We start from the raw sequence: 72089 nt of genomic DNA, 5'->3' as shown, positions 1-72089 counted from the left end.
GAAAGCATTTTAATTTACTATAAGCAAATACATAAACAATTTATTTGCAGACAAAGTATTAAAAAATATGAAAAAGAAGTAAAAAAATAGAAAAAAATCTAATATTAGTACAAACTTTCAAAGACTTTTCTGGCATTCGCATGAGCTGAATCGGAAATTGAGATATTGCCCTCTAGGGAAATATCAATTTATCCTCCATTTATAAATAGGAAAAAGCGTTAAAATGTGACAGTAAATAAATAATATAGTTTCTTATGTCTAAACAATTTTATTATATTTTAACTGCCTAATTTTAAAATAACACTGAGTGAACTCACAATCTATCAGCAGAAATTATTTAAGCTTCTCAAACTAAAATACCATTACATTTAAAAACGAATCACATACTCAAACTTATTTTTAGTAGTAATAATTATTATTTTGTATAGTTTAGCTTCATATACAAATCGACATTTGTTTATTTATAATAACATGTTTATGCAACTTTAGAATTAGTAGGAATGTCTATTATAGACATAGACATACATATAAATGCGACATATCACAACTCGTTGCTTGCTACCTGCTTGAGAAAATAATAAATATGAAAGATGATAATGTACTAATGATTTGCCCAATGAAGTTGGGAGTTTTTTACATTTCCAAGTTCATTTTATCTCTAGTGTCTAAAATATTAGTATTCGATTAGTGTCTAAAATATTTTTTATTGTTTAAAACTATAAAAAGGCACACATTTTAATATTAGTATGATCATTTTCGCTAAAAAAAATCGTCTGTTTTAATAAACCGGTGGAAGTGGTCATTCTAAAATATTCTTGTATATTTTTTAATAAATATGTTTTATTAATAGCATTACATGGGGAACAATAGTTGTGATAAAGCATATTGAAGTGCGATCTATGGCGACTATTTAGCACAAATGCACAGAATGTAAATTTTTGACGCATTTTTCAGAACAAATAAAACCAAAACTTGACCCAGAATTACAACTGTAGACATAAAATCGCATACCAAATTTGGCATATTTTAGTCATTTTATTTCTGAATTTTCATGTTTACATGATAATGGGTATCAAAGTACATATCCAACTGAACCCTGACGGTTATAAATTTGTGAGGCATCTACATTTTAGATAAGATTTAAAAAGAATTCTAAAAAGTTATTTATAATTTGCAGTAGATTTTAATAATGCAAATGTTTTTATTACATGTAAAGTTTTATAATATAAAGTAATACAGGTAAAATATATAATATTTCGGACATAGAAATAGAATTGGATTATCAAAAATCAATCAATCAATCAAAAGCAAAAATTCAAACAAATATTTTCACTCAAGAAATAAATTGTGGTTTTTACTGTTATACACAGCAATTGCACGATACAGAATTTTTTAAATAAAATTTTGAACTCGCAAAGGTTATTAAAGCATCTTATGATTCTGAATACATCTATATTTTATAAAATTCTATAATATAAAGTATAATAAAGATAAAAACTAAGAAACGCTATTTTTCGGACATAGAAATAGAATTATATTAAGAAAAATAGATAAGTAAAAAGTGAAAAATAAACAATTATTTTCAATCAATAAATAAATGGCTTGTTCTTATCGTTATGCATAGCATTTGCATGGTATCTAATTATATATTAGATAAGTTTGAGCTAGCAAATTATTAAATCATCTTATGATTCTGAATACATCTGAATTTTAAACAATTTTGGATAATTTTACGACCTTTTGCCGTTAAATAATTATTCTTAAATAATTATTCCTCGTCAACAAATATTTCTTTTCCACTTTTTTTTTCAAGCAGCCAAGACAAAAAATCATTTTTTCTCTTTCTAAATGCAGAATTTGAACCATTCGTTTCACGCACAATGTCGAATTATGTATCTGGTAAATTTGAGCTCGCAAGAGTTATTAAATCATCTTATGATTCTGAATGTATTTGAATTTTAGATAATTTTATGATCTTTTACTTTTTGAACAATTATTCATTATCAACAAATGTTTCTTTTTCCCTTTTTTCAAACAGCAGGCAAACCATCATTTTTTCTAAATTCAGAATTAGAACCATTCGTTTCACGCACAATGTCGAATTATGTACCTGGTAAATTTGAGCTCGCAAGGGTCATTAAATCATCGTATGATTCTGAATATATTTGAATTTTAAATAATTTTAGATATTTTTTTTTTATTTTGACTGTTTAACAGTTATTTATCGTCAACAAATATTTATTTTCATTCTTTTCCATCAGAAAAAAAAAAATCATAATTTTTGCTGAATGTAGGATTTGAACATTTGTTCACGACCTGCATTTAGCGGAAGTGCAATTTGGTGTCGAACCCCGAGACGTCTTCCTCTCGGAAAAGCCGAGTCATCTAAAGGTCTGTTCTGTTGCTTCAAGATGTTGCAGGCGTCTCGCCATTCGTCATGGGAAGGACCTAGGCACGGGCTACGTCCGGACTTAATGGGGTAAAAGGAACACAAAGACGAATTGATGCTGAGATTTTTCTGAGTTTCGAGCCAGCCGGGACAGATAAATGCTCCAGGCCGTAGCTTATTTACTTTCTCGCTCCGCTGGAGAAATGACCATCATTGGACGGAATTGGCTTTTTATGGTATTGGTCACTTATGCCTCTGGACAAGATATTAGTCATACTGCACAAGATGGAGACGATTGTTTTTTGTTGAGCGGATGGCTGCTCCACTGCTAATCGAATATAAATCAAATCGTTCTAGTTCAACTCTCTTCGAATGGCCCGACTTTTATGAAGATGGATTTACTGGGTTTTGAAAACAAAAGCTATTTATTGTCTCTTCATGAGGTCCAGTTCAGTGAACTTAGATTTATATGACTTCTATTTCTCTTTGATAAAATTGTATTTAACCCGTAACTCTAAACATGAATTTCTTCACGCTGGCAGAGACCTGGAGTCAAAATGACTTCATAGTTTTTTTTCTTTTTTGTCTTTTGTAAACAGCATTGGAATATATTTCGGAAACATAATACATTCTAGAAATCACGTAGTTGCCAAAAATATTAATATTAGAAAAGTTAAATGTCTAAAAGTAAAAATCTAAACAATCTTTTAATGAATATTTGCTTCTTTTAGATATTCTGCAATTTCACTAATGTTAATAACTGTTAGAATTTAACAAACAAAAATGAAGAATTCAATATTTTAAAATATTATTTTAAGAGTATATATATATATATATATATATATATATATATATATATATATATATATATATATATATATATATATATATATATTATGCAAAAATTGACATTTTTTTAAAGTTTATATCTAGTCCATAATCGCGAGCTACTTTTAAAACAGTGTTAAGGCGTTCGAGAGCCTCAGATTCATTATTTGCGGGAATGACGATGTCATCCATATACGGGAGGACAATGCCTTTTTCAATAAGATCACGAAAAACGGCATTTATGTATCGCATAAAGACAGGAGGACATGAACTTAAACCGAATGGCATATAACGGAATTGAAATTGACCTGTATTTGTGACGAAACTGGTGTAACAACGACTTTTTTCTTTTACCGGCACATGAAAAAATCCGTTACGCAAATCGAGAGTACTGAAAATTTTAGCATTTTGAAGACGATCTAAAATGTCATCAATTAATGGTAGTGGATAATGGTCTTTAACTAATTTACGATTTAATTTTCTATAATCTATACAGACTCTATGTTTTCCATCTTTCTTACGAACTACGACAACTTGACTAGCATAGGGTGAAGAACATGGTTCTATAATTCCATTTTTTAACCACTCGTCTATCTGCGCATTTACTATATCACGTTCGGCAAAGGGTAAACGTCGAGGAGAGTGGAAAATTGGCTCATCGTCAGTAAGCGTTATATCAAGTGCGATGTTCGTGGTTTTGGTTTTGTTAGGTTTATAGGCTAACAAAATCTGTTCAACCTCATTGCGAGTTTGTTTAGAAATATTCGGACCTATATCAAACGTGGGAGTTTCGGCAGAAATAGCCATTATAAAACTGTCAGTTTCAACAGGATCATCAGATTTAGAAATTTTGGAAAATACAACACCGTCAGGTTTAATTGTCAAATTTGCCTGATTTATTACGTCGCAACCTATTATTAGGTCATAAGTAGTACAATTATTAGGTACCACAGAAATAAAAACAGAAAACTTTGTTTGTCAATAATAATTTCAGATTCAAAGGAACCTATTATTTTAGTTTAGGAAAAACCGAATCCAGTTAGTGTCATCTTGTTATTCGTCAACGGCGGCGATCCTAGTTTAATCCATGCAGAATGTTTGAGAAGTGTCGAAAAACTACCAGTATCGACTAATCCGGAAAGTGTATTATTAAGAATAACAACCTCTTTATGCATAATCGACGGAGAATGCAATAAATGTAAAGTGTTGACATTATCACGTGGGGTAGAACTGTCATTCCGAGTAGTACGGTGACAATCGGAAGATTTATGTCCGAAAAAATTACAAGACATTTAGGACCACGATTACGATTAGGGCAAGACTTTGCGATATGTCCAAAATCGTTACAGTTAAAACAACGCGTCTTACTGTTAGTCGGATTACTAAGATTCAATTTTGATTCTCTTTGATGGACAGGGATTTTATGTATTGTATCACGTCTTTGGCCGTCATTAGCATATCTAGAATACGACATCTTTGAATTATTTGCGTTCATTGCACTTACGATAGTTTCGAAAATTCGTAATTTTTCTTTAAACTCAGAATAACATTTTGCATCATAAAGAATAATTTTATCAGAAGGAGAACCCTGTATCCCATTTATTGTGTATTGAATAACAGAACATTCATCAATAAGGGTTTCAGACTGATTCGCAATTTCACGCATGGCAATAAAATATTGCATAAAAGTTTCATTCGAGCGCATTTTACGTCTTTCTAGTTGTTTATGTATTTCAATCGAAGTTACTTTATCGGAAAATTCATTAATGAATGCAATTTTAAAAGCATGATAGGAATTTAGATTTCTTTGAGAGAATAAAAAAGATTTAGCTGCGCCGGAAACTAATCTCTTTACAAAGATTAATTTTTGTTGTTCGCTTAAAGAAGGAAAAAGAGAAAAATTCTCTTCAACATCATAAAAAAAACTTTTGATCGAATAGGAATCATTTCCTGTGAAGTTTCTGCTACTACCACAGAGATCGCGTAATAAAAAACAAAACTGAAGGTTTATTTCATTCATCGTTTGTTTATTCGAGGGATCATTTTCGAGTGATTCCCTTTTGGCGCCAGTAATTAATGCCTGACTGTTATTTATTAATGTTTCGTCTGAAGTTACGGGGATGGGGAAGGAAGAATTATAACCCGTATTACTCATAGAGCTGTTATTAATAGATGAAGTTTCGGTTTGAGAAACCTTTTGAGGAGACAAAGGTTTTTCTTCTGTTTCCGATAAAAAACTAATATCTAGCGAGTTCTGAAATTCATTTAAATTTGTTAGGGCTTTAAAAATATTTTCACACATAGCATCTTTGTCGGTCTCAGTTACTTCTAAGTGTAATAAATTAGAAACGGAGATAAAATCAGATAAAGAAAAAATCTTCAGCAATTCTTGTTCATGTTTTTCTACATCTAAATTTTCAAATCTTTCAAAATTTCTCATTCTTTTTCGAGAAGAATGGTCAAAATTACTGTAACCTAACACAGAGTTAAGCAATTTTACGGAATTAGTTTTTGCATATTTAAGGGAGTTAGCGATTAATTCAATATCGCCTAGTTTTAAAGACATTGTAATGAATTAAAACAGAACTAATGCACATTCACTCGGGATTAAAATTTAAAGGGAGAATGGAATAAAGTAACGTACTATACTATAAATTACAAACTTGGGAAAAAATTGCGCCTACCTGGTTGGGAGCAGTCGAATTATTCACTCTTAAAAGTTCCTTTTTTTTAAAGCAGCCAGTATATGTCAGCACAGTTGCACAAGAACACGAAGTACTTGAACCTTTAACGTTTCCACTTGAATCATATCCATCCAAAACGTGCACTAACGTCCATTAAAATATCCGCGGCAAAAATCCACTCTTATCAAAATTCTTAGCATCAATTTAACGTCTTAAATTGTACTAACGTCCACAGCTTTTCAACAATTTGGCGGGATTTGCTAGGGGTATTCACGAGAAAGGCCGAGCCCCCAAAAATGTGGGAAAAGGCAACGACCAGCATTAATATGTGAAATATATTTATTAAGATTAAAGTACAAAGTACAAAACATTACTACATAGAACATAAAAGATACATGAGCGTGAGCTACACGTCTTGCAGTCTCACTGCCCAACTCTCGTCTGCCAATAATGGCGGGAAAGCATCACGTGATTAATGACGTGACGCAACATGGCCAGCATGGCGCCATACAGGATACGGGATCTGTCAGCGCTTCCCACATATATATATATATATATATATATATATATATATATATATATATATATATATATATAGATAGATAGATAATATTTTTCGAATCCTGTCGGCTCTTTAATATGTAAGCATTATTTTATGTGAAGCAGAAAGCGGTTTGAAGACAATGAAGAGACTTTTTACATTTTTAAATTCTTTTTAATCCATCAGGAAAGCATAATTATTTACAAGCAAAAACGCGGACATTTCGCGTCCGCCACAGAAAGTATCGGCCAAAAGCGGAAGTGGGGAAGAAAATAAATTATCCCTCGCCGAAATAAATTATCCCTCGCCTTATATAACCTTAGATTTTGATAGGGAAAATATCTATCCACAGTGCTAATAAAGTTAAGTGCTAATATATTAATAAGATTTTGATAGGGATTTCTGACGCATGTCAATCACATGTAAGGGAAACACAGGGATCTTTTAAGAAAGAATGTGCTTACTGGACATTTTTACCCCTTCACGCCGAGCGTGTGAAAGTAACCGGCGTTTAGCTGATTAAGCAATTTTATAAAGCTTCTCTTGAATTAATTAAGTAGAGAAAGTGGAATTGGATCACGAAATAAGAGAATATTTTAGAATGAAGTTACTATGGGCTAAATTAAGATAAAATCTTGGAAATTAATTAAGTTGAAATTAAAGTTTAAAATATCATTACATATATATATATATATATATATATATATATATATATATATATATATATATATATATATATATATTTGCATTATCGAAATTAAAAGCAGTATCAAAGACCTGGAGTCAATGACTCCATAAATAACAACAGAAATTTTGAAAAAAGAATAACTCTATTATACGCACATGTTGACACTTAGACTTTTGCCAAAGTAGTGCTGAATGTACAATTTGAAGGTACTCAGAAGATGATCGTATTCAAAGACAAAATACCAAGTGATAATCAGAACTAATGAACAACGCGGTGTCATTTTGACTCCCATCTTTAGTTATGGGTTGAAAACCAAATATATATAGGCAGCATTTAATGCATCATCCAAAGTAATGTTGAAAAATTTAAAGAAAATCTGGCCACCTAATTTTGTTTCTCATAGTTTGCTAAATCCAACATTTAGTTACTGAATCCTTTAAATAGAAAATCAATAATTTCTAAATTCGAAATGTTATACGAGGGTAGATATTAAGTTTCTGGGCATTTTTCTATTTACTCCGTTTTTTAAATGAGTGGTATTTCAATACTTAACAAGCAACATCATTTATTTCAATTTTGCAAACTATACAACATAATTTTTACGTCCGGTCCTAAATAACGCTCATTTCTTTTCAAAATAGACTTAAAAATAACTAAATTACACCTCTTCTGCAGAGTAAATCTATTTTGTTGAAATTCTAACGTCCCAACTATAAGGTTTCGTACACCCTGATCATACTTTCATATTCTTTTATCCAAAAGCACTCTATTCAGATATGACTCGCGAGTCAGATATGCAGCCTACAATAAAACTGTGAAGCAAATGAAATGAAAGTAGGCGGAGCAAACGTAGATAGAATCGTATCTGATTCATGTGGCAGTCATTGTGTCAAGCTTCACAAGGGATACTCTGCCACAGTGGTAATATTTTAGTTTCGAATTGAATGATGGCTGATTCGTGACAAGAATATTAATCCGGGAATCTTGTCTGTTCTACGCCCTTTATGCAAGATATAACTGCCATTTTGGATTAAACGTCCTCAAATAAGCGTGCACTCAGGACCAAAAAGTGGGTTACTTGTTTAGGTATTACACTCACCCTTTGACAACAACATAAAATTGCGCATTATATTTAAAAATAAACCTCGTATAACCAGTGACAAATTTAGATTTTTCCGAGTAAAGGAAATACAAATTAAAATACATTTTCTTGGGTTAATTTAGTTTTCACATTTTCATATACTTTTAATCTAAGCGAAATATTAATGATTTACTTTAGGTGAGTATTTTATTCCAGTAATTTTCTAAAAATATATATGCTTATTAATTTATTGTGAATAATAATTGAGTTTCATCCATATTTGCATTCATTATTATAAAGCCAAAAGTTTGGAATATGTAAGTACTGTTTTGAGTTTAGTTTAGTTTAGTTATATTAACGTCCCTTTGTAAAACAACACTAGGGCTATTTTGGGATGGACCTCGTAATTTTGAACCGTGGTCAGATGACGAGGACGACAGCTGAGTTGGTATCCCCCTCTTCACACCACACCAGAGGGAGGACGTTTGGCATGACGGATTTAAGGTGCAACAGACCCCCTTACACGACTGTTCTTTGGTGGAATCGGGTCTCGAACCTGAAACCCTACGGCTCACAAGACGAGACCTTACCACCAGGCCACCGCGGCCCATGTAATTATTGTGATAGATAGGAAAGCGTGATTTTATGCAGAATGTTCCTAAAAAGTGGATCTGGTCTTTATTTCTTTGCACTGGTCAGAGTATTGGCAGGATAGTGAAACAATTGACATGGTGGCATGTTTAAAAAAAAAAAAATCATTGTACTATTTGATGTGTCTAAAGACAGGAATTGAATTGACACCTATCAGTCTATTAGAAATTATTGATGTACAAATTAAAAATATATGCATTAGGAAATAAAAGCGGAAGTGAAAACCGTCTTCTGAAATAATGTCCGAAGAAAGCAATTTTTAAATCTAAATTTTTACTCTGGCAAAAGTATGCAATTGAGTGTTTTGATGGATGAGTTTGATTTTCACCATGAAATCATTTCATATTGATTCTGAAATATATATGTAATGATATTTTAAACTCTTAATTTATCTTCTGATATTTTATGATCTTAATGATATTTTAAACTCTTAATAAATCTTCTTTAACATCTTGGAAATCCAAATTAATTTCCAAGATTTTATCTTAATTTAGTCCATCGTAACTTCATTCTAAAATATTCTCTTATTTCGTGATCCAATTCCACTTTCGGTTTAATTAATCCCTTTCTAAAATTAATGCGCCATCAGAACTACGTTTCAAATAAGAGTGATACTTCGGTGCCCTTGAAAAGGTGTCAAAGGTGAACACATGAATTCCATTGGCGCATGGCCAGAAATCCAATGTTATATAAGGAGAGTGATCATTTGTTCGGCCCTTCTTCGCTCCATTTTTGCATTCTGCTTTTTGTGCCGCGCTGCGGCTTCTTGTTAAAATCATGCCTGCCACTCGGAATAGAATAAAACGAAATTAAAAATACCAAGTCTCTTCACTGCTTCGAACCTGCATTCTACTTAAACCAAAAACATGTTAAATATTCGAAGGATTCGACAGGATTCGAAAAGTTTTAAATATATATATATATATATATATATATATGGAAAATACGGAAATAAAGTTTATATCTTTAAAAATCATCGTAATTTTTTTTTTTTTTTTTTTTTGTAAAATAAGGAAATTGGATAAAGGTTCTCATCAAAAAGAAAATCTAGTCAAAGCTTTCAGTTTATCTCTTTATATAATCTATCTACCTCTATAATAAAAAAAATCTATAATAATTTTTAATGGGATCTTAATAACCTAATGTATTATAATGTAAGATATTCATGCCATATTTTTATTTATTTATGGAGTTTGTTAATAAAAAATGACCATATCTCTGTCAAAGTTGCAAATAGGCGTGTCAATCAAATTTTTGCGTATTCAATATATAATTCAATATATCTTTTGAAATGAACTTAAAAAAAATTAAGATAATCCACAACCCACACATTAATCTCTGAACAGTAAATGTTTCCTCTTCAGTTTGGGTCTTATTAACTGCCATAAAAGCAACTTACACACTTAACAAATATAGTTATGTATACTGAGGTGCTATGTCTGAGGGGTTTAAAGTGAGAAGTCCAACAAGCTCAATAATGATACTTAATTTAAAAAAAAGGGATAATACAGGTGGATCATACGTAAATATAACACATGCAGAAATGAACAATATACATGTAAACAGTGTGCAAAATGGAAAACATCTCAGAACAAACAACCAGATAAACTTGCTTTGTGATTAACATCACAAAAAGAGAACTCACAGAATTGATTTGCTTTAGTTCTTTCTATTTTACAAAGGAATTGTTACAGTGCTTAGAAGCTTCTAGAAGAGTCTTTAAATATCAGGTCATAATAGAGATATGATCATAATTCAGATATTTTTCTGAACCTCCATTATAATTTTTTTTCATTCTGAGAGGAACTTCTTTCATCAGAACTTTTATTCCAGACATAATTAATCAGACTGAATCGTTTTAATTCTCTCTAATTTATAGGAATTTTCTGATAAGATAGGCACGCTTCTAAAAGAGCTTCTGAATCTCGGGTCCTAATAGAGATATCACCGTAATTCTAGAACTTTCATTTTTGTTAGCAAAGTCGGCAAATTTTTCTTTCCGAAGATGAGACAATTTGCCTTGCATAAATTCAACGTGCAACTCTGTTCCAAATGAGATGAATTGCGCAGGGAAACAAAATTACAGTTTCATTTCTGGAGAATTTCAACAAATTCTTCAGAAAAGAAATTGTTTCACTATATTTAAATTGATTTAAATTAAAAATATATATATAATTCATTCAGCACCGAGCAAATATAATATAAACAAGAAAAAATATTGCCTGCTATATTCATTTTTTTCTACCATATAACAAGAAGGTTACTTTCATTCACGTTGAGTCTGTAACTTTTTTTTGCGAATTTTTCATTGAGAGTTACTATTTTATACTTTATTTGCAAGATAAATTTGGTAATCCTGGTGAATGAATTTATATATTGTTACGAATATGTAATGCTGCTTCCCAGCATAGTTGGTTCCACCATCGGAAAGAATGTTTTACAGTCATCGGTATTGGGCGGACTCCGGTGTCGCGTCGTAGGGTCCCGGAGCTTGGCGACAAACTTGGTGACCATTTGTCGACTTGGCGGCGAATTTGGCGCCAAAATAGATTATACCCGAAACATCGACAATTTTCCCGATCCGTCCAGTAGGAACGGAGATACGCCTCGAACGTTACTAATTGGTTGAGAGGCGTCTAGCCCCTCCTCCTGAGACCTATAAAAGGAAGCGGCCGCAGCTGCTGGGGCAGAGTAGTCGGAATCGACGGTAAAGAACTGGCCTTCCAGAGCTAAGCGGAGCAGCGACGGAGTGAAGCTAGTGCTGAATTAAGCTGTGCGCTACTGTCTGTCTGTCTGGTTATATGCTGCTGTGTATGCTGTTGTATGCTGCACGTCCCGGCTGAAGATAATCGTCTTCTGTGCTGTATATAGTTGTCTTTGTGCTGTCCTGTGTATCTTCGTGTAAATAAACGTCGTTGTTTTATTTTCTACTGGCGCCTGCTGATTGAGTGTTCTCTACACCATATAACTCCCACTATCCAAACGAACCCCGGAAATTTCGTAACAATATATTTTGTAACTAAAAATAAAACTAATAAACTTAATGAATAAATTTGAGAATTTTCTTGGTTACCTAATGATTGAGATTTTCCCATACAATCCTTATCGAGTCACATCTAGTGCCACCTATCGGAAGCTGGAAATAAATAATATTGTATTAAAGTTTTTTGGGTTGTATGAATATTACGGGGAATAAGAGAAAATCACTACTCGTTGTTATTTTTTTTCAGAATATTGTAATATGTCGAAAGATTCTAGGAAATATATATTCTAGATTCTAGGATTCTAGGAATATTACAAAAGATTCTAGGATACTTATGTAATTTAGGAATTATTGATACACTGCATATTTTAAATATAAAAAATTAAGTTAAAGTATGTTCGTATCCTATTATTAAATATTTGCAGAACTCTCCAAGGTCCATGAATTTTATTTTATTTAAAATAAAGCACTTCTTGAAAAGAAAAAAAATTTTATACTTAAAAGATCGTTTCTTGTAAAGCATGATTGTAATTAAAGAAGCTTTCAAAAAGCTGTTAAAAAAAGGAATCACTGGCCAGAATGACCTGAATATACATGAAAAAAAGAAGATGTGTGTGGGGGGGGTAGCAAAAGGTAGTTAAAATGTTAGTTGTAGATGGCGCTTTATACGTCATAAAGTAAATACGGATTTGGGTATCTGTGACACATGCAATCTAGTGTGCCACCCAGTGGAGTGAAGCTAGTGCTGAACTAAGCTGTGCGCTACTGTCTGTCTGTCTTGTTATATGCTGCTGTGTATGCTGTTATTGCTGCACGTCTCGGCTGAAGATAATCGTCTTCTGTGCTGTATATAGTTGTCGTCTTTGTGCTGTCCTGTGTGTCTTCGTGTAAATAAACGTCGTTGTTTTATTTTCTACTGCCGCCTGGTGATTGAGCGTTCTTCACACCATATAACCCCCACTATCCAAACGAACCCCGGACAATTTTCGTAACAATATATTATTATATAAAGTTATAAGTAAAGAAATTTATCTTCTTTTATACTTAAAAAGTAATTTTTTTTTAAGCTGAAAAGAAGAAGAGGAAGTCGAGCAATGCGCCAAGTGTATACTAATTAATCGCAAGGAAAACTATTTATTTTCTAAATTCTTTGCACTCTGCAATTATGATGGTTCAATAATCCAGCATCCACAACCCGTTATGTTTTCCTTTCAGTGCTCTTCATCATATTCTAGTTTATTAAAACTGAATGTTTTGATACTGTTTTAACTCGCAGTTCTAGACTTTCATATTGGCTTTGACAGCTTTGTTTATACTAGTCGAAACAAGTTAGTAAAGTACTTTGTTTGCTCCTGAATATACTTGGGAGAAGTCGAATAGAAAAGAGAGAGATTGTTGTCTGGGATTTAAGAAGGAATTTTTGATCAAAAGCTACTTACTTTCTTGTATGCGTAATAAATAGAAAGTACAGTAATCGTAAAAAATATTTTTGATTACACTCGAGATTTTGTCGAGTGTCCAAATTTAAGATCTCCCTGAGTTCGAAAAAACATATTTTTTGAAAAAGGCCGTTTCTTTGGATGGCTGTCTGTCTGTGACAAAGATAATTCAAAAAAGCTTTCAGCTGAATGGCTGAAATTTGGTATACAGTATTTATACCAAATTTGCCGGTCTTTATACCAAATTTGCAGATTTGTATCAAATTTTGTGTAAAATCTGTTAATCTGTTCGGCTGTTCAAATAAAAGTTAACATAATAACTACAAAGCAAAGAGAGCTAGATAGATAAGATTATGTACATAAATTTAACATTTATATTGTAGACACCTGTCAAATTTTGAGCGATATTCAACAAAGAATGAGTTTGCTGTCGATCCATACTTTCAGAAACATAAAAACACAATAGTTGTTCAAAAACGCAGTAACTTAAATATATCAAATTTCGTTTGGGATTTTGTGACTACAATTTCAGTTTTGTTTCAATCGATTGAGAAGAATGTGTCTAAAGCACAAAATCAATTTTCGGATACTATTGACCGTATGACAGGCATTAATCGCCAAATTACTCGCCAAGGATGGCACAATAGATTCCGTGAAACTGCTAAATTCATGCCAAAAATATTCGTAACTATTGTATGCTAATGCTACGCAAGGGGTACAATAGTTACGCATGACAAGTTTATTAGAGAATATATGAGAACATTTTGGGTAGTCCACTCCCGCTGGTTTCTATTTCTAAATGCAAATGAGAACACTGAATTCAAATATTATAGAATGCAACGTGAGCAAATTAACATGCAAAAGTATTAGATGCATTATTTACTTTTAAGTAGATCATGATTTTTTGGCACTTGTTTATTTTTACACCCCCATGATAAATCACAAACAAACAAAAAATCATTTCAACCAAAATAACTTTCGTAATCTGATCTTGAAATAATTCAAAAATCACCAAATAAACCAGATAATCAATCATTTTGGTATCTTACATATAATGATGTTTGAAGTTATTTGCATATCTGAATACCATCAAGTAAAGTTATTATATGGAGTTCTTCGTATAATCTCTAAAATCATCAAGTAAACCCTTGAATGTAGCCATAGAAGCGAAATCTTTGCATTTTGTGCATATTGGAGCTTTGTGATCTTGGCGGAATCTGAAAATCGCCCAATAAACCTATTATTGTCGCGTTTTTGCTGTAATCTGTAAATCACCAAGTATACCCATTATCTTCACAATCTAGGCGTAATCTAAAATTTGCCAAGTAAATACAGGAATGCAGCCATCTTTGAGAAATCTTGTCATATTACGCATAATGGTGCTTCCCGGTCATGGTGTATGGTCATGAAAATAACCATGTAAATCTGGGGCTGTAAAAATAAACAGGTGCTAATTTTTTTTTATTCTCTTATAAAGTAAATAAGTATTGTAGAGAAAAAGTATTGCAAAAAAAATTTTTAATATCGAAATGTTGACGGACCTCTTTGAGTCCTCAAAACAGGGTAACTCAAAAGTGCAATAAACTACAAGTATGAAATTTTAAATGCAAATTTCACAAAATTTCAGATTTTTTAAATTTTGGATGAAATTTGTATTTTGGAAGAGCGTCTTTTCGTCCATAAATGCCCAGGGGAACGCAACAATTCAGAAATGGAAACAGCTGAATAGATATCAAGTATCGAAATTTATCATGAGAATTGTTGACCATTTGTATATCTGCGTTTAGTCCACGATCTCCCAATCAACAATGTCAATCAGTACCAAATTTTGAACACAGTAAGTGGTAAAGAAGGCGCACTAAATCTATGCATAAGACTTTTTCTCTATATTATGAAGTGAAAGTATTGTCATATTGTGTTAATAAATAACAAAGTTGATGGAAAAGGTCTCCTCCCTCATTATATTCTATGAAATATTGTCCTCTCTATTAGCACAAAATGTCTACCAACACTGTGACGATATCCATATAATGCTGGCCGGTTTTCAAAATGTTCGATAACAATGTGGGAATATCGTACAATATCTTATGCTAGGGTTATAACGGGAAGTTTATAATTTAAAAAATATCAGTTGTGTTGTTTATTCTGTATACTTCCACATTATGAAATATTTGCCCTTATCTTTCTTTCTGAAGAAATAAATAAAATATGCATTTCTAATCTCTCCCCTCTAATTTATTGAGACCAAGTTTGACATAAATCTGTACTTTTGGAGTTGAAATCATACTCTGAATTTCATGTAGTTATCCTTTCCTGTTATCAGCTCAAATATTACTGGCTGATAAATAAGTAGACATTCAACCGTTGTCGAATCTGAAATCAACTTTAAAAATAATATGGAGAATTTCATCTGTCTGTAGATGCTACAATCGATCGAGAGATTCGGCTTAACATTGTGTTAATTACCCACATTTCGTCCACCTGAATCTGAAGAAGACCATATCTAATAAGTTGTTTTATTTGTGTATGACGATTCTCATTTGGCGGTAAGTTGTTGGTAAGTAAGTCTTTCTTTTACCACTAATCTCTATCTTGTCTTTCAGCTGGTTGGTAAGAGACGTTAGTCAGCGGCATAGGCAGCCATGTGCTATCCTACACATAGCGAAGTCCTACAAATTAAACTCCCCACTCACCTGAGAGACTTATGTGAAGAAAGCCTCCGTTCTAGAGACCCGAATGGAACTTACTGTCTATTTTTTACACGCTATGAGCACATGATTTAGCGTTTGTAAGCATTCAGGTGAGACATCTAGAATCAAAATCAAATTAACCTTTCATCTTTCGAAAACACAATAGGGAGCTTCCTCTCTTAGATCTCTTTTTTTGACAAAAAAATGATGAATCAAAGTCAAAATCGTTTCACCTGTTTATGGTAGACCTTATTCTCCAACACTCACTTGGAAATATCTATGTTCTGTTACAAAGAACAAACTTCAAAGCTCACACTCAACTCTTTTGTTAATCCTTTTCAACAGATGCGGAAAGAACACTTCCCTTTCTGACATTTAAACCACCTGCTGAAAATTGATTTCAAGACCTTCGTATGACTTTTATTTGCTTTTCGGAAACCCCAAAACCGGAAGAAATTTCTCAAGTATCTAAACAAATGAATGAATTTTTCGTTGTAAATATCCTACGGTTACTCTTATCCTTAAAACTCATCGACACGCCTGATGTTTCCCACTCTAGACACTCTGCCTCTTATCATCCGCTCTCAAAACGGATTCCGACTCTAAAAGAAAACTCCCGACGATGCCACACACTCAACTCGCATCGTATCGCTTCCCTAGGCGTGAAGTTGTGGGTAGAACCCATGCGAGTACATTCTGCCTGCGGGTTTTGCGGGCAAAGGCAAGAAAGAAAGAAAGAAAAAGGCAAAGGAGATGAAGGAAGGAGGGTTGGGAGGTGCAAAGAAGATGCCTTCTTCACCAGGGAGACCCTCGGGAGAAAATGTTTCCTTCTGATTGCATTACTGCTGGTAGAGGTCCTCCCCCTCCCCTCTATTTCCCTGTGTTCATTGGAAATGCTGCCAGTTTGTGCAAGTGAATTTTTCCTTTTTATTATTATTTGGACATTCTAGTCACGGTTGTGGGTTCTCTCCAGACGACGTGGAAGTGTGTCGCGCAAGCTGAATTTGCTTGTGGAGAAATGTGTGGTCCACTTGTGTCTATCGCGGCACCACGGAGAAAAGGCGTAAACGTACATTTGTACTGGGAGGTTTATTGGGATTTTGTTTATTTGGTGGAGCGGTTTGAACGTGATGAGGATGTCTTTTACAGCGAATCTCTTAAAGCAATTTTAGATGTGGAATTTTGTATTCGAAAGAGAAAAAGACTGAGTAGCTTGTCCAAATTTAAGGATATTACGTTCCAACGTGAACATGGAATCACATAATACTTACATTAAGAACTTATTTACCACAATGTGGACTTTTGACTGATCGCTTGATAAATTTGTTGCAGTGTGGAATCTCAGTTGAAGTGATGAAACCAGACCATGAATTTTAACTTTATATTTGCAAGTCATTTATCTGCCATCTTATATCTAAATAATAACAAATTCTTTCGTGTTTAGAGAGAAAATATACTCTTAATATAACAGAAATTTTATGATGAACGTCGACTTTTAAAGCTAAAAGTATCAAAAATAAAACAAAACCGAAGCTTTAATATTTTAGAGGGCAAACATTTTAATTAAATTAATGCCATACAAATTTTGTAATTGTGTCATCTACAAAGATTTTGCAAATTTCTTAAGTTTATAACTTTCTTATCTAAGGTATAAATTATTGATTGGAACTTAAATATTAAATTGAATCCTTTACAATGAAGAATATTTAAATACATTTTACAAAAAATAATTCCTTTAACACATATGAAGTGTCAATAAGGCAATTTTCCCTATAAAGTAATAAATACTAAACCTTTTTAGTGCAAAATGCCCAACAACGATGTTGAATATCTTGAAGATATCGCCCGGTATTCAGAATACTGAAGAACATGGTTGAGATATTGCACAATTGTAGGGCAATTGAAAAATTGATGCTATTAACTAGTAGTTATCTTTACATTGCAATATCCGTTAATAGGAAAGTATTTTCCAAAAGCAATTATTATCTACAAAAGTCAAGGTTAAAATTATGTTAACTTTGTGAAGTATATTAAACAAAGCAGCAACCAATATTTGTATATTCACAAGTGATATATATATATACCATTCAACATTTGTATACAATATTCACAAGTGATATATATATATATATACCATTCAACATTTGTATACAATATTCACAAGTGATATATATATATATACCATTCAACATTTGTATACAATATTCACAAGTGATATATACCATTCAACATTTGTATACAATATTCACAAGTGATATATACCATTCAATATTTGTATACAATATTCACAAGTGATATATACCATTCAACATTTGTATTCCATTTTCACAAATGATATATACCATTCAACATTTGTATTCCATTTTCACAAATGATATATACCATTCAACATTTGTATTCCATATTCACAAGTGATATATATCATTCAATATTTGTATACAATATTCATAAGTGATATATACCATTTTCTGTTAATTCCTTTCAATTTTTCACGATTAACAGTACTATTTCTTTTAATACTTTTAATTAACTATTTTAAGAACCATCTACAAATATTTCCGTTTCTGTTTTTCAGCTGTAGTTTATTTTATTAACTCCCCTCCTCCAAACATTCTTTCTATTTGGATAGCTTAAATCCCTGTCATAACAGCGCCATTTTGACTCGTGGGATTACATTTTAAATTTGTTGCATAATAAATACATTAGTCCGAAATCCGACAAAAATGTAACAATTGACACAAGTTCTATCAATAGTCATTAATTCTTTGACTTGAAAACATTTAAATTATGTTCTTGCTAATAAGAACAGTTCATTCGTTCCATAAAATCAGATAAATTTTTTTCAACAAAATTTTCATTTGCAGAAATTAGATTATCTTAATTAAATATTAAAAAAGTGAAATTTTAATTAAATGTCTATATTTCAAACTGTAAATGGAGTTTACATTGTACTAACTACAGTAAATAAATTAAATTTGGTATTAAATGTTTCTTTTCTTGTTTTGATCTTAGTGATCCACAATCTGTAAAAGAATCGATAAATAATTCTTGAAATTCATAAAAAGTAATGCAATTATTATAATATGTATAAATCTTCAAAAATGAAAAAAGTTCGAAACTTGAGAAAGAATTCAAAAATATATCAGAAAAAAGAATAAAAAAAATCATGAGTACAATGCTTTTAATATTTATTTCGAGAAATTTGTTTAAAATTTTTCTTTTACATAAAGTAACAAAAAAAATTTTCTATGTTTCATATTTTAATATTCTTTTGCTACAATAAATCTAACATATTTACTTTATTTTGATCAAAGATATAACTTTCTTGTTTGAGGAAGACTTTTTTTTTCTGAATTTAGCAGCGGTCTCAACTTAATGAATATGGATGAAATATTTTCAAGCAAAAAAAAAAAAAAAAAAAAAAAAAAAAAAAAGAACTGCAAAAATATGCTAAAATACATATTCGAAAAGATGAATAAATTTTGCAATTTTTTTCACAGAACTAAATTTATACTTTTATACAAAATAGAAAATGTATTTATATATATATATATATATTTATCAAAGAATTTTTATCGTATATTTCATCAAGAAAAGTATATTTCATCGAAATGAAGTGTTGATAAAATTTTCTTACAAACACAATAAATTTGCTGCAATTTTTAGACACATAAATCTTTATAACATAATATGACATTTCAGTTCCAAGTTATTTCGATACTGAGAAAAAAAACCCCCATCTTACTCTTTTGAAATCTATTACAGGTAGTATATCATTCTATATGATTTTAGTGCAAATCCTCAAAAACAGATGGCGCTGATTGACAGTAAATTAGTTTTAAATTCACTTCTCAGCAGAACTGGTGAGGATTATGTAAAACTATTTGAAAATTGTTAAAAATATTTGCATATTAATTTCATTGAGTGAATTGTATTTGAAAACTCAACATTGTCATCATATTCACATTGTCATCTTGGCACAGAAAATCACTTCAACTGTAATTTATATATTTTTTTAAGTACGAGCATATTTTGGTTAATGGGATTGCCGAATAATTTCATGTCGAATGCATCTTACGGAAAAATATAAATATTTGATTCTAACAGATCGTTATCTTCAAAATTTTGTAGAATTTCTTATAAATGAATTTACTACACTCCTGATTGACTACAAAGTTAGCTAAGTTAGTCAGTTTCTTGACGAATACTTAAGGATAAAATTGATTTATCCACTGGAACATATTAACATTATACAGTTTGAAATGCATCATTTATAAATTGAATTACGTATGTTGAACAATAAATAGTTGGATATGTTCCATAACCTAGTGACAACCTACGTGACTATTAAGCCTAAAGCCATCAGTGTATTAGAGCCGGAGCAACGTTCCGGTACTCACTTTCTTATAAATTGAAAAAATAAATATAATTTAAATTCCTCATTTAAACAGTGCGATCTTTGTCTAATCTTTGTTGCCATACATATGGTTAATGTTCATTAATTAATAAAAGAAATAAACCAATGGGAAGTAGTGGAGCGACGGAGTTAAAAACATTAAATATATCTTAGATTTTGATATTAAAAATAATTTTATACTACTTACTCATGTTCTTAGGTTAAAATTATTTCATTTCAGTATGCCTTAATATCAGTTATAAAAATGATTCTTTTTGAATCATTACACTCATTATGCTAATGCATGATTAGAAATGAAATATTACACAATAACTTCGACTCTGTCGGTACTGAAAAGGTCCAAACGGCGATTAAAAGGAACTATGTCGGCTGCCCAAGATGTCTGTATGTCATTGCTAATTCTTCTCCATTTTATTAATTATTATACAGAACTCGAGTCACATGCTTTGTTTGTAAGAGAAGCTCGCCCGGATGAGTTTGGGGGTTAGAAAAAATTTCTAAGAACACACAAATGATGTCCAATCATACATTTACTTAATACAATCACAGCATTCATGAGCAATTTTTACGGAGTTTTTTTCCTTTTCTTTTTGTAATGCGTTACATACTTACTTCTGTAAGCCCCGTGTGATACGTTGTGGTGCACGGGGGATTTATAAATGTTCAATAAAAAAAAAGCATGAATTTAATTAATAGTGATTAGCTAAGTGGCTATTCTTTTAAATATAAACTCCGTAAAAATATATGCTGTTATTGTGGGGTTTTAGAAAAGTAGAGAATTCTTCTTATTTTTGAAAAAAAAAAAAAAAAACCCTCGGTCGTTCCAGTATTCTGAGGTAACTGAACTCGAATGTTCTTAAGAATGAAAGGGTTCAATTAAGCAGTGTTTAACTTTACAGATTTTATTAATTGAAATAAAAAATGTGAATTATTTTATTAAATTTTATTATTTGAATTTCCTTTTAAATAATTTAAAATAGTTTTCCGTAATTTTGAAGCAAAAATCAGACTGTATTATGTTTGCATATGAGATATTGCAAAAGTGAATGCAACGCGAATAAAAACTGTATCCAAAGCTTTGTAATTTTCTTTAAAGAATTTTCACTGAAATTTTTTCTTCTCCATATATATATATATATATATAAAATATTTTTCTTATTCTTTTTTTTTTCCCCTAAAACATACCAGGAAGAATTAGTTTGTTCAAACAAAATTGCTTTCTTTGATACCAAGAATACTAAAATAAGTTATTATCGTGAAAAAGATACATAAAAATCTATAATATAAAATATTGGAAACAATTTAAAATTAAACATTTTTAAATTCAGAAAAGATAACAGTTTAAAATATATTTTTTCTCAAACCCTACAGATTTTTTATTTAAGCCCGAAAAATAAAAATTAGAATAGAACTGGTTAGAATAGAAAAAGAATTCTAGATGCCATTTAAAAATAATGAAATGGTATACTTTTGCAGAAATGAAGTTTAGAATAATACCATTCTTCCATAGACGTTCAAAAACAATTTCGAAGAACTACATTTTTTTAGAATAACCTTATACAGTTGGAAAAAAATACGGATCTGAATAAATATACTCCATTTTATGTTTAGGATAGATTTTATTTTTAATGGAAAATTTTTCATCTTGGTTATATTAAAAGTTTATTTTATATATTTAGTGTATAGTAAATTTTACAATTTTTCTTATTTAAACAATAAAAAAAAATCTATACTTTTTTAAGTTGGTATTTCTTTATGGAAGGTATTTTCATATTATTTTAAGAATGTTTCAAAAGATTTTAGTACAGTAAATTGAACACATTTTTACAATCCTGTTCAGAAGGCCACGCATCTCACTTACGGACTATTTATTTCTCAGTGAGAATAATATGATTAGAACAAGAGCACTTCCTAAATACTCAAATGCAACAGTCCATACATAATTTATAATATCTTTAAATCATTCCATTTTTACGGCAAATTAATAAATGAAAAATAAAATTTTTCTATACATCGCATGGAAAAAGTTACATATCTCTTTCATATTTTTCTTATTTTGGTAAAATCAGTCTGCCGATGCATGCGCGAAATGCGTCGTCAGTTTCTACCGCTGAAACATAGAGTAACTATTTTTATTTGGAAAGCAGAATGTACGAACATAAACATTTGTAATGTACCTGTAATACTTGTTTAATAACATTTGTAATGAACCTGTAATACTTGTTTAGTAACATTTGTAAAGTACCTGTAATACTTGTTTAATAACACTTGTAATATACCTGTCATACTCAATTTTTTAAAATTATGAAAGAATTAAAAAAAAATTTCTTAAAAAAAATTTAGTACATTTTTTAGCATAGCATAAATTCTCAAAAGTAGTGAAAAGAATTTGTTAAATTTAATCTAAATGTTTATAAAAATTTATTAATTTACAGAAGCTTTATTCAATTTCGGTTACTGAAGCGAAAATTACAAAAGGACATTTTCTTTTCTTTACTTTTTTGCCACAAGGAAACATTTCTTTTCTTTACTTAATATTTTGAAAAATACCAATTAAATAATTGATTAAAATGCGAAAAATATACATAAATATTTTTAAAAGCATTACAGCGACGCTTACAATCACAGTGTTGCTATTGATATGGAGTTCCCAGTATCATGTCATTAGCAAATAGACAAATTAACAAACCTGTTTTCTCAAGATAGTAAAAACTTTAAAGTTCTTCAATCAATGATATAGTATGTAAATTCTCGATTACTCACTGAAGGATTATTTGTGAAATCATGATAAAACTTCGATGACAATTAAAAACGTGTTATTATAACTCCAAACAGCGTTTATAATGAATTCCTTTTAATACATATATATAATTTTTCAAAATAATTTTCAAGTTCATATTTACATAATATTTTGTTTGTTATAGGATTATCTGTGATTGCCTCGCCGACCAGTTGAGATGTTATTTATTATCTATTTTTAATTACGAACATATATCGTTTAATAAGATTGAAAGATAATTTAATGTCGAAGACATAATTTAGAAGAATATGAATGCAGTACATTCCCGAGTATTCGGTTCACGACTATCTGCCCCCTCCCCTACTATCCGCCCTGATTTCCGTTATCGTAATTAATTGAGGAAGGAAAGGCATTGTATTAGCAACATTGCCAAGATATTGAAAACGAGCGCCTGGTACGATTCCACCATGCGTCGTGTGCAAAATACAAATTGTGACTGGAAAAGAGCAGCGTTCTGCTCGTTGTTTATTATTTCGTCAGTGTGTAACGGACCTTAGTTGATGCCGCTGTTCCTGATTATAACTGCGTGGTACGGACAGGATTTGTAAATTGTTCTTGGGGGGTGTTTAATATTTTTTAAAGTATCCACAATGAAGTGTACAGAATTCATGTTAAAATGTGAACAGTTTATATCTGTTAACTCACTTTTTCTCTAATGAATTCTTGCAGCTCAGTATATAAACTACCAGTACATAGCTTTCCATTTTAACTCGAGACATTAACAGCAACTGCTTCTATTAGTTTAGTTTACTTTAGTTATATTAACATCTCATTTTAAAGCAACACTTGGGCTAATTTGGGACGGACATCGAAATTTTGAGCCTTGGTCAGATGACGAGGGCAACACTTGAGCTATCAACCACCTCTTCATTCTTTCACTCCACACCACACCAAACTGCTTTTATTAGTTTACTTAAGTTTTATTAACATCTCATTTTAAAGCCACACTAGGACTATTTTGGGGCGGACATCGAAATTTTGAGCCTTGGTCAGATGACGAGGGCAACACTTGAGCTATCGACCACCTCTTCATTCTTTCACTCCACACCACACCAAACTGCTTCTATTAGTTTACTTAAGTTTTATTAACATCTCATTTTAAAGCCACACTTGGGCTAATTTGGGACGGACATCGAAATTTTGAGCCTTGGTCAGATGACGAGGGCAACACATGAGCTATCATCCACCTCTTCATTTTTTCACTCCACACCACACCAAACCGGAAGGAGAACGTTTGGTCCCGATGGATTTCACGTGCATCAGATCCACTTACAAAACCGTTCATTGGTGAAATCAGGTCTCGAACCTGAACTGGTTCTGAACCTCGGTTATGAAACCGAGATCTTATTTTAAGGCCGCTGGGGGTCCCAAGTGAACCGCTGAAGTCCAAGTGAACTGAGTCTACGTTTCATCGGCAATTTCTGCCGCGTTCACTTTCTACTTGGCTTGTGATAAATGGAAGGCTTAGTACTCAATGAGAAGTGAGAAAATACGTATTATAACATTGGGTTTCGGTATAAAAACCGTGTCTTTTGCTATTGGCGGGCAAAGAAATGACTTCATGGAACTCCGACTTTTTTCTTATTCGGCCTGTCCTACCGCTACATTAGGCCGAATACTGTATTCGATTCTATATTCTATTATACTATTCGATTGTATATTTTCTAAAGTCCAATTTCGGTAGAATCTCTTATAAATGTATTTACCACCTTTACTTGATGATAATGATTTATTGCAAAGTTAGTTAAAAGCCTTTTTCAGGCATAGGATTGCCGGATACATTAATGTCGGATATAAATATGGGAAAATAAAAATATTTCATTATATTCTAAGCATTATATTCCAATAAAAATATTTCAATGAATTTACCTACAATTACCTTACAAAAGCTGTTTTCAAGCATAGGTAAAAAATTATCGAAATTATCTAAAAAAACGTTTTATGTTGAGTGCTAATTTATTCTTTTCCTTTGTTTTTCAACAGCACTCAATCGTACAGTCAGCATCTAAGCCTGTAACGATAATTCTAATCTAATAACAGGCGGCGGCAGCCATTTAAATAACCTTAATTGCATGTCATTATGGCATTAACATAAAAAAAAATGTGAAGAAACGCATTAAGCAAACAAGAATTTTTTTTTTATAAAACCCAAGAAAGAATTTATTAAATAACTTAACGAAGCTTATTTAATTTCGAAGAGTTTAATGTTCTTCTGTTTGAAAAACAAACCATGTATTTGATTGGAACAAGAGAAATAAAAGTAAAATACGAAAAGTTTCGATATAATCTGTCATTTTTGACAGAGGGAACCAATTCTTTCTTAAAGATCTAATCAATACCCAAAAAAAGTTTCTACGAATTGTAAGAAAAGAATTTTTTTTTCTTGAATAAGATATTTAAAGAATTCCCTGTTTACTTGCATTGCATGAATTTTTTTAACAAAAAATATTCTGCTAGATGGTTTCAAAATATTTTTCTGTCTTTTTTTTTATTGTCGGTATGTAGTAATTGGCTGTGTACGTTTTTTTTAAACCGTTGTAGTTTTAATTAATTTACTACGCTAAGAGATAACACCTGTTTAAAAGCAGGTCTTCTAAGAAGAAGAAAAAGAAATTTCTTTTCTGTTGTGCTAATTTGTTTGCAAAGAATGACAACACAGAAACGGAAGCCGAAAGTAGGAGCAGAAAATTCGAGATAATGGAAAAGAAAGGAAGGCTACTATCCTTTGTTCTTGACTATTATCAAAATGTAACGTAAAAAAGAAGAAGAATCGTTAAGAAAAGGAAGGCTAGACAAGAGAGGCTTTGTGCAAAAATCAATCAAATAGAGCTTGGAAGATTCTGTGAGGGTTTTGTTGATTTACAGCTCCTGATGCCTTACTCGTATTCGATAACAAATGGTTCATATCTGCTTCTAACAATGTTAATTGGATTTTGTTGGTGACATGGGAGAAAAAAACTCTTCTTTGAGACAAGTTTTTTTTAATTTCTGGAAACAGAATAAAGATAATTTTTATTTTTTTTTATTTTAAAGACTAGCATAACTAGCTAGTGATACAATTATTTTATCGTTCATTTGACAAATTGTTTAAAAAATTTTCACTGTAATATTTGACATATTTAGTTAATATATAAATCCTCTCATTAACGTAACATAATTTAACGTATAAATAATAGAAAATCAATCAACCAGAGCTGAAAAGAATACGAGGATTTTGTTTATTGAAAGTTCCTAATATCTAAACAAAATATTGATATTTGCTTCTAACGATGTTGATTGGATTTTGCTGCTCACTTGGGAGAAAAATCCTTTTTTTCGGAACACGCCATTTTTAATAGCTGGAAGCAAAGCAAAGATAATTTCGATTTTTTTTTTTCAATTTGAAAAGCCAATAGCATAAGCAAGTACTGATATAATTATTTTATCGTTAATTTGACAAATAATTTCAAGAAAAGCCTATTTAATATTTGACATATATAATCAATATGCTAGTCATTGTCATAAACGTTACATAATTTATGAATCATTAAAAATCTGTCGATCAGACTTGAAAAGGCTGCAAGCATTTTGTTTATTGCCTACTTCTAGTGTCTAAGCAAACTATTTATATTTACTTCTAATCATGTTGATCGGATTTTTTGGATTTTAGATTTGGGAGAAAAATATGTTTCTTTCAGGCATGTTTTTTTTTTGTTTTTTTTTATAGATACAAGCATAAATTTTTTTGATTTTTTTTTTCTATTTTAAAAGACAATAGCATAAGCAAGCAGCGGTACAATTATTTTATCGTTAATTTGGCAGATTGCTTTAATAACTATTCTAATATTTGACGTTTCTAGTTAAGTTGTAAGTCATCGTTGTTAACGTAACATAATATATCATATAAATCATTGAAAATCAATCAATCAGACTTGGGAAGGTTACAATCACTTTATTTATTGCCAACTCCTAATGTCTAAGCAAAATATTATTATTTGCTTATAACTATGTTAATTGGATTTTGCTGCTGACTTGGGAGAAAAATGCGCTTCCTTGAGACAAGCTGTTTTTAATAACTGGAAGAAAAACAAAGATAATTTCGATTTTTTTTTCACTTTTAAGACAATAGCATAACCAAGTAGTGATACGATTATTTTATCGTTAAATTGGCAAATTGTTTTTAAAAAAAACTATTGTAATGTTTGACATATTTAGTTAATATGTAAGTCATCTCATTACCATAACATAATTTAGTGTATAAATCCTTGAAAATCAATCGATGAGGACTACGAGGATTTTGTCTATTGATAGCTCTTAATGTCTAAACAAGATATTTATATTTGCTTCCAATTGTGTTCATTGGATTTTGATGCAGACTTGAAAGAAAAATATGCTTTTTTTAGAAAACACTGCTTTTAACAGCTGGAAGTAAAACAAATATAATTTCGATTTTATTTCAATTTTAAAAACAATAGCATAAACAGGTAGTGATACATTTATTTTATCGTTAATTTAGCTGATTGTTTAGAAAAGTGTTGTAATATTTGATGTTTTTAGTTATTATGTTAGTCATTGTCATTAACGTAGCATATTTTGGTGTATAAATCATTGAAAATCAAGTGATCTGAGATTCAAAAAACTACGACGAATTTGTTGATAGCATCTAATATCTAAACAAAATTTTCATATATGTTTCTAACTATATTAATTGGATTTTGCTGTTGATTTGGTAGAAAAATCCTCTATTTTGGGGCACGCCGTTTTTAATAGCTGGAGGCAAAGTAAAGAAAATTTCGATTTTTTTCAATTTAAAAAAAAAGACAATAGCATATGCAAGTAGTGATACAATTATTTTATTGTTAATTTGACAAATAGTTTTAAAAAATTATTGTAATATTTAACATATTATTTAATATGCATTTCATTGTTACCGTTTTAATGTAACATATAAATCACTGAAAATCAATCGATCAGATTTGGAAAGGCTATGAGGTTTCAAGGTTTTATTTTAATACAAATCCTTGAAAGAAATCCGCAATATAAATTAATTTTTATAAATGTTAAAAGTGAAAATATGTTCATATATGTCATATTAACATTAATGTTCAACTTAATTTGATTATCAGATAACTATAAATTTCTTTTTGATTATGTTTAAAACACAAAATTTAAGATTGTTATGAAGTAAAATAAAATTTGGAAATTTATTTTTGTTTTAATTTTACAAGAAAAATTGGTATAAGGTTATTTCAAAAACATTTTTCCAAAAGAAATATTAAAAATATATAAAAAATATAATAAAACATCAAATAAATAAAGAAACATTTTATTTCCTTGGGTTGCATAGAAAATGATACAAAAAATAAACAAAAAGGTTAAAAGACAGTAAATTTACTTCAAAATTTTGCTATAGAGAGTGATATATTATAATTGAAAATTGTCTTGGTGTTGTAGAAACATATTAATTGTTTAAACAAAGCAAATAATAAAAAAAAGAATGCTTTTGGTTTAGTCATGGAAGAAAAATTTAACTTTCCTATAAATATAATTTTAGTAGTTGATAGGTTATATTTAAGCCATCTATTTTGAGTATTCAGCTGAATTTGTTACACGTCACAGACACGTGGTCAATGTAACTTCATGGTATCTTATTTGGTGATATGATTTTCTCTCATTTTATTCACTAGCAAAATTCATAGTGAATTCCAAACCAAAACTGGTGAAGCCGTTTCTGCAAGTCCCAATATCATTCAGGCATATGAATACGAATTTTCCACTTTATTTTGCGAGTAACAGCCAGAAATGACATAGAAAAAAAAAGTCTGGATTTTTTAAAATGTATATTTTAGTACATTTGATTATAACCAGAACAAATATTTTATACCTCTTATTTCGGTTGCTGGTCCTAGAAAAGTATTAATCTACCTATGATTATCTGAACTTCATTTAATTAATTCATTCAGGGGATTTTCTACAGTAATTACTTTTGGGGATTAAAGAATTAAAATCAAATAAATCTTTAAACGGTTATTTTTTTAAACACATGAGATTTAACATTTTCATCTGGGTATCATAATATTTTTTTAAAAAAACCCCGATAATTCCCTACGCATCAATCAGGGAATTTCATTCATAGCAGTTTGGTAACTACCTTTCTTATTTGATTCTATATGATAGTTGATAGCATAGAATAGAAGAAATCTTATATATGAGGGGTGATCCAAAAAAAAGTTTACAAGACAAAGGAAAAATTCTTTACTAACAATAGACACAGGATACAAATTGTCATTAAGAGACATATGTGGCAGTCATTTCTCTACATAATCACCAAACCTGTTGAGGCATTTATCACATCGTTGTACCAATTTGTTTAACCCGCCTTGGTTAACCCCTAGCTATTGAGCCAGTTCTCGACACCTTTTTGAACATCCCCATCTGATATGAATCTTGTTTTGGATAAGTGTTTCTTGAATGCCAGGAAAAGAAAATAGTCACTGGGAGGCAAATCGGGGCTGTATGGGGGTGGCTCCAGACCTAACACCTAATCGTTTCCAGCAATTGCTGAGTCTGGCGAGCTGTTTGAAGCCGGACATTATCATGCAGGAGAATGACACCTTCCTCAGCAATCCAGGACGTTTGCGTCGAATGGTTCCAACAATTTTGTTAAGGTGCCATAATAACGGTTCGCATTAATGCGAGACCACTTCTCTAGACGTCTTGCCATTACTGTTGCTGTTTCAGTTCTCAGTACTAACAATATTTGCGCTGACGACCGGCCTAATACAACTATCGCCATCTGTCTTCACTCTGGGTAACAATATTCCCATACACAATTTCTATTTTCCAAATACTGCTGTGTGTAAACTTTTTTTTGGATCACACCTAGTAAATAATTGTTAAATAAGAAGTGAAAAAAATACCTAGAAAAAGGGATTTAGCTATCGGAGTGACATTACTTATCTTTTTTTCAAGGTTATTCGAAAATCATACTGCAAAAAAAAAATCTATTTTTTTTTTCAATATATAGACATACCACTTTTTGTTCATCTCAGTTATCAGTCAGTTGCTGTGGCGATTAGTCATTTTCTGTACCCCAGATGCTACAGAATCGCAAGGAAAGCTAGTTTTGTGTAGGTAAAATGTCTATGTTAAAATTTAAATCTTAAAAATATAAATTATTCCTAATATTTAAGCTATTAATGTCGGAAATAAATGAGGACACATATTTTATACCCCTTCTCTCGCATAACATTGTGGAACTTGTATAAGGCAGCAAATTCCTTCCATGGAAATGGTGAACGATAGTTACGAATTAAATATCGCTGGCGTGAACCTAGCGTTTTTACTGAATCTACCTTGATAATATATATTTTGGATACTTTTTGCAGAACGAAGATAGCAAATTTGACAAGGAATCACAGCTGTAGTCACAAAATAACATAACACATTTCATTAATTCAAGTTATTACATTTATAGGTATACGAAAGTGCAGACCAAAAGATGGTCGATTGTTTGACAGGTTCGGTTGAAATTTTATAGGAATCTACATTCTAGACGTGTTGTTGTTGCTTCTTATGGCACTTGCCATAGGTAAGCCTGCTGTTACGAAGAAAGCGATTTAGGCCGATAGGGTGCGTCTCCTTGTTTTTAATGGCGCCAACTAGGGCCAAGTGTACGACTTTGCCGCTACCCTTTTTCTTTGTACAACTTATGTGCAATACACACCAATTTGTAATTTCTTGCAAGTATAAACATAATCGTCCATTTTCTTAAGTTGTTGCGCAGAATACATTATACAAGTACTAATTGCAATTTATTTAACATACTACATTAATTTTGTTGTTGTTTCAAATGACACTTGTCATAGACAAGCCCACTGACATTAGAAATTAGTGATTTTAAGCCAAGGGTGCGTCTCTTGTTGTTTCAGTAGCGCCATCTAGGACCAAGTGTACGACTACACACACGTTACAACCCGTTTTACGGGGCGGACTTCATTCATGCATTTCATTCTTTCAACCACAAATCGTAATTTAGACCTGAATCAGAGAACGATCATCCTTGATCCAGTACCCCCAGTGGTATTACTCTAGACATGGAAGACTATGTGACCACGATAGATTTATACGCGCGCCAGCCACCATACATGCGGGGAGTCTTCGGCCCGTGGGGCTTGAAATCGCAACCCAAGGGACCCGAATCCAACGCCCTACCAACCAGGCTATCCCGGCCCCTAAAACCTAGATGTGAAGTCTGTAAATCGAATTTTTTTTTACCTAACACTTTGCTTGTTATCGAATTCACTTGTAATGAACCAACCAGAGACAACAGAGTTCGTGGAATTCACTAAAAATTTGATAGAAATCTCCAAATTTGATCGCAAATCAATATAACAAATTTAATCGGTCCACCACAAGATAGTATTGAGTTATCTTGTTCGCACATAGATAGGCATATTGTCAAAATGGTGCTTTTTGAACTCAAGGACAGAAATGTTGAGATTCTTGAAAATCTTGAATTCGAAATTCTTGACGATTATATTTCTTATATACGAATAAGTAAAAAAAAAAATGTGGAATTTGTATATGAGAAAGTAAAATAGAAAAAAATAAATGCTGTTCCATGATTTTATATTCTACTAGCTGCCTTTGGCGACCAGCCAATTCGCCATTCTTAATGCTCGTTAAAATTTTAATAATTAAATATTTTATGTAACTCCTATTTTAATCAAACACTAAGAAAATAAACAGAATCGTTTGAAATAATAGGCCGAAAATAAGTTAAGACTATTCTCATTAGTGTGGGGGAAAAAAACCTAAAGCCTTACTTATTTTGCGGTGGGGAAATGAAAAGATTTATTGGCGGGAAAGTTAGTTTTTAATTAATAATTAAAATTCTAATTAAAAATTTAAAAAAAGGGACTGACCCCAGTGGCACTTTTCCGACTTCCAAGGTATGTATGTGCCAAATTTAGTAACTGTAGGTCGAACAGTCTGGCCTGTAGAGGGCCAACACACACACACTCACATTGAGCTTTATATAAGTATAGATTTCCATGTATAGTAATTCATTGTTATACATGGAATAGAATTTATTATTAGAATTCGAGAAAGAATTCGGTTATTCACAAATGAAGACAAAATGATTCCATTTCATAGAAAAGGCAGAAATGAAATTTGGATTTTTTTTTCTATGATGTTCATATTTATTGGTAATAAAATTTGCGATTTAATTCACCTCATAGATTTTCAGTTTTCGGTGGTTTTCATTTCATGTGATAAGAGAATGACCGATTACAAATGATTATTTCAAATGACCGATGACTAAAATGCACAATTATAAGGTGAGGAACTACGAGTTTTCACAGTATTCAAATTGAATTTTTTTTTTAAATTTAAACTCATCACTTTGAAAATCCTTGAAACATCTGCTTAACAAGTTCGATGCCATGATTGATGGTTATGATTCGAGCCTTTATCTAATAAGTGGCTTGCTTATTTGCTATCTTTTGGCTATAGTAGAGAAGAAAATTTCTAATTAGATAGTATGTATGAATCAAAGACAATTCACATGCTGAACAATGTGCTACAACAAGGAAGCATAAACTAAACATTCGATTATTCTCCTAGGATCAAATTTTACATTGACTGAGAACTTTTGCTATCAAGCGAATGTGTGCGATATGGCTGTCATCGTGTTAAATCGTAATTTAAAATAATAAATTCTGATTTCTTGATTTAAAAACACCTTGTTTAATTTCCATCATTTCAGTACAAATGGTCTTTTTTTTTATTTTTATAGTAAGCAATTTTTTCATTTGAAATTTTTTAAAGTTTATACATCCATACTAAATTAAATCAATTATTTCATATGTCATTAATTATTCACGAGCGGACAATAAATTCCCAGTTCAACATCTGTTGTTGTTGTTTCTTATTGCACTTGCCATGGACAAGCCCGCTGTTCGTAGACACCTGATTTTTTAAGCCTGAGGGAGAGTGCCTCTTGTTTCTATAGTACCGCCATCTAGGGTCAAGAGAACGACTTAGTTACACACACGTCACAACCCTTTTTACGGTGCGGACTTCATTCACGCATTTCATTCACTCGAACACAGATCGTCATTTAGACCTGAATCAGAGAACGATCACTCCTGATCCAGTACCCCCAGTGGTATTGCTCTCGACATGGGGGACTTTGTGACCACGACAGATTTAACGCGCGTTAGCCACCAAGCACGTGGGGAATCTTCGGCCGGCGGGGTTCGAACTCGCAACCTAAGGGACGCAAATCCGACGCGCTACCAACCAGGCTATCCCGGCCTCAGTTCAACATCTAAAAATCTCAATTGATCCAGCTACCAAACTACATTTTTTCACCGTTTACGAAATCCAGCACAATCCTGCCAAGATCACACCCCCATCAACGCTCTCTGAGATTTCAAGAAAAAAAAATTATTGTTATTAAAAATTTAAACTGATCACATCGGAAAACGTTGAAATATCTGCTTAAATTGTAAGTCAGGCTACCAATAAATTCTGGTTTCTAGATTTTAAAAAAAAAGTCTTTTTTTATTTTTATTCCTTTCTTTGAAATATCACAACTTCTTACATCCATACCAAATGCAATCAACTATTTCATATTTCATGGATTTTTCACAACAATTTCTCAGTCAAACAGCTGAAAATCTCAATGGATCCAGATACCAGACTACATTTTTTTTTCACCGTTTACGAAATCCTGCACAGCCCTGCCAAGATCACACCCACATCAACCCTCTCTGAGATTCCAAGAAACCCTGGAAAATAATACACTTCTTGAGAGGCGGCCTAATGAAGCCGGTTCAAGGAACAAAGCAATAAATTAAGCGTTCCTCCCCCCCACGCACGAGGAAGTCGAGATAATGAAAAATTTTCGTTGATCCTCTTCTTCATCAGTAATTAAAAACCTAGTTATCATCCATTACGCCCTTCCATCGATCCCCGGCTTCCGATTTAATGAAGCATCGCACTCGTAATTAGAGTTTTATTGGAACTGAATCTAATCTGTTTCTTCGAGGTCCTAGGAAATTGTGTTTTCTGTTTGCTCGGAGAGATATCGATTGTTAAAGGTCAGGTTTTCCTTTTTTATCTCTGTCTCTCTCTAGCTTCGATATGGTGAGCGATATTAGATGGTAGTAAAGTTAGTTGATTTGTGTTGGACATAATAAAGAGTAGGCAGGATTTGATTGCGGAGAATTTTGGTCTATTTTTTCCAGTCACTTTTGATCTTTTATTCCATTGGGAATTAACGATTAGTTACGTTTCTGTAAGCGTTTTGGTTCTCTCTCTGTTATTCAGATATGATTAAAAGAATTTTGGATTTGTTTATGGTCGATAGTGATAATATTGATAAGGACACAAGTAATTTATGGATATATATTATACTGGTTTAAATAATACTATATGATGATTTTTAAAAAGATATCGATTGTTGTCAGGCTCCTCTTTTTTTCTATCCCTCTCTAACTTCGATATGGTGAGCGATATTAGATGGTAAGTTGATTTGTATTGGACATAATAAAGGGCAGATAGGATTTGATTGCGGATAATTGTTGTCTATTTTTTTAATCACGGTTAATTTTCTATTCTATTGGGAATTAAAGATTAGTTAAGTCTCTGAAAGCGTTTTGATTGTCTGTCTGTTAATTAAACAGGAGTCAATGGATTTTGGATTCGTTTATGGTCGAGAGTGACATTATTGATTGGGATAGGTTGTTTATGAATTAAATTTATTCTGATTTGAATAATACTATATGATAGTGTTAAAAAATATTTTTTATATGGGCATAAATGTTTTTCTTGATCTGCATTTTTTGTGTGGCGAACGGCATTAGAGAGAAGCATTAGAGTTATTTTGTGCTGACGTAAAAAAAAAGATTAAAAAAATATGATTGTGATATGTTTGGATCAATTTTTGTTTCTTCCGTTATCTATGTGTATTGTTAGGTGAGAAGAAAAGAATTAGGGGGTATATTTCTGTTAACGTCAAAAAAAGGTCAGAATAATATGAATATGAGACATTTTGGTCTTCAACTTTTACTTCTTCCAATATCTATCTGTATTGTTAGAAGAGAAGTGAAGAATTAAGGAGTTATTTACAGTGACATAGAAAAGGGTCAAAATGATATGAATGTGATGCATTTTAGTCAACCTTTGTGTTTTTCATATACATTGTTAGATGAGAGCAGAAGAGTTAGAGATATATGTGTTGATTTCAAAAAGGGTCAGCAAAATATGATTGTGATATATTTTGGTCAACCTTTGTGTTTTCCAATATCTATGTGTACTGTTAGATGAGAAGAAAAGATTAGAGATGATATGTGTTGACTTCAAAAAGGGTCAGAAAAATGTGCATGTGACAGATTTTGGTCAACTTTTGTGTGTTCCAATATCTATGTGTACTGTTAGATGAGAAGAAAAGATTAGAGATGATATGTGTTGACTTCAAAAAGGGTCAGAAAAATGTGTATGTGACAGATTTTGGTCAACTTTTAGGTTTTCTGGTATCTATGTGTACTGTTAGATGAGAACAGAAGAATTCGAGTTGATTTGTATTGACGTCAAAAACGGTCCAAATGATACGCATGTGAGAGATTTTGGTCAACCTTTGTATTTTCAGATATCTATATATACTGTTAAATTATAAGAAATTAAGGTTATTTTTTGTGTATTGTTTTTATTTTTGTTTACCAATCAAATAAAGAAGAAAAATTCGATCTGTTATTGAGTTCGAAAAACATATTTGGGGAATTATATCCATCTATTTGTAAACAACGTAATTCAATAGAGCGTTGAGCTACATGTATGAAATTTAGCATAATTTGTAGATTTCTATCATATTTTGAACAAAATTCACGAAAAGCTAGTTTGTCTCTTTGAGAACGCATGAACTTAACAATTACAGATCTGAATGATTAAAATTTGGCTCACAAAATTATTAATCCCTATCTAGAAATTTTATTTTAAACCAAATCCGACAAACAGATCACCGTATTTCGATCTGTACTTCCGAATGCAGGAAAACGTGATAATTCAAAAATGCAATAACTTAAATTAAATTTAGCACGTAATTTTGTGATTACAATTACAATTGTGATCCAAAATAGGCAGTCAATTTTCAGTACTTGTGTATTAACCGCATGTCAGCAATAAATGGCGAAAAACGCCGAAGATCACACTCTAACAGGATTTTTGTACTTCTTCGTCAGTAGCATGCGGTTGATAATGCTCAAATACATTTATGGAAACTAGTCGCTTTTGACTACCAGCTGATTCGCAAGGGGTAAGGCTATCTAAAATTTCAAATTAAATATTTTCTCTCTCTGAATAGCACCATCAGCAAAATGTTCTTACGCCTCAAATTTCAGCAGTTATATACTATTATAGAAGCCTTACAATATTCAATACATTGTGCTATATATCTCTGTAATTTTCTGTCAGCTCCCATAAAATTTAAATTTGAGTTTAAAATGAAAAAAAAAAAAAACACTTCGGTTAATACAACAGTTATTTTACAGTAGCCAAACATATTTAAAAGAAAAAAAAACATGACAACAATAAATCGAATCTTTCAGCATTATAATCGTAAGTGTACAAAAGAATATTTTTAAAAATAATTTATGCAATATTTCTAAGAATTCTCCTGTAGAGGGCGATGATGGCTCTACAAATGATAATGAAAATGAACTAATAATTGCGGCGTAGGTAATGAAAATGATGCTAAAAGTTGTGGTGTAGCTATAAAATGCGATTTATTGGACTATGAGAAGGGACATGGAGTCACCCCGTTACCAACGGTAAGGCATCGCGTTCCGTTCAAATCTAGTTCTGGCGGATCATAAACCGCGCATTTACAAAATAGAGCAACCCCAGAATGAGAGCTCGCCAACTTGGCGCATTGATAGCAAAGTAGTACTTAATATTTCCAAAAAAAAATTACTCTGAGTTATCATGAAATTCAGTTTCACCTTCAAAAAGATTTAAATGTGGTAAATAATATTTTATTTTATTTTAATAAATAAATATACTTTTGAAAACAATTATGAAGTAAAAATTTTATACAATCCTTCGATCCTCTAAATGATATTAAGTAAAGTTGTCTTGAGAATCTCCTGAGCTCAAGCCTGACAGAGCCATAAAGCTTTAATATCATTATTTTAGGAAAGATAATAAAAAGATTTAAAAAGTCATTTTATTCGATTACCAAAAAAATAAATAAATAAAATAAACAGTTTTATAATCAATAATATAAAGGCCAGAATCAAATCTTCAAGCTGTTAAATCCTGCGAATTTTTAAAAAGGAAATTAAGTTACGATGAATATCACAAGAAAATAAATTCTCAATTTTCAAAAAAAAAAAAATGAAAATGAATAATAAATTTGATTACCGTTCTAATTGAATTATTTATAATATTTATTTTAAAACTGTGTTTTGACTTGAAAGTATGAAAATATATATACTTATGCCACTTTTTATTACAATAATAAAGTGAGTGTGTTTCTATTATTTCAAAAAATATACTCTTTAATATCTTTAGCAGAATGCTTTCTGATGACTTAGGTCTAAAAGCAAAAATCTGTATCTTTCATTTACAAAGTAGAATTTAATGCCACAAGTAATCAGCATTTGATAAATGATTTGATGTTTTGATTAAATTTAAACAGATTCGCTGAAAGTGGCACTAGCTTCACATATAGTGCGGAAATTTATAAAAATTCATATTAACTTAACAAAATCTGGAATTATAATAAGCAAATGTATTTGCTTAATGCTTCGATCTGAAATCTTTTGAAAATATTGTTACACTATCACCAGGATGAACGGTTAAAAAAATATAAGAAACTTGACAATCGAAAATGACGCTTTAATTTACGAAAAACACGAACAATAGGTAACAAAGCCAAGATATACATAAAGCATAGCACTGAAAAAATTAACAATTATCAAAGAGATAACAAATTTCTAACTGGACAACTATAGCATAATGCTACCTGCTGCCAATGAGAGAAACATTCCAAAGAGAAACTATTTATCCTCATATGAGCGTCTCACATTATATATAGTCTCCTTTCATGTCTAAAATCACATGGAAATTTCCAGAAGAATCTTTAGTTCTCGGTTCCTATTAAATATGGAGCCATAATTCTTGCAGTGTGTTTTCGATGCACATTTCAATATAAAATCAAAATCTTGTCTCTAGTGACAAAGTTTTTCAAGAAAGGATTTCTTTCATTCTATTGGAAAAGCAAATCATACGTAGAAATAAGTTCATAATGCAGGTTTACATCATTAACTGTGAAATTCACAGTTCACATCGATTGATGCCACTCTCCCTGACTGATTTGGTGATTATATATTGTTGTCCTGATACATAATCCCCTCACATATGTAATGTCCTGAAAATTTGTGGCATCTTATACTATCTCAGAGATATATTACGGTGCTTCAGCCAGCATGTCATTTATAGGTCCGTATCAGTATTTGCTGGGCGGCTGCAACCAGTAATCTTTCAAATCAAAATTGCCAGATCTAAATCTCCTAAGTTGTTGTGAGCGGTTTTAGTAGCCTTAGTATCAGTCCAGTCTTTTGCCAAACAATGAAGCATAACATGCCCGCATATGGTCCCTTTGGATTTCCAAATCGAAAGTTGTAGAAAACATGCCGAGACTGTATGACCGAAGAACTCTGCGGTAATTGAAGTGATGCTATAGACTGCTAATAGATAAGCCTGCTTGTTTATATGAATACAGGGCGAAAGGAAATTATGGAATAATCTAATAAAAGATTACCAGAAAAGAAAATATGTTACTAACTACAAATTCATATGGTGCTGTTTAAACATTTAATATTTTTTGTTATGTAAAATCATCTCAGAAACAGATTTTTCATTCTAAACTTTCTGATAAATTAAAATCCGTTAAACATTTCATAAATATTTTTAATAATTATGAAATTAATTACATATAATCACTGTAAACGCAACAACGTCTTTCAAAATGCACACATATGAAAAATTATTATGTTCCAAAATTTAAAAATGTATCAACACTCCTAATCTAAATTCACATTTTAACTAAAATAGAAATAAAAATCTCTATTAATTAATTGCAAATATGTGCAAAGATTGAACAAATTAGCAAAGAATTTCGTAATATCGTCTTAGAGTTTAATTTAATACAACTTTTCCAGTAGCTATAATAAGTAAGTAATCACGAACGAATCCGTTTTTTGCGATTTTTAAATTAATGAAATAAGATTTAAATTACCGAATCGCCCACTATAAACGCTTCGTCTCACAAAACACTGCAAATCCAAAGAAAATTTACGCCCGACGAACTTTTATTTCTTTGCCTTAGATGAAGCGTATTGTTTTCCGAATAATTGCGCCCCCTTTAAAAACTGCACCGCTTAAAAGCGGCTCTGTCTTTTTAAACGCTGGAATTTTTAATTAAATGTTAATTAGAAATTTCAACGCAAAGTTTTTGTTGTTTGTTTTTGCTTGACTGAAATTGCTTCAACTGAATTTCCATGAGATCAGGTTCTGAGAAACGCATTTACAAAGAATAGGCGCCGGCAATATTTAAAGTGAGGTTAATTGAAAAGACCGAGCGGAGGAGTATTGCAAGCAGCTTTTATGAACGTAATTGTAATAAAAAGAGCAATTAAGGGAAAATAAGGTGGAAGAATTTAAAATAGAATTATATATTTTGAAATAGGCATTGGTGTTTTGTTTCAGTGTACTTTAGAAACGTGGTTGTAATTAAAGTTCAACCATCAAAAAGCTTTAAAAAAGAGATATATGCCAAAATGGATGTAGCTATGTATATGGCAGAAGAAAATAATTCGAAAGTTAGTAATAGATGGCTCTTAACATTCCATATAACGCTCATGTGTTTGTTTACAAATGACAGTGGCAACCCAATGAGACAGCCATTTTGAAAAGGGAATTGGTTGTTCCGTTTCAGTGCACTTTAGAAAGGTGGTTATAATTAAAGTTCTACCATCAAAAAGGTTTAAAAAAATATATGCCAAAATGGATGTAGCTATGTGTATAGCAGAAGAAAATAATTCGAAAGTTAGTAATAGATGGCTCTTAACATGCCATATAACGCTCATGTGTTTGTTTACAAGTGACAGTGGCAATCCAATGAGACAGCCATTTTGAAATGGGAACTGATTGTTTCGTTTCAGTGCACTTTAGAAAGGTGGTTATAATTAAAGTTCTACCATCAAAAAGCTTTAAAAAAATATATGCCAAAATGGATGTAGCTATGTGTATAGCAGAAGAAAATAATTCGAAAGTTAGTAATAGATGGCTCTTAACATGCCATATAACGCTCATGTGTTTGTTTACAAGTGACAGTGGCAATCCAATGAGACAGCCATTTTGAAATGGGAACTGATTGTTTCGTTTCAGTGCACTTTAGAAAGGTGGTTATAATTAAAGTTCTACCATCAAAAAGCTTTAAAAAAATATATGCCAAAATGGATGTAGCTATGTGTATAGCAGAAGAAAATAATTCGAAAGTTAGTAATAGATGGCTCTTAACATGCCATATAATGCTCATGTGTTTGTTTACAAGTGACAGTGGCAATCCAATGAGACAGCCATTTTGAAATGGGAACTGATTGTTTCGTTTCAGTGCACTTTAGAAAGGTGGTTATAATTAAAGTTCTACCATCAAAAAGCTTTAAAAAAATATATGCCAAAATGGATGTAGCTATGTGTATAGCAGAAGAAAATAATTCGAAAGTTAGTAATAGATGGCTCTTAACATGCCATATAACGCTCATGTGTTTGTTTACAAGTGACAGTGGCAATCCAATGAGACAGCCATTTTGAAATGGGAACTGATTGTTTCGTTTCAGTGCACTTTAGAAAGGTGGTTATAATTAAAGTTCTACCATCAAAAAGCTTTAAAAAAATATATGCCAAAATGGATGTAGCTATGTGTATAGCAGAAGAAAATAATTCGAAAGTTAGTAATAGATGGCTCTTAACATGCCATATAACGCTCATGTGTTTGTTTACAAGTGACAGTGGCAATCCAATGAGACAGCCATTTTGAAATGGGAACTGATTGTTTCGTTTCAGTGCACTTTAGAAAGGTGGTTATAATTAAAGTTCTACCATCAAAAAGCTTTAAAAAAATATATGCCAAAATGGATGTAGCTATGTGTATAGCAGAAGAAAATAATTCGAAAGTTAGTAATAGATGGCTCTTAACATGCCATATAACGCTCATGTGTTTGTTTACAAGTGACAGTGGCAATCCAATGAGACAGCCATTTTGAAATGGGAACTGATTGTTTCGTTTCAGTGCACTTTAGAAAGGTGGTTATAATTAAAGTTCTACCATCAAAAAGCTTTAAAAAAATATATGCCAAAATGGATGTAGCTATGTATATGGCAGAAGAAAATAATTCGAAAGTTAGTAATAGATGGCTCTTAACATGCCATATAACGCTCATGTGTTTGTTTACAAGTGACAGTGGCAATCCAATGAGACAGCCATTTTGAAATGGGAACTGATTGTTTCGTTTCAGTGCACTTTAGAAAGGTGGTTATAATTAAAGTTCTACCATCAAAAAGCTTTAAAAAAATATATGCCAAAATGGATGTAGCTATGTATATGGCAGAAGAAAATAATTCGAAAGTTAGTAATAGATGGCTCTTAACATGCCATATAACGCTCATGTGTTTGTTTACAAGTGACAGTGGCAATCCAATGAGACAGCCATTTTGAAATGGGAACTGATTGTTTCGTTTCAGTGCACTTTAGAAAGGTGGTTATAATTAAAGTTCTACCATCAAAAAGCTTTAAAAAAATATATGCCAAAATGGATGTAGCTATGTATATGGCAGAAGAAAAATAATTCGAAAGTTAAGTTATACATAGCTCATAAAACATCATAAAAATGTTGGTGAGTTTGGGTACAAGTGACATTTTGAACCCGATCAGGCAGCAATGGCTGCCTGATTAAAGTATGATGAGTATTGCATTGCATATTAAACCGATTGGATTGTTTTTTTTAGTGTGAATAACTATAATAGCATTTTATTCAAAAATGCAGGGAATGAAACAGTGATTTACAAGTCATTAGACAGTTATGGTCATTTTAATCGAAAATCAATCAATTACTAAAAGTTGGCTCTGTATCTAGTGGTGATATCTGTTTATTTGTGCTAAAGCCACAATTCGCATAAATAGCAATTGCAAAATCAATTAATTATCCTGAGGCTTAAAATTGCTGAAAAGGCAGCTGTGAAATAGATTTTTAATTCTCCTAGTACTAAAAACAGCAGAAAAAGTAACAATGTAATAAGTTGTTAAATATCCTGATACAAAAAAAAACACACCATGAAATTACTTTTTTTAACTTTTGCGTGACTTGCTCAAAAAATGCTCACTGCGCGTTTCACCGTTTTATCATAAATCCACGCCTCAAAACAACATGCTCCAAACACATCGGAATGTACCTGTATTGATGTCGCAAATGTGTTGCACAATTCATACATTCAATTCAGCTGAGTTTGCAATCGCATCATTGAACGAGACATATTTCAGATAATCCCAAAGCCAGAGATCACAAGGATTAAAATCTAGTGATCTTGGCTGCGTGTTTGCAGGAAAATAGTGACTAACATTTTCGCTTGGTAAATGGGGAAAACTAATAATACCTCATCGAATTTGTCGAATGATCTGGATATCAGCATTTTATTCATAGATTAATCAAATAAATAATCGTTATAGTCCTATTCATTGAGGAAGTAATTGATTTAACATATAATTTTCATGCACTGGGTGGCACACTAGATTGCATGTGTCACAGATACTCAAATCCGTATTTACTTTATGACGTATAAAGTGCAATCTACAACAAACATTTTAACTACCTTTTGCTACACTCCCCCCCACACACACACATCTTCTTTTTTTCGTGTATATTCAGGTCATTCTGGCAAGTGATTCCTTTTTTTCACAGCTTTTTGAAAGCTTCTTGAATTACAATCATGCTTTACAAGAAACGATCTTTTAAGTATAAACTTTTTTTTTCTTTTCAAGAAGTGCTTTATTTTAAATTAAATAAAATTCATGGACTTTGGAAAGTTCTGTAAATATTTAATAATAGAATACGAACATACTTTAACTTAATTTTTTATATTTAAAATATGCAGTGTATCAATAATTCCTAAATTACATAAGCATTCGAGATTCTTTCGGGTATTAGACATATTACAAAATTCTTAAAAAAAAATAACAACGAGTAGTGATTTTCTTTTATTCCCCGTAATATTCATACAACCCAAAAAACTTTGATACAATATTATTTATTTCCAGCTTCCGATAGGTGGCGCTAGATGTGACTTTATAAGGATTGTATGGGAAAATCTCAATCATTAGATATCCAAAAAATTTCTCAATAGCGATTCATTCAGTTTATTAGTTCTATTTTTAGTTACTAAATATATTTTGTTTCTATGCTTCCTACTTTTTGTTTTTGATAATTTTGTAATATGTCTTTCTGTACACCTTATGTATTGTTCTAATCTAACACTGATGGATTTTTGTTTCCTCGCATATGAAGCGCACAAAAATTTAAAAGTGCTGTCATTTTAATCTGCACGTGTCCGAGTTTGAGAAAATCACTTGAAATCTACCTGTCCGTGAAGCCAACAACTCAAAAACATATAAGATGAACCACATTTGGTATTTGATCATTAAACAACAATTGAACCTTTTTATAAAATTTTGTTAGAAATTCGTCAATGAAAAGATTATCTAATCTCCCTCAGCATATGAATATAAAAACTCAGAAATAAAACCAGTTACTCGGTAAATTTATTCTGTATTTTTAAATTTATAGCTTGGATGGATCTAAATAACCACCTCGATCAAATTTATGAAAAGAATGCATGATTGTTTGTGAAAAAAAATTCAGAATTAAAGATGAAATATGTGGAAAAGATGCCTTTGAATGACAATAAGGTAGTAAAGCAATCTTTAATCTGTGATTATGCGTCAAAAATTACATATGTATCGAATTGCGGACAAAATTTATCAAAGGCAGAATATCTTTTACATGCTTTATAGAAAACTACCCGTTTTCTGAAGCTTCAAACTATAGCTTGCAGAGCATCTTAAATTCTTAAAACTAAACTAATACTCCGAGCCTTTTAGAATTCCATCGGTTTGTTTATTCTTTCAACTTAACAGCGTATCTTACAAACATTCCCAGATTCCAGAAGGTTTACAATTGATCATCAGCGAAATTATATTAACTAAATATGTTTATCAAAGAAAAATTCGTTTGCTTTTACCTTTTAATAATATTTTAACAAAAATAAAAATAGTAGCAGTTATAAAATGTCTGAAAAGGAATCGTCTGCTGAATGTCTATTTAGCAGACGATTCTTTTTCAGGAATCGTCTGCTAAATAGACATTTCCTTTTCAGGAATCGTCTGCCTTTTTTTCTGGAAGGATTTAGATTGTGATATTTATCAAACAATGTCATTTTCTTTATTTATCCTCCTTTAAATTGGTGTTTAAATATTTCAATTAATGCCATATAGGATTAAAAAAAATATGGCCTGTAGTCTTTGGAACAAAACAGAAAATTTATATTAAGTTTTAGAGCGAACTATTTTAAAAGAAGAAACAGAAATTGCATATTGGTTTCCCTTCACTCTTCTTTCAACTGCGTATGATATTTGTCTATTAATAGTATGCCGTTGGCGAATTAAAGTTTCGAAAAAGCCTATTAGTGGGCAATCTTTGGCGAGTAATATACAAATAGGTATAGAGCATTCAAATTTCAGAGTAAAATATTGGCATTCAGAATTTCTATCGACAATCATTAACGCTCTCAGACATTTGGGTTGATGTTTGTGAAAGCAAAATAAAATTAGAAGAATAAACTCGATAAACGATGTGTTCTCGAAAAGAATTTAAAATTCGATTTGTTCATGTTAAAATGTAAAGTTTGCATTGTTTTATAAACTGGTAAACATTAAAAGTGTCAGGTAATCGTCTGCGTGGTTCAAGAGAGTGTGTATTGTGTTATGTGGATGATCTCACGGCAACATTGAGCATTTCTTTTTGGCGATTTCTTGATATTTTTGTATTTAGTTTTATTAGTTATAGTTGGAATTCAATTCATGAGTTTCGTTAGTGGAGTCTTCTGCTGGAATGGGTCAAAAACTTACAGATTTAAAGAAATTAAATAACTACACTCTCTGACAACTTTGTAAAACCTGAATCTATGAATTGTGATTAAAATTAATAAGTCATATCTTTGTACAATTTTAACAAACATTTTCCCAACTTGTTTTCTGCAATAAATAAAAATCTGTGGTATTCACTCAGAATTTGAAATACTGTATGTAACATTCGCGAAATTTAGTTGATATATAAATTTAAGTATCTATATTCTCCACGAGATGCCGCTCTTCCGTCTTCCAACATGATTCAATCAGTAGCCACATAGTAATGAAATAAGTTAAGCTAGAGACATTGAGAAAAGATGACCGATGAAAAGCAAAGTTAACTAAAATAAAGGATGGAGGAGTTTCGGATAACCATTTTTTTTTTTTCATTTAATGCATTATCGTTTTGTATCTAGCTACAATATGTATTTCTTAAATGAATCCTAAATTTTCTTTGTGAGTTACACATCCAATCTTTATTAAAATTAAAATGATATTTTTAGAATATATGTAAGTATACATAAACATATGTTTAGTAATAGTTTTTGTAACATGTAAATTAATCACTCAAAGAACTCGGTGATTTTTGTTTGCTTCTTGCATGATTCCCAACCTTTTCGAATAGAAACATCATTCGCCATTTTTCATTAGGAGAACGCCAGGAAGCATTGACTCATTGCATCGTTCAATAAATCGTAGCGCAATATAAAATTATCATAATTCTCAGGCAGTACATGTTTTTTGGAATTTATAATTTCAGTGGCATTTCGTTAAACACTGATTTCAATAAATTCGGGTTCGTTTAAGCGAGAGGCTACAGTATCAATCATCAATACCAACCGTGCAGAAATGACAAGCTAATTCGTAGAATGCTGCATGTGATTAAAGCTCCTACTATTCATCCAACAATACCCCAAGACTTCTAACTTCGTCACTGAAACTTCATATCGTCGACTTGGCATTAAAATTTCATAAGTATAAATTTTTTATGAAAATAAGATTAATCTTCGATTCTAATAAAAACTCGAGAAATGTTATTTTAAAATTCTAATAATTTCAGAACATAGACATTTTGAAAATCTTAATTACTGTTGATATTCGATATTTTGGAAATCTTAATTAGTGGTTTATGGACATTTTAAGAATTTCGTGGGCATTTGAATATTTAAGAACTTCAATTAGTGCTCCTAGTGGACAGTTTAAGATCTTCAATTAATATTCCCAGTGGACTTATAAAAAATTTTAATTATTGCTCCTAGTGGGCATCTTAAACAACGTTATGTATTTCCCGAAAAGTTTTAGATGTTCGACTTAACATGGATTTTGAAACCGAGACGATACGAGGCCGTGCGCGAAAAAGACAAGAGCGCTACCTACTTCTGTTTATCTTTTTCGCGCACGGCCTCGGACGATAAGACGAAAACTAACCACTTTTATCTCTGTCAATTTATAAAATAAATGATCATATATTTTGGTGCAATGAAGATGCTTTTCCACGACTTACACTCACCCACGTAAATGTGTGTGTGTGTGTGTTTTTTTGAGCAACATGCAACTTATTTTGGGATGAATTTCGTAATTGACAACGAGGTAGTCGCCTTAGCTGGGGCACCTACTTCAAACTTACCGATAACGCCAACCTAAGGACAAACATTAAAGGAGAAGTTTAACAAGTCGTCACGAAAATTGTAGGTGGTAAAGATTCAATTTCTTTTGACAAAATCAAATTCTCTACGGCTTATTGATTTTTTTTGTTATTTCTTATGGCACTTGCCACGGTCAAGCCTGCTGTTACTAAGATAGCGATTTAAGCTGGAAGGGGAGAGTATCTTGTTTTTATAGTAGCGCCACATAAGGCCAAGAGTACGACTTTGCTACTCACGCATCACTCATTCGCTTGCACAACCCCCTTTTTTACAGGAGGGCACATTCACACATCTCACAGCTAGAACAACGAAAGAACAACCAAGCCCAAACCGGGACTGGAACCCGAGACACCCAGATCAAAAGGAAGACGCGCTACCCCTATGCCTGGACGCCGGCCACGGCTTATTATTCAGGAGCTAATATTTTAAATTTGACCTAAATATTTGAATAAATAGTGATATAAAACCATGTATAAAGTAATCAATGCCTATTTGAGAAATTTGTAATTTGTGGGTAATAAATCATTTCATTCAATTTACTCAAATTACAATCAATTGAACTTCAAACAGAAATGAGTACTTTAAAATTGTACAGTTTTCCCTTTCAGCTGCAACCCCCGGGGGTGGGTGCACCTCGAAATGAGGAGATGCTTCCGGTATTGTGGTTGGATCTCGCCACCTTGGTGGGTACATAAATAGGTGAGGAATCTGGCTCCTTCAATCGATGACGGGACGTAACTTCCTTCGGGAAGGGTTGTAACGTGGCTTGTCATGACCCTTAGGTCTTAACCACAGTTCCCGCCAATGTTGCTGTTGCGGCGGTCCGGTTATTTAGCATTCTTTATTCGTGTGCCTTCGGGCGGCTCGGAGAGTCCGTGATATGACTTCCCTTCCAGCTGCTTAAAATATCAAAAAATATGAACGAAAACCACTGTCATGCCCACTCCTCTCAATTTGTAAGCGATGTGGCTCACTGAATTAAATGGATCAATATTTCAGTTATTATTCGTATCATAAATATAGAAATTACTATTTTAAATACAGGGAAATTTATCATGTCTACATTATAAATTACTTTGCTCAATACAGTAAATTGTAATCCAAATTGAAATAATAGCGCTTGAATTACGCAGTTCCTCATTTCAGTATCCTAATCCATACGCTATAGGCATATAACTTATTTTAAATGAAATGCCCTGCCAAATAGTTTATAATATATGGCACTGCGCTAGAATTTCGGGTTGCATGATTATTATTCTAAATATAGAGATCTGCAATCGCTTGTGCACTCGCAAATCTCACGCATTCTATCTTTAATATGAAATATCGTTTTTAGTTTGCGTCCATTCAACCAATGAACATTTAAAATCCATTAAGTATACATATTAGAATATACCTACCACACAACAGTTTATTAAAACCCAAACCCTTCCCTCCCAGCACGAGTGATATATCACCAGTATTGACTTCCCCAGTCAATCCCCTGCCTGATATTAACACCTACCTTTCTTGCCTGCTATCTGACCCTTCCTTCATCGTTTAGAGCGTCGAAGATTTATTTGTGAATGCGTTCAAGAAAAGGGTAAACAGGTTCAAAGGGAGCGGTTCTAATGTTTCCAATAATCTATTACCCCAACAGTAATTACAGCCCCTATTGATCACCACCTCAGCAGCTGTTACGAGGAGATCGCAGCTCCTTGCTAATGCCCCGGGTATCTCTGGAGCAAAAAGTCATTAACTGCCTTTTCCAAAAAGCAAAATCGATGGCCGAGAGTAAACGCGCGATTAAATACCGCAATCTTCGAACCAGTGTCTGTGATATTTACCATTGGAAAACTGACGGGGGAAGAGTAGCTTTGTTCGCCAGAGATTACTCGCAAATGATCATCATTTGGAATGGGGGAGATTTGTCTTTTTGGGAGGATAATCGTATTGCATGTCTTATTCTCCGATTAATGCTGTTCGGTTCTCCTGGAGCCGGTGATTTTTGGGAATTAAAGTTTGAATTATCTTGATGGTGTGAATTGGGGACTTTTGGGCTTAAAAATCATTAACGACGTAATTTATCTTTACAATGTAAATTAGGTGTTGTTGGAGCATTACTGTAGAATAATAAAAAAAATTCTTCTATCCAGTTACAAAGAATATAATTAAATGATGATTTTTTATAGATGTTGCGATATTTCATGTAACAAGAGTTAGAATACATGACTAGAATAATTTTTTTTTTCAGATTAGTAAACGCTAATATGAAATAACCGTTAAAGATAATACATCAAAAAGTTTGGTCATTGTAGTGTCCAGTTTTTAGTTGTCTTTTTATCACTCAATAATTGGTGCAGCTAATCAATTCATAAAAAAATGAAAGAAAGTTTGAGCGAAATGGAACAAAGTAAGAAAGATCTATGCTTTTTGATTGAAATGACAGACTAGAGAGCAGACGCTGGTTGTAATGTTAAGGTGGGTTTACACTCAGACAGTTATAAAATTCCAGTAAGTCACGCATGCGCAGATGAAAGATTGCGCATGCGCTGAAAGACAATATACACAATGAATGAGTCGTTCTGTCTCGACAGGATAAATACTTGCTACTTTGGTTTCTGCTCATGCGTGGTCTTAGTGAATGGATTGTAACTGGTTGAATATAAAACCTATCTTCGATAACTCTGATGAGAATTAGAACAGTTCTTGACAGTTTCAAAGAAAACTCGTGTTGAAATTTTCTAGTCGAAGTGGTCTCTTCGAAACTTTCTTATATTCTCTCTAAGTGCTATTCCACCATCCTATGTATAATGTCGTAAATCTATGGCAAGGCAGTGCCTACACGTGTACTCACATTTTTATTTCAAAACTTCTCATATGAAAATCGTGTGTTTCATTGTATAATAAAGAAGAAAAAAAAAACCAGTACCACCATTGACCTCCCGAAAAAGCCAATTCGGCGATTAATTAGATGTAGCGAAGTCTGTAAATGGAAAATAATCAACATTTTGAGTGATTTGAAGATTGCTATTCTTTCTCTTTGTCTACCAGAACAAAAAACGTTCACTTAGAATTTTCGAATTAGAATTGAAAATTTTGGTTTTTCAGATAAACGTAAAGCATTTAGCAGAACTTTTAAATACATATGGCTTTTCAGATAAGAAAAATTTTTGCTCCAATATCCGCTTTTCAAATGAATGCAGCTTTAAAATATTGCATTAATTGAACCAACTAGTTAGTCAATTATTTGAAGTGAATTTTGTTTTAATTCAAACTAGTACTTTTATTGAAAAGCCCTAATTATGAAGCTGCGATATATAGTAAAAATGATTACGTTGCGTTCTTCCAAGAATAATCTTTTCCTCGCAAAAGTACAAAGATATTGAAGTATTAAAGCATTCAGTATTGTAAAAGAAAAAAAATGTATTTCAAATGTTTAAAACCAATTTTATTCAGTTCTTTAGAATTAAACGAATTCTTGAATTTGAATTAAATTACTTATACCTGAAATATTTGCCGAGATCTATGACATATATTTTATCATAGTTTTGTAATAAATTCGTGCTAAAACTTTGTTTATTCTCTTACTTTAATCAGATTAATTTCTATGCAAATCTTAAATCCATCCTCAGATATGAACATTTTCAGCAATAAAAAAACTATGGTCATGGCAACAGGAGATTGTTTGATGTCGACTGTGACGATTTTTTGTAATGAATTCGTGCTAAAACTTTGTTTATTCTCTTGCTTTAATCAGATTAATTTCGATGCACATTTTCAATCCTTCTCCAGCTATGTACATTTTCATCAATAAAAAACTATGGCCATGGCAACAGGAGATTGTTTGATGTCGACTGTGTCGATTTAAAACAAAATCAAAATTCTGAAATCTTAAGAATCGGCAACTCGAAAGGAAACAACGACTCTGAAACTACAGAGATTCTAGTTATTTCTGACAAAATTTCATCTTCTTCTCCGAAAAAGAGTCTCAAAATTTCATCTCACATCTTCTTCCGGGTTTATCGACTTTTGAATGAAATCCTTCTGGTTTGTCACTTGATTTCAAACCGAATCCCAAAAATAAAGTTTCCGAATATCTTAAATCCAAAGAAAAGATTTGCGAATACATTTCCGAATCCATATCTATCTCCGAATCCGCACTTCCTGGAAACTCATGTCAACTGCAAAATATCGCGCTTCATTTTTAAAGAAGATTCGTAGCGAACTCTTGTCTAAACCAATTGAAGTTCTCGGAGAGTTCCAAGTTCCGAATATATAGTGAAGCATGCTTCTAAATTCAGAACTTTAAAAAAACAAACTGATCAATAGCGCGTAGCGTTCACCGAACCTGGCCTGTTTTGGGATTAAAACTCGATTTGAAAACATTTGACGCCTTTCAGAACTTGATGGCTGCCAGGTCTTGTTTGCTTTTTTATTCTAAATGGGGAAAATATCATGTGTAGTGTTCGTATAAAATTCAACGATTTTTTTTCCGCAGAATCTTCTACTGGAAAAAAATACGTCCTGTTCGGAATATTCAATTTGGATTCGTTTGTGCCGAGCTCAGATGATGTTATTAGGATAGAAAACAACATTTGCAAAATTTTGTAAGGCGATTCGTGGTATGAATAATTCAAGTGACAAACACAAACACATAAGCCGAAATGAAAATAAAAGTTTTTCCCGCCAAGGCTCTCTTCCGTTTCAGCTGCCGATGTTTTTACTTTTTATTAACGTTTGTTTTGTTTATGTTTGGAAATGGAAGGAGGGGTTGACTGTGTATGGTTCGGCTTTCGATCGAATATAATGTTTCGTGAAGTACGTTCGAGTCTGAATGTTTTGGAGTTGTTTTCAGATATGCAAACGGAATGCGCGGAATTTTAATAAATTCTCTGCCAGACGGGAATTCGGCGATCGCTGAAATAAAAGTAAATACAATGATATAGCATTACACGATTCTGCGAAATGATAACTACATCTTACAGAACCAAGTTCGTATGAATGGATTATTTTAACTTTTGCTTGCAGAAAAATGTTTTGCAATCGTTTTTTAAAGAATTGATATTTTACGTCACCTATTTTCTGATAGTAAAAGATATTGTAATCGAATTTTTTAATAATTACTTTATACGATGGAGTTTTCAAATTTTGCAAGTCAATGCTGTCCAAACACTATTTTAATATTTTAAGAATACAAATTAACATAATTAAATTTAATTCTGTACCATCAGGTTGTGAATTTTTGAAAAATTGTAATTACCAATTCTTAAAATTTAAAACAATTAATTATAAATTAAAGAATGAAAAGCCGAAAATAATTTAGATAAAAGGTACGAAATTCACTGTTGTTGCTGTGATTTATGACTAATTTGATTGTACAATTTTTGAACAATCTTCTTTTCTTACTTTTGAGCAAAAGGCTTCATACAATCGAGTAAAAATTAGTTTATTGAGTAAACTTCGAATTAAACCGGCGGATGTAGGAATTCTGCGGCTAAAGGCAGTGTACATTATGAGGCCCCACTTTTTGGTATATTTAGTTTCACATTTTTATCCCTTTTTAACTTATTCATTATGCTTATCATTCATTTTAGGTTCGTTTTTAATTTCAGCAATTTTGTAAGAATATGTATGTTTATATCTTATTTTTATTTTATTATAAGCGACATTTACATTAGCAATGTTATTTAATTTGATGTTCGATATTAATAAATATTGAAATGACTATGCGACCGAATAAAACAAATTGGAGCCTGGCCAGTTTACTTGAAAAAATACTAGTACTGTGTTTGTACTATATTAAGAGTGCATTTTTTATATTTTTTTAGCAACTAAGCCAATAACATTTTTCTAAAAAAATCAGTTGTCTTCGGGTATCCATCAGATATTCTGCTACATATCGGAAGTACCTTGTTAAAATTCTGCCATTATTGAATAAATATTTATATAAATATCTTCGAATTACGGCTGTAAAAATTTTATTATAAAGATTTCTTTTTATTCGTCTGATTCTTATAATAATGATGCCATTAATAAGATGATTTCCAATACTGGATCGTCTTTTTATTTCCTTTTTTTAGAGTGAGAAAGATGTAGGTAGGCGCAGATGTTATTTCATCAGATGTTCAAATTTCAGCATCAGATGTTCAAATTTGATAATATGTAGAGTATCAATCTAAAAGTAATACGCTAAATGGATAAAGTTAAGAAATAATGGGAAGCAACCTCAGAAAGTAGAGTCTAATTTTTTAAATCCTAGTTAGTTCCTGCCTCAGTCGTAGCAAAGAAGAGACTTGCATATATTTTAGTGGATTCTGAATGCATCCCAGTTCTATTCCCTCAGCCTGGACTATTAACTTGGCTAGCATTTAGTGATAAATTAGATGACTTTGGCGGAAAATGTTCTCGAGAGTGCTGAAATTAAGGTGACATTTCTATTAAGGCTTGAGATCAGGCGATTATTCTTGAATATTCTTTTATTTTTCCTCAATGAACCTATATGATTTGATTGATTTTATTGGTGCAAAAGCAATTTTTGATTATGCAGCTCCAAGCATAATATGTATGTAAACATGTAGTCCATAAAAAAGAAGTTCATTATATTTTAAAAGGTTAATAAAAAAAACGTGCCCTATGTACAAATGGTCAATTTATTAATTTGCTTAAAAACTGTTATATAGGCTTTAAATCATAAAAAAAAAGATAACAGTCAGATAAGATATAAAAAAATCATATTTAAAAAGACAAAAAGATGAGGATGAGCCATTTCATAAAGGATGTCTTTTCAAATAATGCGAGAAGAATGAAAATATTGGGTATGTTGAGAATTAAAATGCTGTCATTCTATAAAAATGTGTCGCTTTCATATTAGGCATTGGCATGCTGTATAGGCGGATTCCGCAACAACAAATGCCTATGTATAAATCAAATGCAACGGGGAATAATTGTGTCCAGTTTTCTGTCAGATAAAGTAGGCCAAAAATTAATGGAATATTTGATAAAATGAAGTTCGTTTGCTTCTTTGCTCTTTTTGTTAGCCCCACTTTGAATTTAGAATGGATTTAACATGTATTTTGAAGTCATTTAAAGGGGCAGAGCAATTTAAAAGAAACATGGCAAGTTTTGCTATTTCGTCATTCTATAATGGCAATAGAATGTTGGAATGTTAGACATGGAGATAGTTCTCTGGTTGTTTCACATCTAGTGTCGCTGTGCTGTGTCGCCATTCCATGAGCAATCTGCTATCTGCTAGAGTGTGGATGATTTCTACAAGTACTGTCTTATGTTGTACTTCGCTGCCTGTATTTTTATATGGAATAAAGCATAATTATCCATTATGGCGTTTGCTAATCTTCTTAATTTACTCTTAGATGGATATAGATCCCATAACAGTATGCTCTGTATTGATAATACTATAAAAATAAAGCTTACTATTGTATGGAATATTCTGTCCGACTGGAATACAGTTAAGAATCGTCAAACCCAGGATAATAATAAAAGTAACGAGGTTTTAATCTGCCAGAAAAAAAAATGAAATTGAGGTAACAAAACACAGGAAAAGCGTATACAAAATTATTATTAAACAATTGCAACCGTTCGGAACGCTCAGAGAGAACGTACTGGATATCAACATTAACATAGAGACTTCATTCGATTATTCTTCTCCGCTGTTATAGCTTAGTGGCAAGCGTTCGAGTACTCGTCGAGTGTTTCAGAACAAACGTTGGTGTTTGAGTTCTAATAAATTAATTACTGTCCATTAAAATCAACTAAGTGAACGTTTCTAACGAAAGACGAATAGTTTTCAATCAATTCTCTTAAGGATAAAATGAGGAAAGTTTGCAATGACATCAAATGCGTCTTGGGCATCCACCGTTTTTTCGCTGACCGAGAGATGGGGACTTTTCAATCAATATTGATAAAATTGATATAAAATGATCATTCTTTATTTAAGTTCGTTTCTTTATAGTTACTTTTGAGTCTTTTACAAATACCATTTACATATTGCAGTATTAGAGGCCGCGGTGGCCTGGTGGTAAGGTCTCGGCTAGGGTTGCAGGTTCGAGACCCGATTTAACCGAAGAACCGTTGTGTAAGGGGTCTGTTGCACGTTAAATCCGTCATACCAAACGTGCTCCCGTTGGTGTGGTGTGGAGAAGGGGGTGCCAGCTCAAGTGCCGTCCTCGGCAACTGACCGCGGTTCAAAATGACGAGGTCCATCCCAAAATTGTCCTACTGTTACTTTACAAGGAGACATTAATGTAACTAAACTAAACTAAATATTGCAGTATTAGTGCTACACCAGAAAATTATCAGTTTTTTTACTTTCTCACTAAGTATATTTGCATCTGCTCTAATAACTCGATATCCATTTGTAACGGATAGATTAATAAAAAAGAAGAACAGTAACTCCACAGATTATTAGATTACAAGTTTTTTCTATAATTATACCCTGTTCAGAAAAAAATCAGGAGAAATTCAAAAATCCAGCACATAAAGCAATTGATTTTGATTACGCAAGAACATGAGCATGGTAAATGATAAATCAAAGAAAGCTGTTCTATTATCCATTGTGCAGATGTTCCAAAATCGTAGAATACCTCCAGTTGATAAGACGCTGATCAGACTGGAAATATTTTAAGTAAAAGAGCGGTTACGAATCCCATAAATACTGTCGATAATCAGATGTTATACATTCGCATATCTGTTAATGTCTGTTGACAGTTTTGGATAATCTTGTACCTTATTAAACTGCCAATGTGTAACTCCTCCAGCTTGACGTCCTTATGTTCAACACCAACAATATGTCACTTGCTTCTCAATCATGATAAATACGTTTGCATTTCATTAGCATAATCAAACAATTTTCTTTGACTTTTACTTATTTAATGCTCCTTTTTAATAAAATAATTCTTTTTTATCACTTCATATTCATTTTGAAGATCCCCTTATTTTTGTGTGGGGTGTATGAAAAGGAAGGGAATCTTACATATATTTTCATCAAATCTGCGCTAAATGGAAAGAAAATTTGTGGGTTTTTTTTTCTATTTGGCTACTTGAAAATTTATGAATTTAATATGTAAATCAACGGAATAAATCCATTACTATTTTAATTTTGACTTCTTAAATATTTTTCATTTTTTTAAATATTTTTTTAGATTATTTAACATATTTTTCATCAAATCCTTGTTCAATAAGAAGAAAATTTGAGGCTTTTTCGAATTACCCACCTGAAAGTTAATGTTAATATAAAAATCAACGAAATAATTCTATTGATATTTTAATTTCGATGTCTGAAACTTTTCCTATTTTCAATATTTCTTTATATTATTTAACACATATTTCATCAAATCCTTTTTGAATCGGAAGAAAATCTGAGGCTTTTTCGCTTCATGAAAGTTAATGAAATTAATATAAAAATCAACAAAATAATTCCAATGCAATTTTTAATTTTGACGTCTTAAATCTTCTCAACGTTTTATATATCCTTTAATCATTCACCATATGAAATCAAGCCATGATTATTACTTTTTCTCCAAAAGGGCGAAACCGTCAATCGATTTCTTACAAAACAGTTTTTCATGTAAAAATTTAAATAAATAAAGCCTCCCTCCTCTTCATATATTGAGTCTGTAAGTAGAAAATCGATAATAATCAATTCTCCTCTCCTGTCTTTTTATACGCTCTCCTCCTGGTGTGGGTGTTTAGATTCTTCTTCCGAATTTATCTGAATTATGTATTGGGGAATTCTCACTCCTTTTCGAGTCCTTTAATGCTCGCCCGAACTTCATGCACTTTTCTGCATACATTACTAAATATTTCCCTCCAGGGCCGGGCATATTGTGGGGAAAAATATGAAATAAATAAATGGAAGTAATAAAAAATGCCCGAGGCAAGGGAAAGAATCATCTGGAGACTTCGAAACAAATTGAATATTTTAAAGAGACTTGGGGAAATCCTTTTCCAGACCTTACCAGAAATGCTGGTGAATTGATGAAGATGCTTTCACCCAGTTTTTGCCTTTTTTTGTGTGTGTTGATAGGATTTGACCTTAACAAAGTAGTGTTTTTAACTTTTTATAAGTTTATAACTTTCCTAGAAAAGAAAAAAATAAAGTATGTTTTGAACTTAACAAAGCACTGTTTAAAAATTTTTATAACTTTCCTAGAAATGAAAATATAAAGTATGCTTTAAACTTAACGAAGAATTGTTTATAACTTTTTATAAGTTTATAATTTTCCTAGAAGTGAAAAAATAAAATATATTTTTTAAGAAAACATTTAACTTATAAACTATGTTTTTGTTTAAATTGCTTGAAATTCATTGGAACTTTGCATAAAAACAAGTCTATGTTATTAAAGTCATATAGTCACTCCACTATTTCATGTTCTGTTTACTGGATTCTTTTCAACACCACCAGACGTCCTTTAATATTCTTTTCAAAGTCGATTGTTGGTGGTTTTAGCTTTTTTCAAAGAATTTGCCTTCACTTTTGATTATTTGCAGTATTTTAAAGGAATTTTTGATTGGAAAAAAATAATCCAAATGCAAAACATTTTTGATCTAATGATTTGGTAAACTATAGAGTAAAATTTAATTTAAGCATTAAAATATGCAAAATTTAATTCTTATTTAAATTAGCGGGAGAAGGTACCTTCGTTTCTTATTGTATACACTCAAATAAAAGTATTTATGTATTATTTACCGTATACCACTGGCGAACAATGTTTATCAAATGGCCTAATAGAATGCGATCTTTTGTAATTAATCACTGGTATGCGGTTATTGAAAATGAATCAGATAACCGAATGTGCATTTTGGAAGCTTTTCTACAAACCAATTAAAGCCATAATTCGATTCAAAACACCTATTCGATTCAAACTCCAAAACTATGGTTACAAAATTGCATGCCAAATTTCAAATATTTAAATTAATGTTTTTGAATTATCCCTTTTTCATGCTACATATAGTCAACCCCTTGATTTTTCGAAATTTAATACATATTTACAATTGAAGTGTTAAATCTATGGATAAAATTTTATCCATTTAGCTCTCCTAAGTGTAGTTATTGTATTTATTCAAACAACCGGATAGACAGACTTCTCTAAATGGATTTTCCCCAAAATTTGATTAAAATTTATATTTTTGGAGAAGATCAGATTTTTTTTCCTTATAACTCAAGGTATTCTGGAATTATTGTGTTCTGAGTCAAATAGGCAGGCAGTGCCTCAGAAGAAAGAAATGCTAAAAATAAGTTTTTCGGACTCAAGGAGAACTGAAATAAGGATTCATCAAATTTTAGAAAATAAAATTCCAGAATAAACTTTGAATTTTTTCACGATTTAAATATTTTTTAGTAATGTAACAAAAAAGTTGAAAATCAGAAATCTTATATATGTAAATTACAAATTATGAAACTATTGGAAATTAAGGTATTTGAAAAACAGAGTAGGTACTTTTCAACAATGACGTTTTAATTTCGGATGGAAATTAGCCGAATCTTCTTTGTGAAAAAATCATACAGTTCAGTTTAAAATGACATTGTAATTTACAATTATAAATGAAATTATTTGAATTATTATTCAATAAGAATTTGAATCTTAACTCTTACTCTTATTTGAATTATTATTTCAAACAAGAGTTGTTACTTTTTTTGTCAAAAATCAAATCTGCGTTGCTGAAAGGTATTCTTCTTTTCTTTTATAGAAAATATAAATGTTTGCTGGAAAATGTGCCTAATGCACAAATTAGGGAGATAATTTTGCACTAAAAAGAAAATTTAAAAAATTGTCACTAAAACTTTTTAGTGTATTCACTGCAGGATTTAATTTCTTTCCGTGGAAAGTTTCCAGATCTTAAAAAAGAAAAGAAATTCTTTCAAAATTATAGTTAAAATTTTTAATTAAAACTGTTAAAATATAATAATATTGATGAAGAATGAATTTTAAAAAAATCTATAAAGAAAATAATCACCATATTTTATGTAATCGACCACGCAGCTGCAATTGAGAAAAAATAAACATTTTTATTTGCTGCCATTCCGCCTTTACTAAAATATGCTTGGTTTCACCTGCCATTTCATTGCTTCATTCATTTCCGTTTAAAAATCAAAATAAGCTGATTTTTCTTGATATACTTTCCGAAAAAAAAACCGAATTCTTCTGAATATCTTTGCCTTTTTGAACGAACTTCAAAATTCATTATCATAAATTAATATGAAAAGCAGGAAGTAAATTAAAAGTTCTACCTCATAAAAGCTCGCAGAAAATTCTTCAGACTTCTGCACCTGAAACTAACTTCATGACTTCAGTCTTTTAAAAGAGTAACTTCAGGAAACTCATCCAAATAGTTGTTTTCTGCGAAGATTTTAAACTACCGGGAACATCATGGAACGTTCCGCTTCCTCAATACTTTCTGTTTTCAGAAAAAAAGGGCAGCTCCTTGGAAATTTTCGAGAAGGAAACAACATATTATTTGCAAGTTAATGCGGAAACTAATTACCGGAAAGATTTCGTTTCTGGTCTTGGCATCGTGTCAGAACTCCACTTCACTTCGGTTATCAGTGAAGTTGGGTAAAAAAAGGAAATCTTTTATTTTCTGTAAGGGGAAGTAAAAGGAATACGATTGGAATTAATTACCAATGTAAATTTGGTGTTCGTTTTGCTACAGTTCTTGCAAGATTGTATTTAAGAATCAAGTGCTTTCCCTTTTTGTTGGTATCAAACCAAAGAGACACATAGATACCCGAAAAAGAACAACGATTACCTCGATTAAGATTATAGTGGAGCTCGTTTGGTATTCGAAATTAACGTTCATTTCTTTTGGAAGAAAAAAGAACATGATTTATAATCGAGTTTAAGGTTGGAAGAAATATTTTCACTAGAAATATTTCAATTCTATTTACTTAAAATATAAACTGGCATCCTAATTTGGGTTTCTTGAATAATTAGTCCTTGCTAAGCGAGGAATATTGTATAAAAGACAAATTTTTGAATAGATAATTAAAATCTAATTTCTATTCTGAAGGAGAATGGGTGATTGTTTATTGGTGATGCTAGTTTTACATAAGTTTTTATGAACTCTTACAATTCTCCGCTTAGTGGCGCTACAATAAGGCCTGCAAACAAGTTTTCTCAATTATAAACAGTTATAGTATTTAAATGATAATTTTTGGAAAAATTATAATTGTTACGCAATTTTAAATGCCATATTGTAACATATCTTTCTGATGTACCTTTTCTAAAGCTATGCTTATATCTAATTATTATAAAGCTTATGTCTATTAAAGCTTATTACTATGTTTATATCCAATTACTTTAAAGCTTATATCTAATTATTATGTTTATATATAATTGCTTCATTTGTTAATAAATACTTTTCGATCTTTCTCTTACATGGTATTTAAAGAACGAGTTGGATATTATAGTTTTTGAAAAATTTGAATTTACTTCAATTTTCTAATTAATACTTAGATAAATTAATTGTTCAAAATTAATTTTCTTTCGCCTTTACTTTCAATTGAATAAAAATTATTATCAAAACCCATTTAAGAATGAAGCAATAATTTCAAAATCAATTGATCAATGTCCATTTTATAATCAACATTTTTATTATAATTTATATAATGTTAATTGTTTCCTTCTTTACTTAGGTAATTTTGTACATAAAATAAGATATATATAATTATTCTTGTGCACTTTAAATCGGATAATTGAATGTTAAATTTAATAATCAATTATTAAAAAGTAGAACTTAAATGTTAAACGCCATTTAAAGTTAAAATCAATATTCCCAATTTAATACTTTTCGTCTTTCTTCAATATATTTTAAAACGATTGAAAAATTACTGCATAATCTAATCAAGCAATTCTTCTTTAACATTTTATAAATGAAATTCCCAGTAAATAAGAAATATAAATATGGATTCTCATGTTTCTAGCTTCAAAATTGCTCGATGATTAGCAACGCAAGCTACAAGAGTGATTCTATAATTAGGAGAGTAATCGCATGTCATCACTTCACGATAAATTTGCTTCTCATTTTTCATATAAATACCCATTAAACTCGGAACATCCTCTTATTAATAATCAATTTAAAGCCTCTACGCTAAATTGTTGAAGCCCAAATTTAAACATATCGCCCTAAACAAACCCTTTCTCTTAAAATTCTACTTCTCATAAGTGAATTATCGAAACATTTTACAGCTAAAGAATTTCGAAAAGTCAGAAATCTTTTTCTTAGTCCTTTTGGAGGCGAAGAGATTACCAAAAATTAGTCAATAAATAAGCAGAGGGTATGTATATTTTTAGGGAATTCCAGTTTTAATTCCCATCAAATGGTTCTCTTTCAAGTCGAAAGTTTAATTTGGAAATGCGGTGTTTCTTATAATTAGTTTAAGAGCACTGACATCGAAACCTTATCCGTATCTGCATAATTAATTCAGTATCATCTAACTGCCTTTCTGTCTTAAGAGAGTTTCGGTAAAAGCGAAGGAATAAAAATTGCGTTTAAAGTAATTACAAAGCGGGGATTTTTGAGTGTAAGAGTTGTCTTTCCAGCTCGCGAGTGTGACTAATAACTAAAAAATTGGCTGCATTTCTCAGTTAGAAACATTTGTTCTTTTAATGGCGTAACCATTCGAAATTGCAAGCATTTATATAATTCAGAATACCTACAGTTTCGCTTTCTTACTTCTGTTTTTAACAGGAATTTCAATTTTCGGAACTCTTGCATTAAAACTAAAATTATTATTCTTTAAATTATGTCATTTAAAGTATTACATTGCAAGTCATCATACATTTATATAAAATGTTACCACAGTTAAAATTCTTATTCTTAAGATCATTCGAGTTTAGGAACTTCAAAATACAAGAAGCTAGCCATCATGCATTTATATACAACACTACAATTAAAATTCTCACTCTTAAGTAGATTCGAGATTAGGAATTTCTGAATACAGAAAACAAGCCATCATGCATTTATATACAGCATTACAATTAGAATTCTCACTCTTAAGTAAATTCGAGTTTAGGAACTTCAGAATACAGGAAACAAGATGTCATACATTTATATACAGCGTTACAATTAAAATTCTCACTCTTAAGTTAATTAAAGTTAAGGAACTTCAGAATATAGGAAACAAGATGTCATACATTTACGTACAACATTACAATTAAAATTCTCCCTCTTAAGTAAATTCGAGTTTAGGAACTTCAGAATACAGGAAACAAGATGTCATACATTTAAATGCAATATTATCACAATTAAAATTCTTATTCTTAAAATCGTTCTATTTAAGTATTTCAGAATACAAGAAATCCCGACTCTTTACCGATCAGATATATATATATATATATATATATATATATATATATATATATATATATATACAAAAGTATTATTAGAATCAAGTTAATAGGAAAAACAAAAAATCAAAAAAAAAATTAAACCAAAAATATTATAAAAAATATAAAAAAAAGAATCCGGCCTGAAGACTTTTTCAAGGGTCACCCTCAGGCAGGGATTCAAAGAAAGGGATTTTTTCTGTGAGAAAAAACAGACATTGTCTAAAAATGATTCCTCGTGACCCGAAAATCCCCTGAAATTAAGCTCAAGAGATATACCATTTTAACAGAAAGGAAATATAAAACAACAAATAAGAAGAAATTAACCACAACAAAGTAAAAATACAATAACAAAAATAATAAAAACAAACAATAGCACTAAAATTAAAAACGAAAAGGCCAGTACATACCATTAACAGTCAAGAAAACTTTAAACTATTGATTGTGATTCCCTGTTTTTAAAAAACTAGCGGTAAATTATGTAAACAGATGTAGGCACCCAGCGCCATCTATTGAGTAATCTAATATGCAAGGAAAGTTCTATTTCAATTTAAGCCAAAGGATTAATCCCAAACCATACCTTGTTTAATTAAAAAAATGGCATTACAGTAATTTCTAGGAAATTCATTTTTAATTAAATTTTTAAGGAGGTTGTTTGATGCTTCAATATAAGAATTTTTATTATTGCAAACCCTTTTGATCCTGTTAACTTGTGAGAAAATTAGATTTTTGAAAATTTTAGAGTTTAGATTGGAATGGTAGTTACATAGTTTTGTTATTTTGAAGTTGAAATCATCCCTTTTATCGTATATACCAACTATTGTTTTATATATATATATATATATATATATATATATATATATATATATATATATATATATATATATATATATATATATATATATATATATATATATATATATGTATATATATATATATGTATATATATATATATGTATATATATATATATATATATATATATATATATACATATATATATATATATATATATATATATATATATATATATATATATATATATATATATATATATATATATATATATATATATATATAAACTCCCTATGCACTTATATTCTGCAATGATATCCTCCTATCTTTTTAAGGAGCAGATGCGCAAAAGATGACCCCCCCCCACTTACCTGTTGGCTATTATGTAAATGTATGATCAGACATCGTTTGAAAGTTATTAGAAAACCACCCTGTTCCCCAAACCAATCTGCACGAGCGTCTGTAACAACAGAATCAATTCAATTGAATCAATCACATTTAACGAAAGAAGGGGGGGGGCATTTTACAGTGATATCCAGGTATTTCGGGCGATAACCGTAATTTCGTTGAACAAGCATTTGGAGCCTTTCAGTCTCGATGTTTAGAACTCAACTATAAAGAAAATACTGAAACTGCTTAGGTCTTAAAGGAAACTATTTATAAAAGCAAATTTTCATATTGATAGCGCTAGAACAGAAATAGTACAGCAAGCTAAACGTGGGAAATCAGATAAGCATGCCAACTGTAGCTTTTGAGATGCATCAATTGCTGTGTTGCAAGACGACTATTGATAATTATAGTCAGTACAATACGGTTTTATTTTACTTAAATAAGTCAATAAAAATGATTCGACTATGTTGCCATGAAATTCATTTTTGCATAATTTTTTCCTATATATTTTTCAGTTTATGATTTTGCAAATAATTATTTTTTTTGTTTGTGTGTTTTAAAATCTGCAATATGTGTTTCATACAAAAATGAACTCTTTTTATATTAAGATTAGAGAAGCGTTTATAACGTTGAATCATATTGATCTCTGTAATTGTTGCATTTCATTTAATTGTTTGTAACATATATTAGTCAGCCTAATTTAAAACATATTTGAATGCTAACTGTGAGATTCTATTAAAAGTGAATTCAATCTCATAGGATTATTACTGGAATTTAGTAAGGATATGTTTTATAACTGATTAAAATATTAATACAAGAAGAAGTTTCGAGAATTTAACATTGCATACATTCTCAATACTTGTGAAATTCATTTGCTGCCTTTAAAACTCTTTTTTTTTTTCTTCATAATTTTGTTTTTGTTTTCATAATTTAGTTCGAAAAGCATTGCAATTTTTTTTTTCCCTTGAAAAATTTATACCATGGTTATTCTAAAAAAAGTCACTATTTACTCCAATTTTCATCATGTATTTATCGAACTGTCAGATAATTTGTGTTCATTATCTCTTTTATTGGCTAAATTATCTACATTTACAGAAAAAAATCGTTTTAAACAAATATAAAACACTGAAAAAAATAGGAAAAATTTGTAAATTTTATAAACTATTTTTATATTAGATATCCCATTAAATATTATCTAATCATATAAAGTGTTCCTTACTAATTTCTCTTCCAATAATCTCTGTAAAAATGTTTTTTGTTTGTTTGTTTTCAAATAGATTCCCTGTAATCTAATAAACGGAATGCGTTGTTTGGTCCAATAGTTTCTTTGTAATTGAGTTCCAAACATTTAGACATCAATCATGATTACCCTACATAGGTATTAAATCCACTTTTAAACTAATTTTTCAAGCTTACCATTATAATTGTACTTTTCACTCTCTTAGTTTGGTCACCCGCTTCCAAAATCTTTTCAAAATACTAAATCATCTGTTTTTTATCTATTGCATTCTAAATTAAGGCTATTACTACTTCTTCTTTCGGTGTATCCCTCTTCGATCATTTTCATATTAAAACCAAATTTTCTCCATCAGTAACACCAACAGCAAAACAATCACCATAGCGTGCAGCGCTACAATCAACATTAACAAAAGACTGGAATCAGCTGAACTTTCATCTAAAATATTAAATAAAATAGCTTAAAATTTAAAATAACCCAAAGTTTTCAATAATTTCAATTTTTTTTCTTTTTGACATTTACTCTTAAACGATGATCCGAATTAGACCAAATTTTACTTAAATTTAAACAACTTTCCAAACATAAAAAATAATTAGAAATTAACAGGGTTTCTTTTTCCTTTTTGCTTTCTGAACAATACTAAGACTATTTTTTTTTTGTATTTTAATTTTAATTTTTAAACATTTACTGCTCTTAAAATTAAACTTAAATTATTAGTTCAAACATACACAACTTTTCATACGCTTTAGAATTTGTAAAAAAATTTATAGTACTAATATAACAAATATTAATTATTTTTCTAGAACATTCACTTTAAAAAATCTGGTGGTTGTTAAAATTCGTCTGGTTTAATTGCTATTCTTATTTTGATTAAAAGCAGACGATATAATACTTTATTCAATCTTTTTTTGTGTGTTATAAATATGATTAATGAACGGATTTTAATCCTAAGCCATTCGTGTTTATTAATTAATATAGTATAACGCTGTAAAAAAATTTGGATATTATGTAAAAAAGAAGATAGTGTATTTACAAGTTCATCCTTTTAATACATAGAAATTGTGCGAACAAAAAAAATTAACGTATTTCATCTTGATACTTTTCTCTCGTTTACATCCACAATATTACACATTTCGAGTTTATTGTTGTCGTATAAGGAAGAAAATCGAATATCCGACCCCTATTAGTTCAATATATTGCACGGCATATCCATAGTGGTATTCGATACTACGAATGCTAGCCATTATCGTGAAGGTATTGTAACAGTGTTGTTGGATATTTTGTGCTAATAGTTGCTGTTATTTTTAAGCTATTTTTTCCAAAATTAGATACGAATCTAAAATTTAGGCGGAAATGTTATATATCACATTTTATTAGTACAATTTTCAGCAATCACGTTTGCATACGCAAAAGTAGACAATCATCGATTCGATTGTCTAAAATTTTATATAATTTACTGTTTGATTTACGGAATTACCAGCTTTCATTTGTCCTACCATTTCACTTTTTGAATTATCCTGTTAACATACTCACAGACAGATGGTTATTATTTCTTTTTTTAATATTTAGAAAATTTAGCAAACCGTGAAGGCTTACCAAAAGTTCAAGATGGAAATTATTGAATATTTCGATAGCAATAAATTCCGTTATTAATGAAATAAGCTGTTAAAATTCTAATCATGGAACATATCTCAAACAGAATTGTTAAATAATTTGCTTGTTTATTTTGATGTTATTTTCAAATAATATTTATTTTGAAACATTTTATTTCCCTGCTTACGGCAATTTAAAAATTCAAAACATGTCGATACGTTACAAAAATAGTTAAGAAAAGGATATGAAGAAAGTTTCTCACTTATTTTCTTTTATCGTAACTGCATATATTTGATTAAACAATCTATTTTTATTTGCTTATTCAGTTTGTTCTTTTTTCGAATACTTGCTGTGTAATATTTCAATGTAACGGATGGCTTAGGAAACCTTATCTTTATTGATTCACTTCAAATCAATTTCCATTTCGTTGCCAAGAACTTTATTGCTTTCTAGAAATTTATTAAATTCTAAGATTCCTAGACAAAAAAGCTCTATACTTTCACATTCCATCATAATTAATTGCATCTGACAATTCTTATTTCTACATTGTAATTATTTGTATAACAAGATTAGACGTATAATGTTTTAGAAATATCGCCACTTATTTTTTTTAATTTTAGAAAAATGAATTTTAATTAAACAATATATCACATAGTTACAATGGTATAAAAGAAACTTTTAATTTCCGTTCTTTGTTTTTTAATTTTCTTATCTTTCACTACTCAGTAAATTAAATGTATATAATTATTTAGTTTTCACTTTCGAAACAAAAATTTCTAAAATATACATGCAAAATAGTTTTTCTTTTACATTACCATTTCATGTTTATCGAAAGATTGATGCCCTTTACTCTTAAAGAATCTATTTTAATTAAAGAATATCATTTATTTTTCTGCCGGTTTTATTATCTTTGTCATGTATCGTTGTAGAGCAGACGATAATTTGGAAAACCTCATCTTTATAGAATCATTTCAAATCAATTTCCATTTCCTCTCCAGGAATTTCATTCCTTTTCCTAAATTTATTAAATTTCTGGATTGGTATATCTCATATAAAAACGGCATATGATTTCGAGTTTATATTTCGTAATACTGATTCTACCGCTGACGTATACATATGAGCCAGAAAGTAAAAAATAAAACAGAAACTCGATGAGAAATAAAATGGCGCTGCTCTCTTCCTCGTCTTTGTTCCGGCGTTTTTAATAGCAAAAAGTCCTCCGGGAAAATGGATTCATAAAAGGAAAATATAGGGCTCTTCATCATCTTTTCATCTTCGTCGCAGGCATATGCCTTTCTACAGCCGAAATGGGATAAGTCATAATAAAGGAACAGGAGAGAAAAGTTATCTGTTGTTTATTGAAAAAAGCCAAACCTTTGGTGGATTTTTAAACGTAGCAACATACGAAAGCGTACTTGAAATTCAAATTTTTTCTCTTTCGTTACAAATATTTTATAAATTTTTATATTGCCGAAGACTTGTGCTGCTTAGTGCTTGAATAAATAATTTCGCAAAAATACTAGATAAATAACTATTGCATTTTTACTTGTTGTTCAGTTAAGGTATTGTATATTTGGTTAGGAAATGTTTTCAATTTATTTTCAAAATATTTTTCTAACTCCAAAATAGATAAATTAAGCACTGCTATTCAAATTTCTTTGTATTTGTGGTAAACTTTTGTTAGGAAATAAACTGATACATATATAAATAAAAGAAAATCCACTTATTTGTATTTCTGCTTCAAGCCGTTAAGTATCATTGTAATTTTTAAATGTTTAGGTGACACAGCTTTTTATGTAAAAAAAACTATAAAGTATTGTAAAGGAAATACTATCCAGTTCTAAGTTTTTATAAAATCATCTGAAAATATGATGAATTTTTTTAATTTATCAAAAGCAAAGCTGATGTATTGATTAGCGCTAATATTATAAGCTCAGTGAAATTTCAAAGTAATATATTCTTACGGATCACCGGATTTGCTTGTAGTGGGTGTATGGTCTGAAAACACAATCAGCAGACCTCAGTGGAAAACAACTATGACGTTTATTAACCACAAAGATACAGTCGACGAATACAAAGACGACAACTATATACAGTCCAGACGAACACACAGGACAGCACACAACAGCCCTCTACAACATACAGTGGCCCACAAGTAGAAATCGACCACAGTACACAAAGCAACCACACAGAATCCAGCAGGAGAGGGCATTCGCGGAGCTTAGCTCTGCGGTCTCTCAAATGGCTGAACTTCTCACTGTCTCATCGCTTTAGCTGTATCCAACTGCCGACTCACTACCACACGACTGGCTACTCCACACACAACTTGATGCTGCTTCCACAATAGGCAACAGGACTCGGCACTCAGCCCAGTTCATTATTAGCTTGAGCTCCACACAACGCTGGCACTCCGCCGTTGCTTCGCTATCCTCTCGAAGATTCGTTACTTGTCTACGATTCCGATCTGGTTCACTGCAGCTTGAGACTGCCGGCCTTTTATAGCTCCCGGGAGGCAGGCCGAGAATCTTCTAGGCCAATCAGGCGTATCTCGGTTTCTAATGGACGGGTTGTTAAAATTCCCGAAGTTTCCAGCATTATCTATTTTGTTTCCAAAGTCGCCAAGTTTGTCGCCAAGCTGTGGGATCACTGGCTCGGCACCCGAGCTCCAATACAAATGATTGTAAATCAGTCTTTCTGGTGATAGATTCTAACCGTGCTGGAAAGCAACTTTACAGGCTTGTAACAATATTAATGTTAAGAAAATGTGAATTTAGCATAACATATTGTCTTCTTAAACGAGATGACCATATATACTCATTATAGTACATATTACTATGCTCATTTGTTTAGTAATCTTGTATTCGGGACATTGTCAAAATTTTCTTTTTATTATTGTTTTTAACGTAATATTTTACTCACCTCTTTTACATGTTCATTCATCCCCTTATTTTTGCATTTAAGACATCGTCACAATTTCCTTTTTTATCATTCTTGTAAATGTAATGTTTCATTTTCTCTTTCTTGTTGCCATAGTTCATTACTAAATTCATTCGTTCAATCTTTAAGGAATTACCAAAATCATATTTTTGTCATTGTTGTCAATGTAATATTTTACTTTCTCTCTTTCTTATTTATCCTGTATTCTTGTATTCAAGACATACATCGCCAAAATTCCTTTTTCATTATTGTCAATGTAATGCTTTACTTCCCTTTTTACCTTGTCCAATCATCCGGTATACTTGTATTTAAGATATTGCCAAAATTTCTTTTTCACTGTATTATTCGCACTATAATATTTCAATTTCTCTGTTTTTTACCTTGTTCGCTCATCTAGTAATTTTGTATTCAAACTTGTATTGTATTCAAACTTTTCTTCATATTTAATGAGGTTTACTTTCGTATATTCCAAACAGATAGGATCGACAAGAGCTCTAGAAACGACGGTGTGGTGTGATTTTACTATAATAAGAGGAATAAGATAATTATAACTCGAGATTTCTAAGTTTGTATTTTCGTGTCAAACTTTATCTTGATGATAAATGTGATAATGTGATTAGATGAGTAGAGAGCAGATATATTTTCGATCTGGGCACTCAATCACAATATAATATGCAATGATTATGCCAAATAGTATTGCATTGCTTGAATTTTTTATAGTGACATAATACAACAAAAAAAATTAAAACAACATCCAAAAATATTTACCCCATAAAAGAATTTTTTAACTAAGAACTATATGGTATGCTTATAAACAAAGAAAAAAACATTTTAAATTTATATCGTTATTCATCTCGTGGTTGTACAATGAAAAGACCAATAGGTTCAGTAATGGATAAAAGGGGTTTATTCTACCTGAAAAGACACGTAAGGAAACAGAGATGAAGATTTAATAAAACAGCACTTCCAACAAATCATCAAAACACAAGTAAAAGATTTTTATTCAGCCATCACAAAATTAAGAATTTTGCAAAAGAAATTCGATGGAGATCAAAACTTCAAAAGGAGAATTTGCTTGATTATTCCTCGCTTGAATTCGCTTTCACTTTGTCTCTTGGCTTTTTATGGTTTTCTTGATGGGCAAAGAAGCTTCTAGAAGGATAATGTGCCTTTGTTCCTAATTCAGAAACCACTGAAATTCCATTAATTTCTTGAACTTGAGTTTTTGTCTTCAACTGATCACCAAATTTGTTTTCAAAGTATTCAATCGATATCCATTCAGCAGTTATTACTATATTTGTTAGACAATCTAATTACTGCACAGGGAAGCAATACTAAAAATTCTAAATAATATTATTCCATTTTATTAGAAAATGAAATATTTGCATCAAAATTGGATTCAAATTTTAATAAATGACAATTTATTTTATAGTTTAGAAATATAGTTTGAAGAAATACATAACAACAAATATTATAATTTATTATTGATGAAAATTACTACGACGACTCAGATTGTACCTTTGTAATCAGTTCTGATAAGTCGTTCTCATTTTCCTTTATTTAAAACGCAAGACAGATTGAAGTACCAATTATATTTTATATTAATTTTAAGTTAATAGCAAGTTTAAAAATATAAATTTTCAAACATATGATATGCAGAAATGTACTAAAAAATGTAAGGCTTTGCTTATCTTAAAGCAAAATTTGATTAAGTTTTCTTTTTCGAGTTCATTCATGATATTTTTTTTCCTATATAATATCTAAAAAACTTATATTTAAAAAAATCTAAAACATTATTTAACAAATTATTTAAGCACATGACCTGTGCGGCTGCTTCCATAAGCGCTAATTTATAAAAAACGTCAGAAACGGGGAAAAAAACATGTGCTTTTGAATAATGTATATATGAAACCAAATATTGTAAGGAACTACATTTTGCATTCCTTTTAAATACTGTTTTAAAATTTTTGGGTAGAAAAAATGAAACCGAAAATGTTGTCATACACCATAGTGCTATATGTACACTAAGTTGAGATTATCTTCTTTATGTTAATGTCGCATGTATTCTGCTCCCCTACAGAGACATGCTGCATTTAATGTTACGTAAAACTATGTGGCATTTATGAAGTATATCCTTTACTAGAAGATGAATCCATAGTTCTGTCTGTATTTATTTTTTTTCTATACGTATTCGTGAAACTATGTGGCATTTATGTACATCCTTACTAGAAGTTGAATCCACAGTTCCGCCTGTGTTTATTTGTTATATACGTATTCGTAAAACTATGTGGTATTTACGAAATGCATCCTTTACTAGAAGTTGAATCCACAATTCTGCCTGTGTTTATTTGTTATATACGTATTCGTAAAACTATGTGGTATTTATGAAATGCATCCCTTATTAGAAGATGAATCCACAGTTCCACCTGTGTTTATTTTTTCAATACGTATTCTTGAAACTATGTGGTATTTATGAAATGCATCCTTTACTAGAAGTTGAATCCACAGTTCTGCCTGTGTTTATTTGTTCTATACGTATTCGTGAAACTATGTGACATTTGTGAAGTTCATCCTTTATTAGAAGATGAATTCACAGTTCCGGCTGTGTTTATTAGTTCCATACGTATTCGTAAAATTATGTAGCATTTATGATGTACATATTTTACTAGAAGACGCACTGGTTGTTCTCATGTGTTTATTTGTTCAATACATATCCTTAAAACAATGTGGTATTTGTAATGTACA

Source organism: Argiope bruennichi, chromosome 6 (assembly GCF_947563725.1).
Source record: "Argiope bruennichi chromosome 6, qqArgBrue1.1, whole genome shotgun sequence".
NCBI lineage: Eukaryota > Metazoa > Arthropoda > Arachnida > Araneae > Araneidae > Argiope > Argiope bruennichi.
Note: the sequence above shows the minus strand (reverse complement) of the source record.